This window comes from Tiliqua scincoides, chromosome 8 (genome assembly GCF_035046505.1).
Source record: "Tiliqua scincoides isolate rTilSci1 chromosome 8, rTilSci1.hap2, whole genome shotgun sequence".
NCBI classification, from domain to species: Eukaryota; Metazoa; Chordata; class Lepidosauria; order Squamata; family Scincidae; genus Tiliqua; species Tiliqua scincoides.
The window spans coordinates 43,210,034-43,270,981 of record NC_089828.1 but is presented as its reverse complement, the minus strand read 5'-3'; the positions used below and the strand labels follow the sequence as shown (position 1 = coordinate 43,270,981).

The window sequence follows — 60,948 nt, the reverse complement described above, 5'->3', positions numbered from 1 at the left end:
AGGGGCAGAGCAGAAGGAGGTGCTACCACTTTAAATATGCAAATGAGCTCCCTGGGGTGGTGAGAGCTGGGGGGAGGCAGCCGCGAAGCCCCGTTCTTTGGCGGGCGAGCCAGCCAATCAGGAGCGATCCCTCTTTCCGTTTTGTAACAGAGGCCCTGCAGAAGCCACGCCCTCTGCTCACTCCCCCCTCCCTCCCTTCTTCTTGCTGGGGAGGCGTTGGGCTCCTTTTTTCTGTGTATGGAAGGAGGTGAGAGAAGCAGGTGTGCGATGCAGAGGAGCACCAGCAGGTCAGTGCATTGGCCCCCCTCCCTCCCAGCCACCCATCCACATAACTTGCACACTGATGGGGGGGCCCTTCTAGTGGCACCCCCCACCATGCAAAACTGCCACTGCAAAAATCCTGAGCTCTTCCCCCCCACATCCACAGCCCTCCCTTCCTTTGCAGTCTGCCTATTGTAATTCTTAAGGGAGGTGTGTAAGGCTGAGAAGCTAATTAATTACACCAGGATGGGGGGGCTGTCGAGCCCCCCCCCAGCAGACATCCTTTGGCCCTGCCCATTTTATTCTCCCCCCCTCCAAAAATGCTCTCCATCCAGAGGGGAGGAAATGAATGTGCGCCTGTTTATTGATGTTCCATAATACCTTTGCATATCAATAACTGAATGAACTTGTTGGATGGGGTTTTTTTGGCAATGGGCTCTGGACGGGTTATTGATCTGTGTTTGCATTTTCCAACCACTGGGTTGGGGTCATCAAGATCATGTTCTGGCTGTGGGTCTTGGTGCGGACGCAGAATTGGCAGCCTGATGGGAGCTGTTGATGAAATTCCGCAAATGACATTATGGGGCCGAATCGATGTGGGGCGTTGGTAGCCAGGGCTATATCATCTGCAAGGCTGGGTTTTCAGCAGGCCTGAAACTGTCACACAGGCGGGGATCAGCGGGGGGGGGGGGGTGTTGGATCCATAGCAATCTGCCTGCCTTTCAGTGCTGCATTGTTTCCACACACCTGCTCAAAAGCCATGTCTGCCCAACGTTGCGTATACGCAACAGGGATCAAACTGTACACCTGTGGGCTGGGCAGAAATGGGATGAGAACTGAGCTTTTCTGCCCGTACTGAGGTGTATGTTCGGAAACAGAAAGAGAAAGAGCGAAGGTGGTGGACGGATGCAAATGATCTAGCATGGGGAGCTACACACCAGTTGCTGTTATTGGGGAAAAAAAGGGTTGTAAGACAGTAGCAGTTGTGTGGTGGTTCACCCGTCCTCTTCCTGATTTGCCAGGCAGGTAATTTGCTCCTTAAACCTTTGGGGACTTGCTGGCTGGCTGTCGGGCCTTCCTCTTGGCGCCTGAACAGAGAGCCACCTGTGAGACGTTTTCCAGACCTGCAGTCTTCCAAAGAGTGTGGTAGCTGGGCTTGGGTGAAGGTAAACTGAGGATCTGGGTCAGGGATTGGTGTGGCTGCTGCTCGGACAGGCCTGTGTATGGCTGAGGAGGTTGTTGCTGTGTCTGCAAAGGGGGGCAAAGGTATGACTTGACGTCTGCAGAAATGTGGCAGCAGTCAATATAGATAGCGTCTCTTTTTTATTGTCCTCCTGGCCTGTTTTTCTGCTGCTTTTTTTTAATGATTTAATGGCCTGCCTGAAGTGTCAAATAAGGTGAGGATTCCCGTGTGTGCATCTGGGTCAGGGGCAGTTGTGGGATGTGGTCTGGGGTGATTTCTGTGACTCTTGCTCTCTGTGTGTGTGTGTGTGTGTGTGTGTGTGTTTGTGTTGGACCATTCACAAGACTGTTGTTGATGCCAGCAAATTCCATCCTCTTGACTGGGCCTTGAGACATGAGCCAGCGCAAGGCGTGGTCCCTAGACCTCTTGATGTGGACCTCTTGATGTGGAATTGTGCCCATTGTGACCTAGTATTGTGCCCATGCTGGTCTGATCTTGCGATGTCCTGCCTTCCTTTGATTCATGCATCGCCTAAGTGTTTTATTGCCTGTCGCAACACTGCAAGTTCAATGTTTTGTGCTTCGGTTGCAGAAGGGATTCTGCATGATGCTCTCTGCTTTGTGCCGTGAGTTGCAGACCAGAGAATTGGGCTGCTACAGAGAAAATCAATTCCACATTGACATAAAAGGAAAGCGTAGGGACTCCTGTGGCTGCAATTCTGTGCATCCCTACCTGAGAGTAAGCTGCATTGAACACAGTTGAGCTTATCTATGGGTAAACAAGAATGTACTGTGTATTAATAATGCCCCCATATTTGGCCTTTATAGTATAACCAAAAAAGACAAGGGTGGAGGGTTATAAAACTAGGAACGATGTAGAAAAAACAGGGAGGGGAAAATATTTTCCCTCTCTTGGTGCAGAAGAGAGGGACCAAAAATGATCAATGGGCTAATTAGTGGGCACCACCCTTATAAGGCTGCAGTGTTTGGCGCTCTACAGTCTAGGAAAAATAAAGGGGGGGTGACTTGTCTGAGGGGGGGACATGATCAAGATATGAAGTTATGCATGGGATGGAGAGAGGAATGTTCTTTTCCCTCTCATTCAACATTGGAACCAGGGGATATCCACTAAAATTGAGTGTTGGGAGAGTTAGAGAGTTAGAACAGACAAAAAAAATTCTATACCCTACCTGTAATTAAACTGTGGAATTCCTTTTCACAGGATGTGGTGATGGCACCTGGTCTAGTTGCCTTTTAAAGAGAAGGGGATTGGACAGATTTCTGGAGAAAAAGTCCATCACAGGTTATAAGGCATGACAGGCACATGAAGCAACCTTCTGGTTTTCAGAAGTAGGCTACCTCAGAATGCCAGATGCAAGGAAGTTGCAACAGGTTACAGGTCTTTTGTTGCCTTGTGTGCTCCCTGAGGCATTTGCTTGGCCACTGTGAGATCAGAAAGCTGGACTAGATGGGCCTTTGGCCTGAACCAGCAGGGCTTCTCTTAAGTTCTTATGAGCGTGCTGGACTCTCTGCAGTTTAGTTATCCAGATCTGAAAGGGACAAATAGTGTTCTCTTGTTTCACAGGATAGAAAAAGATGGATAGGTGGGTTAGAGCCCACCTTTGTGAGTCTCATCCTTAGACCTAAACTGGCTTAATGTGTGTGTTTGGTTAGATGTTAAGGAATCATGGATTCTGTTCCAGCTCTTCCAAGCTCAAAAGGGGTGCTAGACTAGAGAGATCTCTTCCTGGATTGAATTTGGTTTAATAGTTGTCCTCTTCCCCTCTGTGCTGTAGTTCTTGGAGGAGGCTAGCAATCTCTCACAGAGAACCTTTGGTGCACACACCCCAAAGTTCAACTCTCAGGATTATTTGGAGGAAACCATGTCCGTTCTGTTAGTATCAACTGATATAGGTTTGTAGTGTAGAATGGCATGCTCTGAATTTTTTTTCTTCTTTGAAAAAAAAAAATCTGGTAATTAGAAAGGGGCACACTGTTAGAGGTGATCCCTTGGGCTGTAATGTCTGATGGGGAAGGGCCCAAACTCAGTGAAGAGCACCTGATTTGCTGACAGGAAGTTTCAAGTCCAGTCTCTGACAGCATCTCCAGGTAGGATGGGAAAGATCCTTCATCTGAGATCCTACAGAACTGCTTAACTGTTGAGTTGTAGACCAGTGTTTCTCAAACTGTGTGTCTTGACCCACTTGGAGGGTCATGACCTGATTTCTGGTGGGTCCTACAGAGCCTCCAATGAAACCACGGGTGATGGAAACATCAAATAACTATTCAAGTTAATAACTATTCAAGCTATTCAAGTTATTCAAATAACTATTCAAGCTCTAAGCTCTATTCAAGCTCTAATAATTCAAGCTCTAAGACTATTCAAAAATCAGATAGCAGCTAACTCCCCTGCAAAGGATTCCTGCCTTTTGCAAGGAGCTGAGCTCCTGCAGTTTGTGAGCTTGTGTAAATATTGAGAGATAAATGTTTGAGCATCTTTTTTCCCTTGTGTGTTTTTTCTAAGTCCATCAGTGACCGGTAGTGGGGGCAGATGAAGGCTGGGTCACATAACTGAAAACCTCAAGACTTTGGGGTGGGGGAAGAATGATCTGGAGATTTGCCCAGCAGACAGAGCCTTTGATTTGCATGTGGAAAACTTTGGGTTTAGTCCTGGGCATCTTCTGCTGAGAAGATATCATGTGGCAGCATTGGGAAAGTCCATGTTCAGCCACTGCCCAGAAAAACAGGCAGTCCTGAACTAGATGGCTCAAAAGTGCAGCTTGATTGGACACAGTTCTGAGGGGACACAGATCAGTCAGAGGGGCTATGACTGAGTGGCCAAGCACCTGCTCTGCATGCACAGAGTCACATGCGCTCAATCCCTGACATCTTATACCTGATCTTGTGTAGTAGGAACATGCTGTCTCTGCTTGACATCCAGAAGAGATGCTGCTAAAGGTGACAGTCTTGACTGAGACCGATGGACCAAAGGACTGGTTCAGTAGGAGGCAGTGCCGTTTATGAGCAAAAATCTACAGATCCAGCTCTGCGTTTTCAACCAAAGGAACCATAGCTCAGTGGTGGAACACATATGTCATGCGTCTTCGTGTCCCAGTTTAAGCCATTTCTGCCCATTGTTGCATTTACACAACAGGGACCAAAGGTGTGCCACCTGTGAGCCAAGCAAAAATGGGTTAACTCAGGCAGAGAAAGAACCTATCCACTTCAGTTAGTGCCAGGGATTAAATGAGGTAGCTACTGGACTTTGCATTCTGAATGTTGGGAAAATATCATTATTGTCACATCTTCTTTTCCCCCAAACCCAGGATGCAAATTAACACCTAGGAATGTCTTGTAGCTCAATGGTAGAGCCTATGCTTTGCCTGTAGAAGGACCTGGGTTTAATCCTGACATCATCTCCAGGTAGGGTAGAGAAAGATTTCTGACTTCTTTCTATGTTCCTAATCCACAATGAATCTGCTTAATTCTCTTTACTCAGCGTGTGGTTGGTCTGTGGAACTCCTTGCCACAGGATATGGTGATGGCGTCTGGCCTGGACGCCTTTAAAAGGGGATTGGACAAGTTTCTGGAGGAAAAATCCATTACGGGGTACAAGCCATGATGTGTATGCGCAACCTCCTGATTTTAGAAATGGGTTATGTCAGAATGCCAGATGCAAGGGAGGGCACCAGGATGAGGTCTCTTGTTATCTGGTGTGCTCCCTGGGGCATTTGGTGGGCCGCTGTGAGATACAGGAAGCTGGACTAGATGGGCCTATGGCCTGATCCAGTGGGGCTGTTCTTATGTTCTTATGTTCCTGTACTCCATTTTAGGACTGTAGTAAATTGCAGACATTTGGGTCTTCATGTCATGCCCCCCCGCCCCTTTTTGCTTTGCTTTCCATCAGACTTGATGAAGAGTTCTGGAAGAACTTGAAACTTGCTTGAGGTTTTGTATTTATTTGTGGTCCTAAGAAAGTTGATGACCACACTGTAGCTTTCAGATTTCTCACTCCTCTCCCCATCTCCAAAGCTTTGAGCATCAGGGGGCATCAACCAAAATTGAGTTAGAACAGACAAAATTTTTTTTTACCCAGCATGGAACACCTTGCCACAGGATGTTCTGATGGCACCTGGCCTGGATACCTTTAAAAAGGGACTGGACAGATTTATGGAGGAAAACTCCATCACAGGTTACAAGCCTTGATGGGTATGTGCACCTCCCGGTTCTAGAAGTAGGCTGTCCCTCTGAATGTCATACACAAGGGAATATAGGCTACAGGTCTCTTGTCTTGTGTGCTCCCTGAGGCTTCTGAGGGCCACTGTGAGGTACAGAAAACTGGATGAGCCTTTGGCCTGATCCAGCAGGGCTCCATCTGTTCTTAATGTTTCTTTTTGGTGGGCTTCTGGTGACTGTGGATGGAATGGCTTTACACCCCCCCCCCCAAAAAAAAAATTTCATCTTTGTTTTGTGGCTTTCTAATTGGCTGTAATTGACCAGTTTAACTTGTTCCCTGTTTGACTGAGATGAGCTGGGATTTTGACTAGATGCAGTGTTGGCCTATTGATGCTCTGCCAGGGCTGTGCAGTCTCATTGAAGATGCTGTCACCACTGAGTGCTCTCAAGGAATGAGAGCTGTTTAGAGCTGTGCTGTAGCTTTTTCATCCTTTTCGTACTCATTTTGATTCCTTTGATTCCGGGTGACGGGGAACATGTCGTCTCCTGATGTTCCAAGTTGGGAGTGGAGTTGGGTTTGTGCTTACAAATTGAGTGTGTCGTGTCACTGATCATGTGCATAGGGTGGGCACATCACTGGCTTGTTGCCTGTTGCGTCTGAGCTGCCTTTTGCCTTTTGATATTGCCAGATGCTTGCTGTGAAGCCCCCACTCCCCTATATACTCCATCAATCTCTCTCCTTTCAGAAATCATTCCCTAACCTTCTGGCATTTTTTTCATTCCTTGGATGTTGTTTGGGGGGGGGGGGTTGATCTTTGAAACATGCCTGTGAGGCTCTTGACCTCTGCAATGAAAGAGGCGGAAACTGTTGCTGCTATGCAGAAGGGGCCACTAGAGGGTCTTGCCACATTAACCCTTCTTGCTAAAATATTGCTGGTGGGTGCTCCTGGTTCTGGAATTTTACAGGTCATCCCCTTGCTGCTTGGACTAAGGGACAAATTGAACCTGCAGGTAGAACTTTTCTATATCTGTGTAGGGATGAGAATGAGATGGGACATTCATTCATCATTTATTTTATTATTACAGTATTATATACAGGTGTGCACCACTTAACGACAGGGATACGTGATCCCTGTTATGTGATTAGGTTGTTAAGTGAATATTCCACCCAATCTAGTGCCTTTGATGTGTAAACTGACACTCCCTGCCAGATACTTGCTGGCTGCACAGGCTACTGGAGATAGACTGCCTCTTCTTTACATTAAGAGCCTCTCTGTTGTGTAAACAGACACTCTGCTGCAGGTTATGGGGGGCTTGACTGCCTCATTAAGAGCCTCTTTGTTGTGCTTTCACCACTGTCATATATGCAATCTGTTATTATGTGGTCCGTTGTTAAGTGGCACACGCCTGTACTGCCTTCCTCAAGGCAGTTTACAAAGGCAGACTGACTACAACCCTCCCTTTTTTTTAGATTATAAGCCCTTTTGCGACAGAGATCCATTCAATTATTTGATTTTTGTCTGTAAACCGCTATGTAACTTTTTTTTGTTGAAAAGCAGTATCTAAATATTTTATCCATTCATTCATTAATTCTTAATGGGGTTTTTATAAGTATAGACTTTGGCCTTTCCTTTGTTAATTCAGCCAGAAGATTCATCCTCTATTTTGGAGATTCTTAGCATTAAAGACCCCAAAACCACAGGCTTTGGTTTTGGGGTAATGCTTTCACAGGTAATGCTTTCAATAGGATTAACCAAAAGAGCATAATGTTGTGTTCAGCAAGCCTGATTCAGAATTCTGGAGAACTTTGTCAGGTTATAGAACATAAGTGTTTTTGGTCTACTCATAAGTAGAGGTGGGAGGAAATGGGTTGTTGTTTTTTTTTTGCAGATTTTGGTGTTTTCCAAAGTGCAGAAGGTGGTGTTGTTTTTATTCAAAATTTACATTATAATTACAAAGTAAAATCACTTTAAAATGTATTAGGAAGGTGGTATAGGTGATATAGAGTTAGCAGATGCAACCACAGTCATTAACCATGCATCCCCCATTAAATAATAAAAATCAATTTATTTATTTATTTATTTTTTACAAAAATGAGAAGTGCAGAAAGCAGTGCTGTGTGCTTGTACTTTGTTTTTGCTGTTTTCTTCCACCTCTGTTAATAAGGGTATTACCAGAATGTGGTTTTTGGTGATTTTCCCTAATGGACCAATTTGGCTACCCGTGATTTTTTCAGCAAAGGAAAGCGCTTGACTGAGTGCTAGAAGGACTGTTCTGGGATACCAGATCAGGGTTTCTGGTGTAGGTCTTGCTATAAAATTTCGAACTGCAGGTGGGCTTTGATTAATTGAAGGCTCCTCTGTGCAGAAAAAGTACATGGAAAGCTAGCAAATCGGGGAACAGGCAACTCTTGTCCTTGATATTTTAGTTCTTGGTGTGCAGGGATCTTATTTTAGTTTTTGTCTGAAGAAGCATTCAGTCATGTGAGCTTCTTCCTTAGGCTGAAGCAGTGCAGCTCAGATGCAGGTTGACTCCCTCCCCCCAAGGGAGCAGGGCCGGCCCAAGACTTCCTGGCACCTAAGGTGTCACGTCAGATTTTTTCTACTCTGACTTGGGGATGGTGCATCAGCCTCCCTCCCACTCCCTGGACTGGAAAAGAGAGGGAGACAGAGCAAAGCATCAGCTCTTGCTCACCACCCCACACCTCCACATTCCTCTTCTGCTCCACCCCCTCTTTCTTTTCCAATCCAGGGAGTGGGAGAAGTGGAGGCAAGTAGGTGGACAGAGATGGATGCCCACCACCAACCTGGCAGCTGCTTCAGTTGGCCTCATGGATGGGCCAGCAGTGCAAGGAATGCTAGCCTATGATGAAATGAGTCTCTAACAAAAACCCTTGACTTCTGACAGGTGGACTTCCCTCAAATGAGGAGGCTGGTTAGAAGGAGGTTGAAAGGGAAGATAAAAAGAGTCCAATCTCACCAGAGTGCATGGAGGCTGCTTAAAACAACAGTAATAGAGGCCCAGCAGAGGTGTATACCACAAAGGAAGATGGACTCGACTAAGTCCAGGAGGGTGCCTGCATGGCTAACCAGCCAAGTTAGAGAGGTCGTAAAGGGCAAGGAAGCTTCCTTCCGTAAATGGAAGTCTTGCCCTAATGAGGAGAATAGAAAGGAACATAAACTGTGGCAAAAGAAATGTAAGAAAGTGATATGGGAGGCCAAGAGAGACTATGAGGAACGCATGGCCAGCAACATTAAGGGGAATAATAAAAGCTTCTTCAAATATGTTAGAAGCAGGAAACCTGCCAGAGAAGCTGTTGGCCCTCTGGATGGTGAGGAAGGGAAAGGGAAGATAAAAGGAGACTTAGAGATGGTAGAAAAATTAAATGAGTTCTTTGCATCTGTCTTCACTACAGAAGACCTCTGGCAGATACTGCTGCCCAAACGGCCCCTCCTGACCAAGAAATTAAGTCAGATAGAGGTTAAAAGAGAAGATGTTTCAGACCTCATTGATAAATTAAAGATCAATAAGTCACCGGGTCCTGATGGCATCCACCCAAGAGTTATTAAGGAATTGAAGAATGAAGTTGCAGATCTCTTGACTAAAATATGCAACTTGTCCCTCAAAACGGCCATGGTGCCAGAGGATTGGAGGATAGCAAATGTCACACCAATCTTTAAAAAGGGAAGAAGGGGGAAACCAGGAAACTATAGGCCAGTCAGCCTAACATTTACACCGGGTAAGATGGTGGAACGCCTCATCAAAGATAGAATCTCAAAACATAGACGAACAGGCCTTGCTGAGGGAGAATCAGCATGGCTTCTGTAAGGGGAAGTCTTGCCTCACGAACCTTTTAGAATTCTTTGAAAAGGTCAACAGGCATGTGGATACGGGAGAACCCGTGGACATTATATATCTGGACTTTCAGAAGGTGTTCGACACAGTCCCTCACCAAAGGCTACTGAAAAAACTCCACAGTCAGGGAATTAAAGGGCAGGTCCTCTCCTGGACTGAGACCTGGTTGAAGACCAGGAAACAAAGAGTGCAAAAGTAGCCCAGTGTGGGACATACTAGAGTGAGTGATAGAGCCTGAGCTTGAGAACTGGCTTTGTCATTCTGCAGGGGCATGTTGACCTCAGTTTGCAACTTGCTAACTTGTTCTCTATCCCCCAGCAGTTGAATGGTGACTCCCACAGATAGTGGAAGATGGTGCTGCACTTGTTAAGTAGGATTGCTGCCCGAATGCAGGAGGTTTTACACTTGATGTGCTGTTTTGCTGTGTTCTTTCTCTGGTGTTTGTTTTTCACTGTGGTATCTGGCTAGAACAACTAACATGAGAAGGAACTGACTTCCTGCAGGAACTGAGTTCTGATCACCTGCCTCCTTCCACGTGCCTTTTGCTGACATGCGTTTTCTCTGCATCTTCCTCAGAGGGATTCCCCTGCTCCTTCCTCCTGATTGTAGCTGAGAGCATGAGCCAGTGGGAACGGCAAAGCTGCTTCTATTGGGTAAGTTGCCCAAGTGCCCCCACCCTGACCCTCCTCCTGAACTGGGCAGTGGAAAGGGAAGCAGCAGCTAGAAGTCAAAGCAGGATGTATTAAGCCAGGATGCCTGCCTTGTCTTTTGCAGCTTTGCAGGGTGAGGGGAGAGGATGTGGTCTAGTTTCACAGCCTGGCCAGAGCTGCCTTGTTCCATTTTTGTCTCTGGGTTGGGAGGGCAGCTGGCATGGTGCATCTTGAGGTCTTGGTTGGGGATCCACTGATGCTAACAGATTTCCTCTTCCCGCTCCCAACGTTAACCCCAGTCTGCCAACAGAATGCAAAAACACAAACAGATACTGCTGTTCTTTTGCATGCTTTCATTTCCTGTTTTTTTTGTGTCTAGTGTTCATGGGGTGGGCAGTGTGAAGCACTGGATTGTGGGCAGGATGTCTGTTCGGTGCTTTCTGATTGTGATGGTGCTCAGATCAAGGGGAAAAACTTTTTAAAATTAAAGAAAAGGTGTGTCAAGGGGCAGCAAGGAGTCAGGACCCTTTGGTTCCCTGGAGAAGGGTGTTTTGGTTGGCAGGAAGATGTCTTAGCAGCCCAGTGTAGCTGAGCTGAATCTGATCCTCCTCTCAGTGGTAAAGGACTTTTAATTGATTGACACAAGGGAAACAGCAAAGGGAGAGGAGAGATTAGTGGCAAGGGTAGGCAGGAGGAGAATATGTGATTGCTTCAGCTACCCAAGTTTATGCTTAGTTACAGAAGGAAATAAATGGAGACTAAGGTTCCACTTATGGCCCATTCGGAAAATTCTAGATGCCTTTTGGAAGCAGGTTATTTTATAGGGGTGTTTTTCTCCACCCTGAATTCAGAGGTGTGTAATGGAATTGTGCCCCCCTCCTTTTGCCAGCCAGCTACATTTGGGCCTGGGGCTATGAATGCAGCAGAATGGGATTATAGAGTGGACTGAACCACTTCAGACTGCAGGTGCTTACATATGTGCAGGGTGGCGATGTGAACTCTTTTGCATAAGACAGTGTTTCTCAAACTGTGGGTCAGGAGCCAGTTTCAGGTGGGTTCCCATTCATTTCAATATTTTTTAATATATTAGACTTAATGCTACCCTGGTTTGTGACTGCATTTGGGGAAATGTGACAGACCTGTACTTTTAACAAGCTACTATGTGTATTCTTTTAACAATGATAGTCAATGTAGCTTACTGCTGGGTAAGTGTGGGTAGGATTGCAGCCTAGGCTTGTTAAAAATTTTCCTGCTTTGATTATGTCACTTCCGGTCATGACATCACTTCTGGTGGGTCCTGGTGCTAAATGTGTGAGAACCACTGGCATAAGAAATGCCTTGCAGGTAGAAAGCTAGCACTGCAGGAGCAGGTTGGGGCCCCTGCCCCAGTCCAGTTACTTAAAAATTTAAAACTAACTATTGAAATGATTTGAGCTGGATACCTGTGGATTGAGCGATTGAGTGCGGGAGTCAAGGGCTCCTAGGCCCCCTTCCCAGCCCCCATATGTGGAGGGGCAGAATAGGCTGGAGAGACTAGGACACTGAAGTCTGAGCACTGGGAGAAGATTGAGGGTGAGGAGGCAAAAGGATGAGCAGCTCAGTGGTGATGTGGTGGGATTACGAGGGGCTCTCCCTTATCTTTGGAGAAGAGTGAAATGCAGTTGGTTGAAACAGAGAAGAGGTGTCTTTCCTCCCTGGGAGTCTTGTTTCACCCTTCTCTGCATGTCTGTCCTCTGCCCAGGGTGGCACTTTCCTCTGGCCAGTGGGTGATTTATTATTCAGTGCCTTCTCTGGTTCCAGATCCCAGCGACATCTCCTGGCTAGATTCCCTTTTCCCCTCTACTGAGTCCTGGCCTAGCAGGAAATGTGCCCATTTGCCATTCCCAGAGTGCTCTTAAAAACCCTTAGCTTGAGGTGTCTTCCCCCCTTATTAAAAAAAAAAAAAATTCTTACTAGCGTTTAATTGTAATTCAATTGTATCTGAAGGCTAATAGGGGTGGAAAAATATTAGCAAAATTAAAAAATGGGCAGCTTTGCTTTTTTGCATCTGCAGATGGTTCGTAGATTCATAGAGTTGGAAAGGAACCACAAGGTCATCTTCTCCAGTGTGCTGCCTGGAGTAGGAAATTCTCTAGAGCATCTCCAGAGCATCTTGGCATCTGCCTGCCAAGCCTTACTTGAAGATCTCCAGTGAGGGAGAACCCACCACCTCCCTTGGCAATCTATCCCACTGCCAAACTGCTCTTACTATCAAGAATATCTTCCTGATGTCCAAATGGATCTTTTGTACTGACTCACGTCTCTGGCTCTGGCAGTCATTATTGCTGGTATGGGTTGGCCTGGAAGTGGCAGAGGGTTGGGGTTGGTGGAGAATGTTGTTGAGAAAGAGCTTCTGTGGTGGCTTCTGGTTCTTAGGCAGGAAGAGGCCCTTTCCCAGCCTTTCTAAACTGGGGCTGCCGGGGATTGAACCAGGAACCCTCTGCATGCAAAGCGCAGGCTCGACAATAGCCTTTAGGAGCCTGCAAATCCCTGAGGCAAAAATTGGAATCATCATGGACACTCACCACCCCTTGCCCCATAATCACAATTAAATATGATCATCTGTGGGGGAGGACTCGGCAAGATGCTGGAAGTGCTGGCTCTGGCTACGGGCTGTTCATTCTTCACCCTCTCTGGTGGTCTGTTGGGGAGCACTCAGTGAGGCATTGGAAGTGATCAAAGGCAATCATTTTTTTTTTAGACCTTGGGACCACAGGTGGGGAGCCACTGCTCTACACAGAGATATGGGGCCTCTCATTTACCCACCCCGTACCTGTATAAACACCACCAGTCCCATGAGAAAACCTGGTTGTGATGCTTCTCAACTAAGGAGGAAGTCCATCCATACTGGAACTTTTCCCATGTGGGTCTTCCTGGGTTGAACCTGCCTCTCTTGCTGTAGTCCCATTGTGTGCTGGGTTCTGTACAGGAGCATCTGCATCACTGCCCCAACTGACTTATACTTTCCCTCTGATAGACCAGAAGAGGGAAGGAGGCGTCAGTGAATAAATAAGGAGGGATGTGTAAGAAGGGAAAAGTGATCTGGTGGATTTGATTAGGCATGTTTGGGTTAATGCAAAGAAGGTTTTGTGTTGATATTGAAGTGGGCCTTTAAGTGAGCAAAATGACTTGTTAGGGAGGGGGATGCCGTTTCCCTGAGCTGTGTGGTGGCAGAATGCAGGAGTAGGGAACAAACAAGGCTGATGGGAGGTGAAAATAGGAGGAGCCCTGCTGGATCAGGCCCAAAGGCCCATCTAGTCCAGCTTCCTGCATCTCACAGTGGTCCACCAGATGCCTCAGGAAGCACACAAGACAAGACGACTCCTGCATCCTGTTGCCACTTCCTTGCTTCTGGCGTTCTGAGGTAGCCTGCTTCTAGAACCAGGAGGGTGCATCCATCCATCATAGCTTGTAACCTGTGATGGACCTTTCCTCCAGAAATCTTTCCAATCCCCTTTTGAAGGCATCTAGGCCAGATGCCAACAGCACATCCTGTGGCAAGGTGTTCCACAGATTAATTGCACGGCGGGTTAAAAACATTCCTTTTGCCTGTTCTAGCTATCCCACCACTCCATTTTAGTTGATTCCCCCCCCCCCCGGGTTCTGAGAAGGGATAATAACACCCCTCTATCCATCCCATGCATGATTTTGTATGTCTCAATCATGTCCCCTCTTGGGCACCTTGATTCTATACTGAACAGCCCCAAATACTGTAGCCTTTCCTTTGAAGGGAGGTACCCCAGCCCACTAATCATTTTTGGTGGCTCTCTTCTGTGCCTTTTCCAGTTCCAGGAGAGGAGCAGAGGAAGCAGGGAGTAAGAAGAGAGAGTCATGACAGACTAGCCTTCTTGTGCACTGGGACCTTGACGTTGCTGTACAGAGTGACAGGGAGTTAATGGACATGGACAAAGCATAGGCTGAGGGTTGCCTTGGTCTCCTAGCCTAGGAGGGTTGGCTGGGGATCAGAGTTCCCCCAACCTTATCCCTGTGGCCCTACCTGCCCTTCTAAGACCTGTTAAATCTCACAAATTGGTGCTCCAAGTCATTCTATGTTTGCATGTCTGAATGCCTTCCTGGTTGAATGGACTGATCTAACTCCAAACTTTTGTTTGTTTTTAGTGTTCTAAGAGCTGAACTGTGGCCGTTTCCCATCCTGCATCAAGATGTCTTATTTTGCTGACCACTTTTGGGTAAGAATGCTCATGTAGGGAGGAGAGATGTAATGAGTATTTCCCCCCCCCCACACACACACACACTTTGCCTTTCTTCCTTCCCCCATTCTAATTCATTTGCCAGTTTCAGGACGTGTGTGTGTGTGTGCGCGCACGTGTGTGTGTGTGTGTGTGTGTGTGTGTGTGTGTGTGTGTGTGTGTGTGTGTGTGTGTGTGTGTGTGTGTGTGTGTGTGTTGTTAGCAACCAAGGCAGATTTTCATGATGATACAATGTTCACATCTAAATAATGCACTTCCAGGCATTTGAGTGGTGAATAGATGGATTCTCCCCCCCTCCTTTTTTGTGCTTTTTAAAATCTGTTTACGTTCCTTCATTCATTCATGGAACATTGACTGACATGGTATCTGACACGACTGACATGGTATCATGTAAATCTGACATGGTATCTGACACGACTGGCATGGTAAAATGACTGACATGGTATCAGATCAGTGCAAGATTGCCCAGTAAAACCAGAAAGAAAGAAAGAAAGAAAGAAAGAAAGAAAGAAAGAAAGAAAGAAAGAGAAAATTAACAGCTCCTGAATTGTCATTTGCAAATAGTTTAACGTGGTGGCTCCCAAATTTTTTAGCACTGGGACCCATTTTTTTTAAAATAACACTCTTTGGGGACCTACTTAGCTTTATGAGACCAAAAATAAATAAATGAAATAAAGTTTCACTTTACCAGCTGTTCAAGCCTGTTTTTAACCTTTTTACTATGGTGGGGGGGAGGGGCACCACCTTCTGGAGCGTTTTTTGAGCTCCATGTTCATTTCATTAGGACCATTCTGGTGACCTTGCATTCCCTTTTACCTGGCCTTCAGTAAGAGCCACGGCAAAGTCCCCTACACACAAGTAAATGCACAAATGTGTCAGTGTTAATATACTATCAGTGTACCAGTGTGATACTATCGTGTTTCCCCAAACATAAGGCCTAGTGCGGTTTTTTAGAATTGCTGAAATGTAAGACCTACCCCGAATATAAGACCTGGATGTGATCAGGGCCAGGATGGGGGGGGGGCGGGGCGGAAGGGGTCCTTGGGCGGGGGGGGCAGGTGGACAACGTGTCCAGGAACACTGCACTCCCGAGCCCGCCACCTAGAAAGCGCCTGCTGTGCTGCCTTGGGCAGAGGACACTGAGGAGGAGCTGAGGTGGGAAGCAGCAAGTGAGGCAACCCTGCCTACCGGGCTCTGAGGCTCTCCACACTTTCCAGGGAGTAAGTCCCATTAACTATAAAGGGACTGACTTCTGAGTAGACAGGCAGGCAGGCATCCTCCTGTGTGCAGATATTTTTGTAAGGTATATTTTTGTACATGAATGACTGTGGATTGTTGTACATTAAAAAAAAAAAATAAGACCTACCCCGAAAATAAGACCTAGTGTGACTTTTTGAGCCCCCCCCCAAAATAAGACAGTGTCTTATTTTTGGGGAAATACGGCATATACTGACACAAACAGTCATCCTGGCTGGCGTTTTGTTATAGTGACTGCAGTGAAACAGAGGCAGTAACAAAGGTGGCTAACTGGTTAGCCCTGCCTGTCCAGCCATGAGGTTTCAAAGCCTGACTTGCTTCTTTTATAGGTCTGTGTGTGGAGTGGTGGAGCACGTGTGGGTGTCTGTCCCCTTCCTCTTCTCTCTAGTGCCCCCACATCATGACTCCTTCCCACCCACACTGCCAAGCAATCTCTGATGCCTGTGGCTCCTCTGGGTTACTCACTTTTCTATGGAGGAGGGCTTTGGGTGGTAGCTAAGCAATGCATCTCCAATAGCAACGGGAAAGGGTTGGCATTGATGGCCAAGTGACAAAGTTTTTTTGTCTGTTTGTTTCCCTTTTTATGAGTGTTTGCTTCGAGTTCTGCTTCCATCAGTAACACAACACTTCTCCTTGGGGAATACCGTAGAGCAGAGAACAAAGGGAGGCAGCTTCAGATCACTTCTCATTAACACTCTCATTTGTGCCTTTTTTCATTCATTGGTATTTTTAATATTCTGTAAAGGGATGCACTGATGTCTGGGTCTGGACTTGCTGGTTGGTGATGGGGAGGGTGTGGAGGATATAGGATGGCTCTGGCCAAGGACCTTCAGGGGATTTCAACTGCTGCCAAACTGGGAGCAAGCTTGATGGCACCAGCACACTTTTTTGGATGCCCAGCAGAGCCCAGCATTTCTCCTCTCACCCTAGCCGAGCCTCTGGAGGGGAGACCCCCACTATTACCAGTGGTCACAGGGTGACCCCCATGTTTGGCAAGGGGGTTGGGAAGTGCTCCCAAGAGGGAAAGCACCAGGAGAAGCAGGTGGATACTTGAGTGAGGGCCCTTAAGATCCAGTAGGGCTGGATTAGAGAGTGAGGGGTGGGACAGGTAGTGGGTGGAGCTCAAACAGCCTTCAAAAGCAGCTCAGGAGGCCAAGAATGAGGGCAGTACAGTGGGAGCTAAAGGCAGCGACCAGGTCCAAGTTAGTCTTATAAAAATCAGGCAAAATTCCCATGGTGCTGGGAAGGACTAGAGCAGCGGTTCCCAAACTGTGGGTGGGACCCGCTAATGGGTTGCAACCTGATTTTTGGTGGGTTGTGAAACTGACAAGCTGATAGCTGACAAAGAAAATTATTGAGCCATATGGAAAGTGAAACTGAAGCCACACATGCATGTTTACTTGTGAGTAGGCAGACATGCCCTGGCTCTTGTAGATGAGCAGGCAAAGGATAATGCAAGACCACCAGAATGGTCCAAATTCTATGAACCTGGAGCTCAACAAGGTGGTTCTCCCCACCCCCATAGTAAAAAGGATAAAAACAGAGGCTTGAGCAGCTGGTAAGGTGAAACTTTTTTCAGTCTCATAAAGCTAGGTGGGTCCTGACAGAGTGTCGTTTTAAAAAGTGAGTCGCAGTGCTAAAGTGTTTGGGAACCACTGTCATAGATAATTGCCATTGATCTATTTTTTTTTCTCCTTCAACTTATATATTCATTCTTTAAAGTTGCCTAATCCGGTGGTCAAACCACATCTTGTGGCAGCAAATCCTACAAATTAATTATGCGCTGTGCAAAGACAAAACTTCCTTTTATCTTTCCTGAATCCCCCACCAATCAACTTCATTGGATGACGACCCCCACCCGTTCTAGCAGCATGAGAGAGGGAGAAAAACCTGTGTTGTACCTACTTTCTACGCACCAAGCACAATTGTTAAAAGCTCTACCCTAACCTCCTTTAAGCTCAAGCTATATTACTTTAAAAAACCTGCTGTGCAGCCACATGCTTGCATCTTCTTAGCCAAATAGCACGCACAGGTGATCTGGATTGGGGCCACAGTGGGGGGGGGGGAAGAGACATGGGACTTTTGCCCCTGCTGCAGTTCCAATCTTGATCAGGAATACCACCCAACTATTAGACCAAGGAGAAAAGCTCCCTAGGGTGAGTAGGCAGCTTTCCCCTTTGTTAAAACTATAGACTGTGTTTAAAATGGCACTGGCCTGGCTCAGGCCTGGCGTGGTTCAATTCCTCCATTATGGACTCTTTACCCCTCTTGTCTTCCTGCCCAGACCAGAGGGCTTGGTAATGTCTTTAGATGTCCCATCCAGGAGCATAGCAACCTGGCCAGGAACCAGGGGGCATAGCAACCTGCCTAGCACCTGTGCTTTCCAAACAAGGGGCAAGAATGACACCTTTCATTCCACCTGACCACAACTTAAGGGAAGTTCTGGGGTTGGGCTAGTTTTGCCAGGACTAGCCAAAACCGAACCCCATGTCCAGCTTCAAGAGGGAACAAAGCTGGTCTGTGTTGCATATGTTTGTTCTGAGAGCAGAGTCACATTCCTTAAGGTGATCCGCCTCTCTATGCTGCTTCCTGCTTAAGTGGACTACTTAGGGCAGGGAATATGTACTTAGAAACTGCTTTTGATTTCCTTTGTATTGCCTCTGACCACAAGTTCTTTCCCCTACTTTGAGCTCTGCCTATTTTTCTTTTAATAAACCTTATTCTGTTTGCTACATCGCAAAAAGAACATCACCTGTCTTGGTAAGATAAGAGCTAAAGAGGTATTTGCCTACCTGGGCTCCAGCAGACAACTTGAGCCAGTGCTCTGATCATCTGTGGGGGGGGGGGGAGAACGGGGGGACACGACATTTGGCACCCCTCTTTTCCAGCATTGGCTCCAGTACTGAGGCATGTCAACGTAACATCCATTAGGATAACATCAGGCTGGAGAGAGGGTTGAAAATGGAGACTTGATAGTGGCAGCAGATTTACCCACCCCCCAAGGGTCAGACAGGTGCCGGGGGACAAGCAGTAAGAGCTATTGCTTCATGTCCTCCTATGTGGCTTTCACTAGAGCAGGGGTGCCCAAACCCCGGCCCGGGTGCCACTTGCCACCCTCAAGGACTCCTAATCTGACCCACAGGGAGCCCTCAGTCTCCAATGAGCCTCTGGCCCTCTGGAGACTTGATGGAGTTCATGCTGTCCTGATGCAACTGCTCTCAGTATTAGGGTGACTGTTCAGCCTCTTGCGTGAGCTGTGGGATGAGGGTTCCCTCCACTGCTTGTTGTTTCATGTCTGTGATGCAACAGCGGCAGCAAAAGAAAGGCTGGCCTTGCTTTGTGCAAGGCCTTTTATAGGGGTTGAGCTATTGCAAGACCTTCATTCATTCATAAGGTGTTCCATCTCTAATATATTCATTTATGTAAATTTATCCAAATTTGAAATGTAAATTAATTCTTTTTTTTCCTGGCCCCTGACACAATGTCAGAGAGATGATGTGGCCCTCCTGCCAAAAAGTTTGGACACCCCTGCACTAGAGCACTGGAAACAGAGTACTGGCCTACTGCAACTCACATGGGTCTGATCCAGCAAGCATGTTTTTAGATTCTAATCCAAAGTAGATTCATGCAAGAGGAGAGGAATGTTAACAGGCGTTAGACCAGAGGTCTCTAAACTTTTCAGTATGAGGGCCACATCATAAGAACATAAGAACAGCCCTGCTGGATCAAGCCATAGGCCCATCTAGTCCAACTTCCTGTATCTCACAGTGGCCCACCAAATGCCCCAGGGAGCACACAGGACAGCAAGTGACCTGCATCCTGGTGCCCTCCCTTGCATCTGGCATTCTGATATAACCCATTTCTAAAATCAGGAGGTTGCACATACACAACTTGGCCTGTAAAGCGTAATGGGTTTTTCCTCCAGAAATTTGTCCAATCCACTTTTAAAGGCATCTAGGCCAGATGCCATCACCACATGCTGTGGCAAGGAGTTCCACAGACCAACCGCACGCTGAGTAAAGAAATATTTTCTTTTGTCAGTCCCATCTCTCCCAACACTCAATTTTAGTGGATGTCCCCTGGTTCTGGTGTTGTGTGAGAGGGAAAAGAGCATCTCTCTATCCACTCTATCCTTCCTGTGCATAATTTTGTACTGTTGCTTTTTTGCCCTGCTTTTGCAGGCTTTCCAGAGGCAACTGGCAATCTGCTGCTGCAAACAGGATGTTGGACTAGATTGACCTTCAGTCTCATCCAGCAGGGCTTTTTGTGTCTTAAGACAAAGAATTCATTCAACAGCTTTTACCAGTGGTAGCTAAATAGAACCTTCATGTTCAGGAAAAGTCTTCTCTTGTCTCCAGGCCCTTCTGGTGCCTCTTCAGTTTTGGATCTTTCTGAGTTTGTGGCCAGTACCACTGCCTGATACTTCTGGGAGCAAGCAGGCACAGTGGGCCTCTAGGCAGCTCTTATGATCAGTGCCTATGCCAGATTGCTGGGGGCATCCTACAATAAAAGAGGCTTGCATAGTGGTTTGGGAGTTGGACTTAGACCTGGAAGATCCAGGTTCAAATCCCTGCTCAGCCATGAAGCTTCTTGGGTGATCTTAGGCCAGTCACCTATTCTCAACCTCACCTACTTCACAGGCTTGTTGTGAGGACAAAAGGAGGGGAGGAAGTACGTATGTATACCACCCTGAGCTCCTTGGAGGAAGCGTAGTATAAAAATGTGAAAAATAAATAAAAATAATAAATGTGCTTGAAAATGCCGTAAGAATCTTTGTTGTTGCTTCCATTCAGTTGAGTTCAAAACATAAACTTCAATTTAATTGATTTTTGAAATTGTCAGAATTGTAATAACATTTTTGCACTAGTCTCCCATCTATACAGAAATGTGAAAGTGTGTGTGTTTTAAATAAAAAATCAATTTTTCATGATTGTGGCTAAAATCATCATCATCATCACTGGGTCCTGCCAAAGAGTTAGAAAAAAGAGAGAAGAGGCTCAGGATGGCTTCTAAGAATTTGAGGAGGGGAATACTCTATCGCACTGTTTCTCAAACTGTGACTTGGGACCCACTAGGTGGGTCGCGAGCCAATTTCAGGTGGGTCCCCATTCATTTCAATATTTTATTTTTAATATATTAGACTTGATGCTATCATGGGATGTGACTGCATTTGGGGAAATGCTAAAAGTACAGGTCTGTCACAAGCTACTATGTATATTCTTTTAACAATGATAGTCAATGGGACTTACTCCTGGGTAAGTGTGGGTAGGATTGCAACCAAGGATTGTTAAAGCTTTCCTGCTGGATGATGTCACTTCCGGTCATGACTTCACTTCCAGTGGGTCCTGACAGTTTCTCATTCTAAAAAGTGGGTCCCAGTGCTAAAAGTGTGAGAACAATTGCTCTGTCGAATGTCCACAGTGCTTCATATTCACTCCATCATTCCATCTCTTTGCAACCTTTCCCATCCCACCCTGACCCATTTCTTCATCTCTCAAAACATGTCAAAGGACAAGAAAATGATAAGGAATTGAAATCAAAACCTTGCAGTCTAGCTGAGCTAAGGCTTGTAAATAAGCCTGGTTTTGGTCTGCATAATTTATTCTGTTTGCTTGAACCTTTTAAATCTCAAGATTTATTTTTTTCAGCGCTTGACTTACAGTTCCTTGTGCACCCTGAGTCTTTGAAAGCTGCAACAGTGTGGAGATAAATTAAACGTTCCAAAATTACTACCATCTCTCAAAATAAACCAGTTGGGGAGAACTACTTTTAGACCTCAGACTGGTTCACATTTCCATCAAAACAGCTCTGATGTTCACCCTATGAAGAGGCAGGGTGAAAATGGTGGGTGGCTGGAGACTTGGCTTGTTGCCCTGAGTTGTTTAGCAACCAGCCAGAGTTTGGGGATGCAGGAGAAGCTAGCTGGTCCTGATGCTGCTGTTGACCTCTCTTCCACCCCCACCCCCCACCACATGTGTGAAGTTGGAGGGATTGGGAGGGAAGCCATCTTCTGCAGCTCTACTCTTCAGAGAGATTTGGATTTCCTGAATTATTCCCTCCCCAGGTTGATCTGCATAAGTTGAAAATTAAGATTGCTGAAAGCATTTACAACATTTCAAACAGATGTTCTGCTTGGCTTTTTATCTATATACTGTATGCCAGTTTTCTACCTTGGGGTCAGGACCACAGTGGGGTCACAAAACCTCGGTTCTGAGGTCACAGCAATTTACAGGAATGGAAAAGGTTGAAGGCTACTGGATTAGAGCACCACCAGAAAAAGGAGGAGGCATCTGCTGCAACTTTTCAGGTACCAGGCAGGTGTGCCCTAGTCCCGCTCAGGTTCATAGCAATTGTGCTGGAATAGCTTTCACTAGTGTCAGGCTCCCTGGTAACTTTTTCTGCTCTTTTTAATAAAAAATATTTGGTTACAATGAACATTGCTGGGAGGGCGTAACAGGGGCAGGGTGTAGGCGGCAGTGGGGCAGTGTGTGGATAAATAGGATCCCATAAAGGGGACGGGACCAATGGTGGGTCCCCAGTCCTATATTTTATTTGTTTGTTAGGGTTGGGGCATGAAAAAGATTGTAGACCACTGCCATAGAGAGTTCAGGGCAGTCACTGCCGAACAGTGCACAATTCCACCACCCCCCATCCCATCCCCAGAAGAAGTCTGTTGCCTTTATGCCCTGCCTATGACTATTATAATGAAACAGATTTTTGTCTAGATGACATTCACCAAGGATTTTTGCCTTATCTGTAGATCAGGGTCTCCAAAATTTTCAGTATGAGGGCCACATCGTATATTTTACAAATTTCCTTGGGCTGAAAAAAATCAGTTTTATAAGTGAATTAATGAAATTTGAATGAATGAATGAGTTTTACTTGGATTTTTTTGTAATCAGCGTGATATGATTCAGAACGAAAGAGAAATGTGACAATTACAAAGAAACAATCCTGCACGTGCCCAATCTCGTCTGATCTCGGAAGCTAAGCAGAGTCAGGCCTGGTTAGTACTTGGATGGGAGACCGCCTGGGAATACTGGGCGCTGTAGGCTTATACCATAGTCTTTCGAGACTGAAGGTTGCCAACCAACCAATCCTGAGCTTAAATGGATAAATTATATATAATGAGTAAAAATGTTGAATATTTTAAATTGCTGCAGGCTGGGTACAGTCTTGTGGCAGGCTGGATGTGGCCTCCAGGCCATAGTTTGGAGACCCCTGGTGTAAATGAAAAGAAGGAAAATGCTGTCCTTGATGCTCAGCAGCACCTGAACTTGTACTCTGTGCATGCCCAGAGGAGCTTTACATAGCCGCGAGACTGACTGTCCATGCAAAGTTCAGGCTCCAATAAGGCTGTGCCAGTTCCTTCTGGTGATTTATGACTCCCTGCTGGGTTCACCCTGTTAATGTCCCTTTGCCAGTTCCCCTCCCTGTCATAAACAAAACTATTTGCTTCCATGCCACCCGGTGCCAGTTGCTGCGTAAACAAGTAGGAGAGTCATTTCTGTACCACTCTGGGAGAGAGAGAGGCTGGCAGCTGTTCATCCCGTGCCATCCTCAGCAACAGTTGGGATGCTCCCCAAACAGGTCTTGGGAGGAAGCCAATGGCAGATGAGTCAGGAAGGGGGGGAGATTACACACACTTCTCCTCCCACTGAATGAGACATTTTTTTAGAGCTCAGATCAGATTTGGAAAAGAATGCACTTAAAGTGGGGGTGGGGGAAGGAGTCATTTGTCACCTTAAAGTCAGAACATTTAACTGTGACAGAAGCTTTTGTGAACTTTGTCTCAAGAAACAATACAAGACTCAGGCTGTAATCCTAGCCACACTTTCCTGAGAGTAAGCCCCACTGAACATAATGGAAATTACTTCTGAGTAGATATGCTTAGAATTGCACTGTAGGTTCTCTTCTTGTTGGCATCCTTCAGTCTCGGAAGACTATGGTATCACGCTCTGAATAGTGTTCTGGAACAGAGTGTCCTCTCCAGTGCGCGAAGCCTGGGTAAAGTAGGTATGGAGGATAGACTGTTACCCATGCAGCAAATCCCCCATCTCTACATCGCTGAAATGGTCCAATGGAAAGGCAGAAGCCAATACGGTTGGTTCCAGCGACGTCGCAGGAGTTGCCAGAACGTGACTGTGTTCAGCCATGAACTGCCTCAGGGACTCCGGCTCCGGATTTTGCCTTGAGGTTGACTCCTGAAGCCTTTTCCATAACTGGATGTAGCCACAAGGCAGTGGAGGTTTGGCATCAGAGTTTTCCTTCTCTCAGATGAGCTGCCTTCCCAGGCTGACGAGTCCCATCTACCCGGTGGCTGTTCAGTTGCCTCTTACGACAGTACAGCCAAACCGAGGGCCTATTCTTATCCCCAGCCCTCAGGGGAACTGTAGGTTCTAGCTTTGCTGCAACAGCTACTACCCCTTTGGTTTTTTGTCTTCATTTTTGTAGACTTGTGATCTGTTTTTTTTTAAACTTATCAGAAAAAGTATCAGAATGCTTTAAATGCATGCTTCTTTGAGAGCTTATGGTGAAAGAAGGTTCATCATTTCTATCAATTGAGCAATGCCCGTGGCTCAGCACAGCCAGCCCTAACTGCATACAGCAGGGGTCTTCATCCCTTTTTTGTACCATGAGCCCAATAAATAAAGTATGAGACTGGGGACTCCACAGTCAATCCCGCATTCCTCCCAGGGCCCTATCCACCCACTCCTCACCCTTGTAATGTATCACTGTTCATTGTAACCAAATATTCTTAGTAGAGAGAGCAGAAAAAAGTCACCATGAAGCCTGGCACTAGTGAAAGCTGTTTCAGCACAATTGCTATGAATCTGAGCAGGGGATGTCTTCCCCCCCCCCCTTAGCTGATAGTGCTCTAGTCCAGGGGTGTCCAAACATTTTGGCAGGAGGGCCACATCATCTCTCTGACACTGTGTCAGGGGCCGGGGAAAAAAGAATTAATTTACCATTTAAAATTTGAATAAATTTACATAAATGAATATATTAGAGATGGAACTTCTATGAATGAATGAAGGTCTTGCAGTAGCTCAAGGCCTATAAAAAGCCTTGCACAAGGCAAGGCCAGCCTTTCCTTTGCTGCCGCTGCTGCATCACAGACATGAAACAAGTAGTGGAAGGAGCCCTCATCCCACAGCTCAAGTGAGAGGTCAAACAGTTGTCCTCTTGCTGAGAACAGCTGCATCGGGCTAGCACGGGCTCCAGCAAGTCTTTGGAGGGCTAGAGGCTCATTGGAGACTTGGGGGTCCCTGCGGGCCTGATTGGGAGCCTCCGAGGGCCGCAAGTGGCCCCTGGGCCGGGGTTTGGGCACCCCTGCTCTAGTCCAATCTTCAACCTTTTTCATTCCTGGAAGTTGCCATGAACTCAGAACTGAGACTTTGCCGTCCCATTAGGGTCCCAACCCCAAGGCTGAAGAACACTGCCCTACTGCGGGATGGGCACCTGGCAGCTAGGATAGTATAGTAGCGGACACCCTGGTTCACAGCTCAGTCTTTCCCTGAATTAAATCTTGCCGTTAGGTGGCCTCAGCAAGCCACTCTTTCTGAACCTCAGTCTTTCCAGCTGAAATATGGCGATAACAGCACTTGCCTCACAGGACTGTTGTAAGGCCTGCATCGAGGTAATGCATCTGAATCACTTTACATGTTCCCAAAGCACTGTGAACCAAAGTTAAGAATCATTATTAGGTATTGTTGCAACATGATATACAGTGTATATGCAAAATGAAAACTACAATAAATCAGATTTAGAAATGTTTAATCTCCTTTTCAGAAAAGGCTCTTGTACTGGGAAAGGGCCTTTTGTGCAAGGACTCAGAAAGCGAGCTGTTGCCTTTCAGAGGAAATGGGGCTGTAGTATTTGCATGCAAAAAATCCAGATTCAGTCCTTGGCAGCCTCTCCAGTTAAAGGGCTCAGATCCTCCTCTGCTAAAACCCTGGGGAGCTATTACCAGTAAGGGTCTGACTCTGTATAAGGTTGCATTGTGTGTTCATATATACATGGCATTCTCATTTGGTATCATTGCTTCCCACCCACAGGGAGAGAAGAACCATGGTTTTGACGTCCTGTATCAAAACATGAAGCATGGGCAGATCTCTGTCAAGGAGTTGGCAGACTTTGTTCGCGAGAGGTAAAGATCAGTGGGTGTAGGGATAACAACCTTGGAGTTTGCATTTCCTCTGGCCAGTTGTATCCGCAGCATTACAAAACCTTGGTTAATAGACTAGGGCTCTCCATATCCTGGCCCGTGGGCTGGATCCAGGGTTTGGAAAAAGCCAGCCCCCCCCCCCACCGTGAGCGGTGCTTAATGTTCTACATCCCTGTGCCCAGATCAGCTTGAAAGAAATGGGACAGGGAGGGCTTTTTCGGGATTCAGCAGTTTCCAGTTTGGAGACCTCTGCCCTAGACAATGCTATTGGCAGATGAGGCAAGATTTCGGGTGTTAGTCCAAGGGGAAGACTGCTTCTAAACAGGCAGCCAGCACAGAAAAGGCCCTCTCTCCCATAGCCACTTGTCTAAGCTCCTAAGGTGGAGATTTATAGGGAAGTACTTTAGATGAAGATCTCATTTTGATACAGATTCATATGGGAGAAGATCGTCCTTTAAATGCCCAAATACTAGTTTAGGATTTGATAGTTCCAGTCTAGCACTTTGAGTTGCCCTCAGAAACAAACTGGATGCTAGTGGAGATCCCTACTTTGAAGAAATATATTCACTGTGGAAAGTCTACGTTTGCAGTCTGGCACCTGAAGGAGCTAAAGTTTCCGAAGGCAGACTATATTTTGCCTTTCTTCCATCATGGTATGCAGAAGGGCTTACATGGGATTTCCAGGCTGAGACCTGCTTAGTTTCTGCCTTGGTGGCACCTTGCTCCCTTAGACAATGCCCTGGGATATTCAAGCCTGGGTGTTATCTAAGCATCACCCTGTCTGATGGGTACCATCCTACTATCAGTAGTACCTACTGATGGGTACTATCTCTACCATCCTGTCTGATGGGTAGAGATAGTTGAAAACAGTTTTATTTTTTCCACAGAGTTTGATTTTTTCCAACAGTTAGAAATGCAGAAAGTGGTGTTACATGTTTTAATTCAACATTTACATTATAATTATAAATTATGATTGCTTTAAAATCTACTAGGTGGGTGATATAGGTGGTATAGTGTCAGCAGATGCAGCCACAGTCATTACATATGCACCCCCACATTAAATAATAAATAAAACTGTTTGATTTTTTTTTTTTGCAGTTTCAAGTTTTTTTATTTTTTATGAAAATTAGAAGTATATGTTTTTATTTCATTATCGCTCTTTTCTCCACCACAATAGGCGGTGCAGATGGCAAGACATAGATGGGAAGGTTCTGGGGACTGGAGGGTTTGTTCTTCACAAGGGTGCTTCCAGTTAAACCAGTCATGATGCGGGAGATCCTCACCACAAATCTCTTGCCGTCACATATGCCATGATCTCTCCCCCAAGTCCTGGCAGGACTGAAGGCAATGCTCCTGGATTTTCTCTGATGATCACTAGAGGGAGCAGTGGTATTTTCCTGATCCCAGGAATTTTTCCACATCAGTTTCCGAGGGGAGATGTGTATGTGTGTTGTGATTTTTCAGCCACTCAGCAGAATTTTATATAAGGTGCTATTTAGTATATATAGTCTGTGCTTTTAAAGCCTCTAGCCTTTAGGCTTCCAGAGTGAACCCTGAAGACATATTGGAAATGCCTGCTGAATTCTGAATCCAGAGCGGCCCAGCCCCTCAGCCCTCTCCATGACTCACAGAAGACACTCTGCTCACCCCGCTGGCCTCAGGATACCGAGATTCCAGCTGTGGCAGTGGGCAATCTATTCAGCGGGCTGGTGGGGGCCCAGTTTGGTCACATTGGCTTAAGACTAGCACTAGGTGTGGGAGTCCTATAAAGAATGGTTAAAGAACCTTGTTATTTTTATCCTTGTGAAGAGAAGACTAAGGGGAGATATGTCTTCAAGAATATGAAGGCTGTCATGTAGAAAAAGGGGAAGGCTTATTCTCATGCCATAGTGGGCTCTATCTCTTTCTCATTGGAGGTTTATAAGCAGGGGCTGGACAGCCAAGTGCTAGGGATACTGTAGCAGTTGCTTGCAATCCACAGGGCATGGGACTAGATGATCCATGGTCATCCAAGGTCCTTTCCAAATTTTTTTGTGCTTCTAGAATATGATAGTGATCGTTCAATACAGAGGCCCTCTCTTGTGTGCATTGGAGGTCATAGTCTGCCCGTCTGATTTAACACCTGTTCCCATTGTTTTTTTGGAGGGCAACTGTTGAAGAGACCTATGCCAAATCCATGATCAAGATGTCCAAGATGGCTGGCAACAGCACCCAGCTGGGGTGAGTAGGCAATGAGAGTCTCCAGTTCAAAGGAACCTACTCCTGCTCATCATTCCATGGGCTAAGAACATTCTCTGCCCCCATTTGTTTTTGCTCTCCTCCTTCAGTCAGTTAATGCAATTAAGCAGTTAATTCAGTTACACATGTTTAGGCTTAGTTACAGTAGGAAGAGGGGAGCAAAAGGAATGCGCCAGAATCTTCAAGGAAAGGGTTTTGAGAACAGATGCCACAGAAGAAAATGCAAAGTGAAAGGTATTGCAAACCGTTTCCATACTGTGCCTCCCCCCTTGTCCCCAGGAGTTTTGCGCCACTGTGGGAAGTCTTCCGCATCTCTTCTGACAAGCTGGCACTGTGTCACGCAGAGCTGGTGAAGAAGCTGCAGGACTTGATCAAGGAGATCAGCCGCTATGGAGATGAGCAGCTGCGAGCACACAAAAGGGTGAGTGGAACCTGGACGCTGTGGAGTGGGGCTCTTTTGGCACCTCAGCCAGATTTTGGAGGCTGAGGTTGGAGGCAGATTTTGGTGTGACATGAGGGGAGGGGCAAAGCACTGTAAAGTACTTCAGAGAGCTCAACGAAGGGTAGCACTTTTCCAAAGAGTGTTATACAGTGAACCAGCCTTATCTGCAAGTTTGGCATCTGCAATTTTACTATACTGGGGTCCCCTTTTAAAAATGTTTTAAAAAGTAAAAATCAGTAAGTAAATAGCCTTCCCTACCTTCGCACCACAAAATTGTGCCATTTGTAGTGCAGTCTTCTGCGCTACCGGAAGCCATTTATGGGTCGCGAGACCCCCTCCCTTGGTCCTGGCCCACCCCAGAATGGCAGGGTAAAAATATGGACTACCCAGAAGTCGCTTCTGGGTCATGCGCACTGCCCACGTCTTTGGTGGCATCACACTGTGTTTCCCAAAATGCGTGTCACGTCAGCATGGCATGACATGCACTTTGGGAAATGAGTTCCGTAATAGATGGGATATCTGTGTAATATAGGGTGTAGCAGTGGTTCCCAAACTGTGAGCTGTGGCTCCCTGGGGAGCCACGTAAACCAGCCAAGGGAGCCACGGAATCCTTGCAAAAAACGAGCCACACTATACAATGTATAACAGCATTTCTCTGTGGATCGGGACCCACTAAGTAGGTGATGAGCCAATTTCAAGTGGGTCGTGTAGCACCTAGCTCAGCCACCATTGAAAGTACAGAGCTGAGAATACAAGGGCTGCTGGGCAGAGTGGGCTCCTGGTGGGAGAGAGGCCTGGTGCTTTGCCCTGAATAGGTGGGAAGATGGAATGCTGGAACGGCCGGAGAGCTGTGTGGTTGGAGAAGGATCCAAGACTGCTTTGACATCTGAGCAGGAATGCTTGAATTCCGTGTGATGCTAATGGGACCTTTGACTGATCATGGCTTAGGTTTGAAACCTAAATTGATGATGTCACTTCTGGCCATGACAGCACTTCCAGGTTAGTGACATCACTTCCAGTGAGTCCCGTCAGATTGTCATTCTGGTGCTAATTAAGAACCACTGTATAGGATTTTAGCCCTAATGAGGAGCCGCGGCCAATGACCCAGTAGGTCAGGGAGCTGCCAGTTGAAAACGTTTGAGAACCACTGGGGTGTAGCTTTGGAAACTGTTACATCTGTTCTGACTTCAACTGTGGCATCTCCCCCATTGTCTCCAAACTTGGATCCACAGGCCTGTCTTTGTTTTTTTTCCTTTACCTCCATTAGTCAAAGGATGAGGTTGCAGGAACCCTGGAAGCAGTTCAGGTCCTCCAAGGAGCTGCCCAGCACCTTCCCAAGGTCAAGGAGAACTACCATAATCGCTGCCAAGAGCTGGAGCGTCTTCGGAAGGAGGGGGCAAGCCAGAAGGAGATTGATAAGGTAACACAAGGGGATCACTCCTGCCATTGGAGGAGAAAGGTAGGAATGTCACTGAACCCCAAAGTGGCTTACAGTGCATCTAATAGGTTTATAGGTTTATTTAATGATTAATTTGAATTATTTTTCAAACTTTAAAATAGTTGAAGGTGTTTTTGCAAACGAAATATGTGCAACCGATAAAAACCAGAAAAATAAAACAATGACCCCGTCAATTGCTGAGCGCCTGAGGCTGCAATCCTAGCCACACTTACTTGGGAGTAAGCCCCATTGACTATAATGAGACTTACTTCTGAGTAGACATGCATAGGCTTGAGCTCTGAGTTCAGCACTTCTGCTGAACTGGTTCCTGCTTTCTTATGGTGAGGGGTTTGCTTCCAGTTCTGGGTGAAGCCAAATGACCCAGTAGTAGAAAATGCCTTTTGTTGGCCCAGCTTCTATTACTAAGTACTTATTTCCTAAATTTATGTCTCTTATACAATTTAGAAAGCAGTGGAAATTTGGGATTATTTGGGACTATTATTTGGGACTATTATTTGGGACTATTATTTGGGACTATTTGGGATTATTTGGGAAATTTGGGATTTGCGGTGCAATCCAAAGGCACCCATGGGCCGACTCAAGTCCCTTATGCCAAGTCCTTACATGCCGTAAGGAACATTTGTGCCTCCTCAGGAGGAAGCCAGGCCTGTGCTCAAAGAAGTGCCAACCTGTGGAGGCCAACACAAGCCGCCTTCTTGTGTGTTGCGTCGACCCGCCGGAGGGAGGGAGCGGGAGGCGGGGCTGGGAACTGGCACTTATGCCGGATCCCAACCCTTGTTTCCAGGGAGAACAGAGCGACTTCAAGCCGCTCTGCTCTCCTCAAACTTGTGCCATCTCAGGAGGTGGCACAAGTCTGAGGAGACCCATAGGAGAAAGGGTGCCTTTCCCAAGGGTAAGGGGAAATGTTTCCCCTTGCCTCTGGCTGAGCTGCTCTTGGCCCCTATCCTGCGCTGGATACAGCACAAGCCTCATGGCTTGCCTGTTCCAGCACAGGATAGGATTGCACCCTTAGCAAAATAAGCAGCCCTGAGGTCTAAAAAATAAACAGTGGAACAGGCAAGTATCATTAAAAGCAAGATAAGACAGAACTTCACCCAAGTAAAAATGTCTCTGGTCTCTGCCTGAAGACCTCAGTGATGGAGCCAACCTAGTTTCCTAAGGGAGAGAGTTCCAAAGGTTGTGCGCTGCCACTGAAAAGGCCCTGCTTCTTGGCTGCGGCCAAGCCTTAGCTGGCCTTTGGAAGAAGCTTACGGAAAAAGGCCAAGCTGTGGCCTTTTGAAAACAGGATTTGTGTCTCTGCTTATATCTGCTCTTTTAATATCTCCTGCTATTTTAATCACTGTGGGTTTTTTGTCTGCTGGTAATTACTGTTGCAGTGGAGTTTTATAGTTCTGTATTGATGCTGCATTGCTTTATTGCATTGGCCCTCTAGAAAGGGCTTAAGATGAGATGTGAACGTACTAATAAATTAAAGGGTGGGGAATTTTGTGGGGTTAGGCTCAGGATGGGGGCTACATTCTCACTCCCGGCCCCCTGTTTTTCTGATGCACATCAAGGCTGAACTGAAGTCTCGGAAGGCGATTGAGGGGCTACGGCGTGCCGTAGAGAAATACAACGTGGCGCGTGACGACTTTGAGCAGAAGATGCTGGATTCAGCTGTGGTAGGACTGATGGGGGTGAGAGACCGTGGGGCGGGCTGCACTATCCCCCTTTCCCACCAAAGTGGCAGCTGGTCTCCGGAAGCCCTTCAGTTGGACTGCTGTGCCACCACAGTGATGTGCCCATGAAGGACACACAGCCGTTCTGTCCTGGGGGTCTTTGGATGGATGGAGCCCAGAAGGGAAAAGGCAAAGTTGTAGCTAAACCATAACAGGAGTCGTGTTGCAGGGAGGGAGGGTTTGGCGTTGGGAGAATAGTAAGCAACCTGTAGCCAGGTGGGCTTGGGGACTGCTGAGATTAAGATGGTTCTCATCCCACTTCTCTGAAGTTCACAGAGGAGGTTTTCACCCTCTTCCCTTGAACATTGGAGACCTGAGGCATTGAGGTGGAGTGCGGGTGTGTGTGAGTAATTAACCCCCCCTTTCCTGTTCTAGTCCAGTGGTCTCCAACGTTTTTTGTGCCAGAACCCCAATAAATAAATGAAGTATGTGACGGGTCCACTGCAGGTCTCACTCCCTCCCAGGACTTGGTCTGTCCAACCTTCACCCCATCACTGCCTGCCCTCTTTCCCCCTATCTTCACAGCGACCCTGCGAGGTAGCAGCCTGAGCAGGACTGACCTTGGGAGCTGCAGGGCAAGACAGCGAGGCTGGGCAGGATTCAATCAAGAACTCAGTTTTGATAAGGCAATACCGTTATTAGATTGGATCCAAGCCCTCTCTTGCGCAGGCTTTGAAAGCTTGCTGTGACCCCCTCCCCCCCAATGAGGCTTCACAACCCATTGGGGTCAGAACCCACAGGCTGAAGGATACTGTTCTTCAGTGCTTCTCTAGTGGTCTGAGGTGGAACAAAGAGAAGTCAATTCTCTTCGGTTCACATTTCTCGAAACCTTACCCCAGGTTGTTAAAAGTTACAATAATTCACGACATTTAAAATAACGCGTTTCATGATTTCATTTCATACTCTGTAAGCTTCAGATTTGTTGGAAGAGCTTTTTTCTTCTTCTAACACCGTAAGGATGTGAGGAGCGAAAGGGGAACTTGCCATGTAGCAAATAGCCCCAAATGACTCGAGGAAGTGAGGCAGAAGCACACTTGGGAAACCCCAGATAATTCCAGAATCCGTGTAATCTGGAAGGTGAGCCTTAGTTCTTGGTTCCCCTTCTTCTTGAGCGCTGATCTTCTCTCTGCTTCCCTACAGCGTTTCCAGGCAGTGGAGGAGTATCACTTGGAGCACATGAAAGCATTAATCGGCTCTTATGTACACTCAGTGGAGGACACCCATGTCCAGATTGGGCAGGTAAGAGATGCAGAGTGGCTAATGACGGAGCCCAGAGGAGTGGAAGCCTGGGGGACAAGGAGGAAGCAGGGATGGGGGAAGAGCTAGGAGATGGAAGCAGGAGAGATATCCTAAAGACACCAAAGAGCTTTGGGACAGAGTAGGGTGTGTATGTGAGGGGGGAACCAAAGTCCCAAGAGCAGGACATGTCCCAATTGTAACAATGTAACCAAGGCCTTCGCCCCACCTGGTGTGCAAAAAGCCACCCCCTTTTTCCAGTGCTGCCCCAACTGCCACTTCCTCTAGTCTTCTTTCTCCCCCTCCCTAGAATCAAAAAGGAAGAGGGAAATGGAGTAGAAGCAGGTGTGGAGGAGAACAGTGGGGTAGAGCAGTGCTTCCCCCAAATTATTCCCATTGCAATGTCTCTGTGCTACGGATACGGCACTTGGAACCTGGAAGTAACTGGCGATGACATCATTGTCAGTTACTTCCAGATTGGAGGCCACAGAGCAACCCTGAAAATGATGGTAAAATGTCCAGGGCAGGTGAGTGGGGCCTTCCAGCAGCAAAAACCTTGTGCATGGAGCCCACCCTCCAAGCCTCTGCTCTTCGGTCTTGGTGTTGCATCGCAGTTTCGTCGCTGGGTGGTGAGTGGCCTGCAGTGCCCCAGGGTGTCCTGTCGCACACTTTGGGAGTCCCTGAGGTAGAGCATCAGATATGCTGTCAACCTCCTGGACAGGCTACTTCTTAACGCTGTCCTGAAGGTTTGTGGAACCGCATCAGCTGAGGTGAGCCTCAGTCCCGACTGTTGCCTTCTCCCTGCTATAGGTGCATGAGGAGTTTAAGCAGAACATGGAGAACATCGGGGTGGAGACCTTGTTACGCAACTTCACGGACAGCAAAGGAACTGGCAGACACCCACCAGGTCAGTGGGCGCTGCTCACAGTATGGTGGGAGACCCTCTGGGCATGAGGAGACAGCAGAGTATGGGAAGGAAAATTGAGGCAGTTATAAACGGGAGAAGAATCTGTGATTATTTTAGCTGCATGTATTTTTGTTACAGTGTGCTATCATTAGCAAATTGGGCCAAAGCCTTCTAATTCCAGTTGTGGTTAATTGTTGTTGTATAATTGCTATATTTAAAATCTCTGTATTTATTATAATAAAAGAAAAGAAAAAAGAAAAAGAAAACACATAGTAAAATGAAAATAAAAACAAACAACAACATTAAAAATAGATATAACATACAGAAAAAAAGCTTTGGATAGGATTGGGCTCTAAGTCTCATTATTCATGAGAGATTGATTCCCAGAACTCATATGAATGGCAAAAATTGCATTAAAGCAAATCCATTTGAAAAACAATGTCCCTTTGCTAGGTCATTTAAAAACAGCTTTGCTGGCCTTTGTGATGTAAGACAGAGGCATTAAGCAGACAAAGTTTCTCTCCAGGTGCTTAGAAAGGCTTCACTCTCTTCACCCCTAAGAACATAAGAATAGCCCCACTGGATCAGGCCCTAGGCCCATCTAGTCCAGCTTCCTGTATCTCACAGTGGCCCACCAAATGCCCCAGGGAGCACACCAGATAACAAGAGACCTTATTCTGGTGCCCTCCCTTGCATCTGGCATTCTGACATAGCCCATTTATAAAATCAGGAGGTTGTACATGCACATCATGGCTTGTAACCCATAATGGATTTTTCCTCCAGAAACTTGTCCAATCCCCTTTTAAAGGCGTCCAGACCAGATGCCATCACCACATCCTGTGGCAAGGAGTTCCACAGATCAACCACACGCTGAGTAAAGAAATATTTTCTTTTGTCTGTCCTAACCCGCCCAACACTCAATTTTAGTGGATGTCCCCTGGTTCTGGTGTTATGTGAGAGTGTAAAGAGCATCTCTCTATCCACTCTGTCCATCCCCTGCATAATTTTGTATGTCTCAATCATGTCCCCCTCAGGCGTCTCTTTTCTAGGCTGAAGAGGCCCAAACACCATAGCCTCTCCTCATAAGGAAGGTGCCCCAGCCCAGTAATCATCATTTTCTTTCACATGCTCTGGAGGAAGGGAGGTGTTGCTCGCCTTGAAGTGAAGCTGTTCTAAGTGCCTGGAGAGAGAATGATTGGTGGTCAGCTGGCTGCCCTCATTCACATTAATGAGGCAATTGCTAAACAAATGTTTACCTTTAATTTAAAGGGCCCTTCTCATCAGGTTGAGATGGAAAAATCCATGAATTTCCCCAGACAAATCCATGGACAATTAGGTTATACCTGTAACCTGTTTCCCTACAATAGTAAGAAAAGCTGTTTTTCAAACTGTGATTTTAAAGGGATGCATTTTCCCCTTCTCCAGGGATCAGTACATTCCTTCTCATTTGCAGTGGCCATTCGTGTTGAGTCAAATCCATGTATAAAAAATCCATATAAAAAATCCACAAGAGCATTTTTTAAAATATTGATGTGTCCCTTTGTCGTGTCCTGTTGTCGCCCCTGCCTTACCCTCATTACACAACTCCTGGTATTGCCCATCTCCTTCATTCCTTCCTGCTCTCAGGGCAAGAACAGAGATAACTAAACACGGATATCTGTTGTCTTTTTTTACCACTCAGGGCCCCTGGATTTTGAGGAGCTGAGCATGACTCCAGTGCAGGAAGGCAAGTACGTCTGAACACAAGACAAGCAGCACCCCACATTCAGAAGGGGGGCAGGGAGGGAAAATCTGGAGATTTCATGGAGATGGACTATCGATTCATTTTCCCCTATTGTGGGCTCTGCATGTACTCAAGCTCTTTAGGTATTGTGGCTGCATTGTTTGATTGGATATAGTCAAGCGACACTCAAGATGACTGAGTGGGCAAGTTTTAATTGGCAAGGCTGGGAATGAGTTGGTCCCAGTTCTAGCCTGTCATCCTTTCAAGAATCTGAGAGCAGAATATATGATGCCCCTCCCCCATTTTACCCTTACAATGATCCTCCGAGGTAAGTTAGAGTGAAAGTGAGGGAGCCAGGAAGGAGAGGAGCCAGCTCAGTCGTAAAGGACCTTCTTTTCATGCAGAAGGCCCCAGATTCAATCCCTGGCATTTCCATTTAAAAGAATCACAGATAGCAGGGCTAGTCAAGGCCATATAAAGCAGCATCACATGTTCATGAGCAAAAGGCTGCATGTGTTCATATGTTCAGCTTTATAGCTGAGCAAGGGTGTGGACCCAGGTTCTCCTGATCGTAATCCAGCACTCTAACCATTATACGACGCTGCTCCCATGCTTAAAGGACCTCTTTTATTTGGGAGCCTGGTTTGGAGGGAATGGGAGAAATAGCCAAGCAGCCTGGAGCAAGGAAGCATGTCTTGTTAGATGATGATGAAAGTGTGTCTGTGTGTGTTGTGGTGGGTCTCCTCTCAGCAGAGATTGTCTTTCTGGGCTGCCTTGGTGGCAGGTGCAGGAAGCTCCTCTTGCTCTGGTGTGAAGGGGGCAGGGGCCTCTATCAGGCTGGGTGGGATGCTGCTGATGTGGCTTAGACAGCGGCTCAGGGCAATTGCCGGCCCCCAGCCTTGGGCTTGCCATGCTTCGACCCACTGCAGGCTGTTGGGATGCTGGACTATTGGGAGTGCCATCCTATTGGATGCCGGACTGGGAGTTTAACTGTAGCATGCAAGTTTTTGAGTGTCGTGGTCTTCATAAACCAATGATGTTCTTATCTTTCCACAGGTCCTAAGCGCACCCGCAGCAAAGCCTTTCGCATCCCCGGACTGGGTCGCAAAGAACGGGAACGAGACTCTGTGTGAGTTGGGCCGCTTTCCTTCTTTTGCCTGGTTACCTGGTAGCTGAGGCCTGTCTAACCTGCCGAGGCCAACTATCTCTTCCTTTCTCTCCTTTTGCTCAGGGAGTCTCCAGATGCTGATTCTGGGGTGAGTGAACTTGTTTTTTCTCTGTCAATGCAGCAACTGTTACCCTGCACGTGCCTGATCTTGTATGATCTTGGAAGCTAAGCAGGGTCAGGCCTGGTTAGTACTTGGATGGGAGACCGCTTGGGAATACCAGGTACTGTAGGCTTGCACCATAGTCTTTCGAGACTGAAGGTTGCCAACCATTTCAATAATGGTGAAAAGATAGATCCCTGCTCCGAGAAATTTGCAATCAAATTTTAGACACAGCGCTGACAGAAGAGAGAGGTTGGAGAGGGCTGGAGAAGAGAAGGCTAGAGAGGTTATTATTGCAGTTAAATGTACTTTGGGGTTTTGTATGCCCCCCCCATACCCAGCATTCAAGCACTGAGAACATAAGAAGCTCCATTGAATCCAGCATCTTGTTCCCCACAATGACCAACCATTTGATTCCAGGAAATGCACAAAGGCAACAGTCCGTCTGTCTGTCTGTCTGTCTGTCTGTCTCTCTCTCTCTCTCTCTCTCTCTCTGTGTGTGTGTGTGTGTGTGTGTGTGTGTAAACTACCCATCCACATGGAGGTTCCTGATAGCTTTCATGACTATCTCGGAACATAGAAGTTCTGTCTAGCCATCCGGCCACTGTATAGCCATCATTGACAGACCATTATATGTAGATCTCTCCAATTCCCTTTTCATAAGAAGATCCCTGCTGGATCAGACCAAAGGCCCGTCCGGTCCACTGCCTTGTTTCACACACCGGTCAACCAGGAAGTCTATAAGTTGGGCATGAAGGTGGGGACCTTCCTCTGTTATTTGTCCCAAATGTATAGCACACCACGTCCATTTATCAGTACATGAAGATTCCATTCTTGGCTAGCATGGTGAATGACTGATGATAGGCCTCTCGTCCTCCATCAGTGGATCGAATCCCTGCTTAATAACAATATAAGGGGAACCTTACTGGATCAGATCAAGGTGGCTCCATCTACTCCTGCATCCTGTTTCCAGCAGTGGCCAGTCAGATGTCTTCAAGAGACCTGCAAGCAAGCTGTGAAGCCTACAGCCCCCTCCTCCTGTTTGTTGCTTCCTGCAGCTGATATCCAGTGGCTCTTGTTCATCCCCACTTGCTCATTCTGTTGGCTAATCACAATATAGTATGGCTCATAGCAATCTTACTTGAGCAAAGATCCTTTTAGGTTGGGATGTTCACGCTTTTGAGTTGCACAGGAATATTCATTGACTCTAGCCAGCCTCTTCTCCTTTTTGGGTCGTGTCAGCATGGGGTAGTAAATTATGGCCCTGCAAAATAGTCCTGTAGGCATTTTAAAGCATGTTTATGGGGGAGGGAAGGAGCAACTGCAAGCTATGCCCTTTTCTCACTGCACATCTCCTCTTAGCCCCCAGAAGTGGACGAGGAGGGGTTTACTGTCCGGCCTGATATGAACCAGAATGATATCCTTTGATGGTGGTTGTCAGAGATATTACTTGAAGAGGAGGGGAGTTGGGTGTGGTGGGACTGGTCCTCATTTCTAGGAGCGGAGCTTGTAGTCCAGTGAACTAAAATGTGAACTGAGAGGTGAAAACTCCTTAGTTGTGCCCCAACATTATTCTGGATTGCAGGTTTGGGAGTGGAACAGATTTGGGTTGGAAGCTGCGTTAGAACACAGCAAGATTTCCAGCTCTGGTCCGTTATTTTGGAGAGACATCTAGGTGATTAGAGGCAGAGAGCTGAATGTCAGGATTTCTTAACCTGCAGCTCCCAGAGTTCAGTAGAACGTGATCCATTATGGGATGGAGATGGCCTCTTGGGGTGACATCAAAGCAGAGAGAAAGTCAAGTGGAGATGTGTTAATCTGTGGCAAAAAAAGCCTGACTCCATCCCATAATAATTATCCCCCACCCCCACCCCCTATCCCCAGAGACTGCTACTTGAACAAATTCTACAGTAGCTTCCACAGTCATTCTTTTGTCACATGGCCCATCTCAATAATTGAAGACACACTTTCTGTCATGCAGGCAAGCTGGGCCTGTTGGGGTCTGCTAAGGTTGACCTCCTGAAGTCACACCATCACGCTTGGGGGTGCCCCCCAACTCTATCCCAGGCTCGCTTTTATTCCTTGACTCCACCTGCTACGCGAGCACAGCAACCGCTTCTGCTCTTCCAGCGATTCCGATTACGACGACGAAGAGCCCCACAAATTCTACATTCGAATTAAACCCGTGCAGCCCCGGGAGAGGACAAGCAGCGCTGCGGCCTCTGCTGCAGTGGAGCAGCTCAAGGCCTCTGTCGGCAATCTCATCTTGCCACCTGCCGTGGGGGTGAGAGGTTGGAAGCAGGGTCCCCTAAGGCAGGGACTTGAGGGGGTCAGTGGGGCCCAGTTGCTTCTGGGGCACGGTCAAGCTGTCCCTGGCCCGCTCAGTCGGTTTACCCAGGCAGTTGAGGCTAAGGCAGATCTTGGAGGAAGGAGAGGATTTTACCCACCCTGTCCTTTTGTCTTGGTATTTCACTCTGAATTCTAGCTGAAGTAGGAGAATTTAAAGAAATTTAATTCTGGAATTGTAGCATGCAGTTTGCTGCAGTTTTAGGTTCCTTCAGCTTGCTTGTGGCTCTCCCCCCTTCCCACATGCCCTCACATGTCTTACTGCTGTGTATAGGGCTATAGCCAGCCTTCCTTGATAGGTTGGGCAGCTGCGTTTCTAGGTGGAACTAGAAATACCTGAATGGGAAATTGGTGCTTTTCTCAGAACCAACACAAACTTACAGCACAATCCTATGCATGTCTACTCAGACGTAAGTCCCATTGCATTCAATGGGGCTTACTCCCAGGAAAGGGAGTATAGGATTGCAGCCTTACTTAATGAGAGTGAAAGTCTCTAGAGCTAATGTTGCAACTTTGGTGTCCTGGCCTGAATAAAATCAGGTGCCCAGCTAGTGGGGGAATGTGCTCAGTGTTTCTGTCCTGGTTCTGTGTCGTCCCCCCCTCCTTTCCTTAGTCAAGAGGGTAGAAAGCCCTGTGGAAAAAAAGAGATGCAGCTACTGCTGTCTATTGTATCTAACAGTCATTGCTTGGGAGGAGGACAGGATCTCTGGTAGCTTGCATGTGTAACTGAAGGGGAAGTGACCCCTTTCTTGTGAGGGGAAAAGTTCTTTTAGCCATTATAATATGGCTAAAATGAATATGAATATGAATGAATGAATATGAATATGAAGTGATAATGAATATGGCAAAGTGCTTTAAAGCAATGGGTAACTTAGGGGAGATATTGCTTAGGATCTTTTTAAGTTGCCTTGTCTGCTTTATTTGCTAGCTTAATGGCCAATACAGGGTGTTTTCTCCAAGATTGCTCAAGGCAGCGTAAGGGTGATTGTGATAATGGAAATCCACCCTGAACTGGGAAATCTTGAGTGAACAGAGCTGTGCGGGTTCCTTAGGTGGAGTTTTCAGGCTACGGTTGCTCCTGCTCTTAAAATAAGCTTGCATTCTTTAAACACAGACTCTCAGGTCACAAATTAAAATGCCGTGTCCCACCTTGCCAAATCCCAGATGGGGTGAAGCAGCGCTCTGGTGGGTTAGTGCACTCTGGCTATAGCCCTGGATGTATACATTGCTAATACCCTGTGAAACAGCATTCTTTTTGTGAGTGTAGCTAAGATTGCATCAGGGCTGCTCTTCTTGAGTGGCATCTTACTAGTGTGCAAATGCATTTTTACATGTTAATAAAACATCATCCAAAATCTCCGTTTGACCATCTGTACAATTGCATCAAGATTGCTTTTTTTTGTAGTGTGTTAATGAATGTGTGTGCGTTGGTCATGTAGAGGAGGGAGAGAGTCAGAAAGGAACTGAAGGAACTATAGCAAACTGCACATGTCTATAACTTTATACAGAATGTTGAAATAAAAAATAGAATAATGGAATGGGACATATGAATAACTGACACTTAAGGGCTATTGGATTGCATTGGTTCATTTCCAAATGTCCGTAGACACACATTGGATTTCCCAGTAGCCACTGGAATGTGTTCAACCAAAGGGTGACAGGTGGCCTACAATATAGGGACCATCCCAAAATGCCTTTCTGAATGACCATTCTAGTGTGTTGTGAATAACCATATGAACGCATGGAGTTTCCAAATGGCCATCAGTCTGGTTCCTTTCAGAATGGCTGTAGGGTCATACTGAATTTCTAAATGGCCAATGAAGTGCCCTGCGATCGGTGGGAGAAGCTGAACAACAATCAGCATGAATCATCAGGAGACCCCCTTCTTCCCCAACATCCTTAGGCAAAATATCTTGAGTTCCAGGCTGTTAATTTGTGGGGTGTCAGTTTTCAGCCTAGTTGGGATGGCTTATATCTGAGGTGGAGGGAAGGGTCAGCCTTGGTCATAAAAGGGCATAAAAGGGGCACAGTTTCCATCTTAACCCCCCTTCTGGTTTCTTTTCCACAGTGCACAATGAAAAGGCATTCATCCAGTGAGTACTCAATTTCAACCCAGGTCTTCATTCTGTGGTTGCGGGGTAGGATTGACAACTTCTGGAGATGGGTGAATATACGAGAGGGAGAGAGATCTGGTCCATGGAGTCGCCAACACTGTGAATGTGAAGGGAGACAAACAAAACCACTTATTTAGTCTTCTTCTTCCACCAGGGCACTTAAAAACTCTTGCCTCTTCCACGCTGGAAACCGGTTCTGACACAGCCCCAGCTCCAGGTGAGGAAGAGAGCAGGAAAAGCGGGCCAGAAGGAAGGTGGAGAAAGGAAATGGAGACAAGCCTATCTCCACTTTCCAGGCTGAGCTCCAGTTCTCTCTGAACCCTCCTTTGTCTTCAGATGCAATTTGCAGTTCACATCAAAGGCCGACTGGCTGCTCGTACTTGCCACCTGTGGAAGCTTTGACTCACACCGTGGGTCTCTGTCCTCCTTGAGCAGATAGGGAGAGGCAAATGGAGGAGCTCATTTGAATCCATTTCCTTGCAGGTGACAAACTGGGGAGAAAGCAGGCTCCTCACCTTGCCATCCGGGCAAACAGGTAGGGTCCAGATAATTGAATTTTTTGTGTTCCCTTTTTTGGGGTGGGAGCAGCATGTTGGTGGCAATTGGGTCCATATGCCAAGAGAAGTCTAGTTTTTCTGTGCGGAAGAAGCCTTTTCTCTGAGTGGCTTTTGCACCCATTTGCTTGTTTGGTTCAATTTCTCCTGTTTCCGTAATACGCTTTGAGGGTGTTTTGCTCTTGCAGATGTTGGAAGGACTGATGGGGAGGTTGTGGCAACCCCCTGGAAGAGTAGAGGGCGGGGAAAGCACTCTTGTGTGCAAACCATGGATACCCCCAGCTCCTTAGAGAGCCCTGCCTTGTCCCACCCCCTCTGGCTTTTGGTGATTGCAGCAGAGACGAATCACATATATTGCTGTTTTCCTTTGCAGCTGTAAGCTTAGAAGCATTTGTTCAGAGTCCATGCATCCAGGTCATTCTTGTTCTAAAGACTGTTGTTAGATTCTGCATGGAAGATCGTAGACCTGTATAACGTGTGTGCCCTAAGATGACCGAACCTTAGAGGCCTTTCTTAGTATTGTTTTTTTTCCAGCTGTGACAGCAAGTCTGAACCAGATGTGCTGCCTGCCAGTGCATTATTTGGACCGCCACTGGAATCTGCCTTTGAAAACGAAGATTTTTCAGGTAAAAAGGCCAGGAGTGGCCAGTATTAAAAAGGTCCTGGAACCATCAAAGTCTAGGAGATGAGGCCTCAGGATGTTGGAAATAGAACTCTAGAGAGACCCAGCATCCCTTGACCCAAAACCTGTCTGTCAAGGCAAAGGCATCCAGACAGCCAGTGCAGAACAACGGTTATAGTGTTAAGTGGGGGTTAGGTGCTGGGTTCAAATATTGTTATGCCCAAGTTCAACAAATTGATCAGACATGTAGAGGACCTTAATGAGAGGAGAGTGAAGTGACTCTTAAGCATTTGAGGAAGATCCTGAGATGGGAAGGGAGAACCATAAGGCTATTTACACCACTGCCTTTTTCTGTTTCGCCACAGCACCCCGATCGTACCTCTTGGCTTCCAGCCCTTCTCCCTTTTCCTCCTCATCCCCAGAGAATGTGGAAGACTCCGGGTTGGACTCACCTTCGCATCCTGCCACAGGGCCCTCCCCAGACTCCCGTCTCTGGAGCCCACGGCCCTGCACCCCCCAGAGCCCCCTCAACAAACGGGCCTCCAAGAGCTCTCTGAGCTTTCGTGGCAATCGCTGTGGCCTGCCTGCCGAGGATGGACCAAGCCCCTGGCTGCCCCAGCCCACCTCCCAGGACCGTGCCTGCTTCATGGCTGAGCCTGACTGGGCAGACTCTGTGTCTGCCTGGCCTGCAGTGGCTCACAGCAACCTTTCCTGTCAGCATGAAGAGGCATCTCTTGCCACCTCCTCTGTGGAGCCCACAGTGAGCAGCCGACGGGCATGGACAGCCCGGCCTCGCAGCCCGGCCTCGGACTGCCCGCCACGGGCCTGTGAACAGGACAGCTGCCTCTCTTCCAACTCGGCCTCCTCCTCCTCCTCTTCCCCAGCACCTCCCAGCAGCGGTGATTCCACCAGTCCCTCCCCATGGGCCCCACGGGGCAGAGACTCGGAGAATGGCACTCCAGCTGTCCCAGATATTTCATCTGAACCTGGTGAGCAGAGATCATTGTATTTTGGGGGGGGGGGGGGAATGGGACACGGTTGGTTGTCAGAGCTAAAAATAGCTGGTAGAGAGAGGATTAAAATGTGTGGGAAATCATTCCAATGAGCTTTGAACATATGAAGCTGCTCTTTTGAGTCTCGAACCTTTGGTCCATCTAGCTCAGTATCGTTGATGTAACCCAGCAGTGTCCAGAGTTTCAAACGCAGGGGGTCTTTCTCAGCTGGTCTGCCTGGGGATGCTGCCAGGGATTGACTCTGGGACATCTGCATGCAAAGCATATCCTCTGTTCCTGAGCTACAGCCCCTCCTCAAAGAGGAACCGAACTCCTCCTCACCTATGTGTTGATTGCTGGGTGCCAGGGCGCACATTTGATTGGTCATTGTTGGAAAAGCAGGATCCTAGACTAGATGGATCAGCCTTTGGTTTGATCCAGCAGGGCTGCTATTCCTACTATTCCATGTTCCAGATAGGACCCGAGCTTTAATTTAAAGCGAAGTTTACTTATACTTCCGCCCAGCCTGCCATCAGTCAATGGAGTTCACCCTCAGTTTGCTCTTCCAGTCTTTCTGAGGCTGATGGTTCTAATGAATGCTTTTTGTTCTATTCGTAGTTGCCCTTCCTCAATCTGCCCCACCCAGCCTGACCCCCATGGTGGCCCCGCCTCAGCGAAGCCGCACCAAGAGGCCCTCTGCTGTTTCAGCTTCCTGCATTGGCAATGATACGGTGAGTCCTGACTTCCTAGCTGTGAGCCCATCGAAGCCACAATGCATTCTCCTGGGCTATGGTGGCCCATATTATCGAAGTATTGATGAATTTGAAATGTTTTTGGGCGGGGGGACAGAAGGCTGTGGATAGAGGGACAAGGCCAAAGGTTTATCATTAGGGGCAATGCTGTTATCCAGTTCGCGAAATCTTAGTTGATTTTCAGCACACAGATGTTGCTTTTGAGAAAAACTATCATTCTAAAGACAAGACGAAAACTGTCTTTGTTTTTTGATGATACATGTTGGTATTGTAGGAAGCAACCTCTGAGAAGAGGCATTCTCTCCTGTGTCTGATAAAGGACAATGCCTCTTCTGAGATGGTGCCTGATACACACATGTGCTTCCTCCAGTGTACCACTGGGGAGGGGCTGTGTCATCTTAGGCTTTCCATCCTGGTTGTGAGGGGAAATGCCTCTTCTGAGATGCCACCTTCAGCTTTTTAAAGTACTTCTACTAAAATTAACATATTTTAATCTTCAGCTAATTAATTGGAGACAACTTCTCAGTGGGCCCTCAATATCCCTGGGGGATCCGTTCCAGGACTACCTGCAGATTCCAAAATCCATGAATAATTAAATACATGGGGGCCCAGCATGGCATCACAGTAACTTACCTCGGGGCCATGCATGACCTTCTGGTCTCCTCAGAAGCCTCTCGAACATGACTGGAAACCACCTCTAGTCGTGTCTGGGAGGTCTTCTGAGGCCATCGAGCCATAGGCTCAGCCTTCATGGATGGTCAAATCCGTGGATGCCAAGCCAGCGGATAAGGAAGGCCCACTGTATGTTTTTACTTAGTTAGTCCTAGTTATCACCCTTCTCCATACCCCACTCTCACGTCTTTCAACTGAAGCCACTTCCCGTTGTCTACCACAAATCCTGCATTGCTTCATTGGGTGTTGCCTGCAACTTTTTTCATGGCTCTTTGCACCCATGTGAACTACAAACAAGCTTCCCTCCTTTTTTAAAAATGAAAGCAGAGATTCTCTGGATGCCAGTATCTGCAATAGTACTAGTAATGTCTGTGGTGGACACCCTTTATGAGAGAATACTCTGTGTCTATTTACTCCTATCAAATCCTTCTTCCATACGTCCTAACTAACTATGACAGAGTGAAGAGGTTGTTTTGAACCCTCTCCCCAGGTAATGCCTTCCTTGTGCTCTGTCCTCAGCCTCGCTCCCTGAGCCCTTCACCTCTCTGGACTTTGTCAAACACCCAGAACTCAGTCGGTGTGACCGAACGGGCCTTCTTCATGGCCACCCAGCCAGGTCTTGGTATGTACCCTGCAAGGGGGATACATGCGTGTTTGTTTGTTTGTTCACATTTTTATACCACCCTCCCTCCAAAGTCCAGAGGAGGTCAGGATGGTGTACATGGTTCCTTTCCTTTTCTCCTCACAACAACCCTGTGAGGTAGGTGAGACTGAGAGTGAGTGACTGGCCCCAGATCACCCAGGAAGCTTTTTGGCTTATTGGGAATTTGAACCTGGATCTTCCAGGTTGAAGTCCATCTCCACAACCACTACACCATCCTGGCTGTCTTGGCTCTCATTATGGAAGCGGTGCTTCCATGATGCTTGGGTTGTGGGGTGCCTGTGTGAGCGCGGGGGAGGAGGAGGAGATGATACAAGGAGCCAGCATCTTAATGATACTCTGCTTAATTGAGAAATAATTCAAACACATGTACTTCTAACTGGCTATTCCTATATATAGGAATATATAGAGACAAAAGATCCATACCCCATTCATAAGTGGTAAAACTGAGGGATGTATGTGTGCAAAAGAGGAGTTGTTACTGACAACAATGTTCTCCATGGAAGTTGCCATCTTCTGGTGTGTCTCCCTCCCTCCCCCCCATTAGAAGAATGCTACATGATTTTCAACCTTGGTGGCATCTGAAGTGTTCTCACCAAGAGCCTTGTGATTCCACACATCAGAGGATTTTCTTTTTAAGCCTTCAACAAAACCCCACGAGGACCCAGTTATTGTAAAAATGATGTTTATTCCACCAGCCACCGGCATTTTTAGTTGGATCTTTGCAACATTTTTGAGAAAGTTTTTTTTTATTATTTTATTTTAGATTTAATACCATCTATATATTATGTTACACTGTATTTTTCTCTCAAATTTCTCAGCAGCATTCGATTGATTCTGTCCCCCCAGGTATCTCTCGTGGTCCCTCCCCCGTGGTCCTGGGCTCTCAGGGTGCCTTGCCCGTGGCAACTGCCTTCACGGAATACGTTCATGCGTACTTCAAGGGCCAGAACGCTGAGAGGTAATAAAGGGGTGCATGGGAGGGGAGGACTGTGAATTGGTCTGGAGGACCCAGCCGTTAATTCCTGAGCTCCTGCAGTTCCCTGGAGAACACCCTCCCCTTCTTCTTTTGTCAATTGCCATAGATAACTCTTGAGTGGAGGAAAGAACGCTCAGGTGTAGGGCACTTGTTTTGCATGCCCTACAAAGTCCTCGGTTCAATCCTCAATTAAAAAGGAATTATGGGTAGCAGAACTGGGAAAAACTATGAAGAGTTGTGCTCAGCGGACCAGTGTTCTTGCTTGCTATAAAGCAGCTTTATCTATTATATATAATGTATACACGATATATATATACAATGGGCCAGCGATATCTGTGGGAGATCTGTTCCAGGACCCCCTGTGGATACCGAAACCTGCAGATAATGGAATATGCGGGGGGGGGGGCAGTGTTGCAAAACTTATCTGGGGCCTGCACCTGGCCCTCTGGAGGTCATACATGACCTCCCAGCCCCCTCGAAAGCCTCCAGGATGCAACAAGAAGTCCAGTTCATGCCAGCAACTTCCAGTTGTGCCTGGGACGTGTTCTGGGGCACGGGGAGGCATGCACAAAAGTGCCTTCTAATCATGTCTGGAGGTAATCTGAGGGGTCAGCAGAAACTCAAATCTGTGGCTGTCGAGTCTGTGGATAAGGAGGGCCAACTGTATATGCTTAGCAACAGGCCTGTAGTTCAGTGGTAGAGCACAAACTCTTGGTTTAGTCCGTGGTATCTCTATTTGAAAAGGATCTCGGGTAGCAAGGATGGGAAAGTCCCTCCCCTCCCCACCCGCTTCCCTGCCTCTAACTCTAGAGAGCAGCTGCCCATCAGAGGAGACAGTCTTAGACAGAGGTGGATCAGTGGTCTGACTCAGTAGAAGGGGGACCCCTACATTCATTGGGATGGAGGTACATGAGGGGGAGTGGTCCTGGGGCAGCGTTGACCCATGAATTGCTGGTGATGTTGACCAGAGAATGGAGCTCTTGTTGTCTTGCTCCATCACCCTCCCAGCTGCCTCGTCAAGGTCACCGGTGAACTCACAATGTCCTTCCCGGCCGGAATCGTCCGTGTCTTCAGTAGTGCCCCTGCACCTCCAGTCCTGAGTTTCCGCCTCCTCCACACAGGATCCATCAAACAATTCCTACCCAGCACGGACCTTCTCTTTAGGTAACTTGCATGTGGGGGTGTAAACATGGTGTTTATTTATATAAGGCCGTCGACGCACATGCCTTTGCACTGTACGGAATGGAAGAGAACAAGTGCCTGCCACTTTGAAAGTTAAGACTAGGATCCAAACCAGGGTAGGGAATTTTAGGAAGGGTGTGATGTAGTCAAAGCAATGAGAGAGTGAATGATTTGGTAGCTGAGTGCTAGACAGATAGGGCAGGAGGTCTGGTCTAGAGGGTAGAGCCCAAAGATAACTGCTGAAGGTCACCAGCTTGAGATCACCGGAAGTTTCCATGAGTGGTGAGACCTCAAGAAATGGCTGAGATGAGATATTCCAGCTGCCTTGGCTGCCCTGCAGTGAGAGAGAGTTGTTTGTCAGTCAGCATGGGAGGCAGATGCGGCCAGAGGTGATACCAGACTGTGAAAGATCCAGCTGGAATGCTTTTTGATTCTTGAAAGATCGAACTTCTTTGTTATTGTAAAAGCCCCCTCAGGGTTTTAGAGAAAGCCTGCCTATGTGAACCGCCTTGGATTAAAGTCAAAGGAGTAATCCAGTACCGGTTATTATTAAAGAGGGAAGGGCATGTGGATCAAAACAGATGTGACCCTACGTGTGTTCCTTCCTGTTTTTTTTTTTTTTCAACCACACAAGCCTTTCTTTCTTTCTTTCTTTCTTTCTTTCTTTCTTTCTTTCTTTCTTTCTTTCTTTCTTTCTTTCTTTCTTTCTTTCTTTCTTTCTTTCTTTCTTTCTTTCTTTCTTTCTTTCTTTCTTTCTTTCTTTCTTTCTTTCTTTCTCTCTCTCTCTCTCTCTCTCTCTCTCTCTCTCTCTCTCTCTCTCTCTCTCTCTCTCTCTCTCTCCTTCCCTTCCCTTCCCTTCCCTTCCCTTCCCTTCCCTTCCCTTCCTTTGCGAGATATTTTAGCCACCCTGCATTTTGTTTGGGTTCCCTGCGGACCTTCCATTCCAGTCTGGATGTGTTACAAGAATAATAATAATAATTCAGTCTCAAATATAAAATTTCTGTATTATACAGCAGCAAAAGAAACCCAAAATACAGTCCAAGGGAGAAATAACGAAAGCACAAAAGGGCAGTGACTTGCAAGCAGGCTTCTCTCCTTGACTGGGCTGACCTCTTTGCTTTTTCCTTTCTCTTCCCCCTTCCCATACCTTAAGTGATCCATCCCAGAGCGACCCCAGCAGCAAGGATTTCTGGCTCAACATGTCCGCCCTCACCGCCCATCTCCAGAAGCAAGCTGAGCAGGCTGCAGCCGCCCCTTACTACAACGTGCCCCTGCTCAGATACCAGGTGGGAGACTTGGGGGACGGGGAAGGCTTAGAGGTGAGAGCAAAGGGGAACCTGAGAGCCAAAACTTCTCCTGTGTCTGGAGAATTGGTGCATGGTCTTTTTTCCCCTCTTTCCTAACTTGGAATGGAACTGGAGGTGCAACTTTTTGGTTGATGAATTGATTGGGTTATGTAGTTTACAGCCCAAGATTATGATTTCTATTCGGAAGTAAGTTCCACTTAGATCAGTGGGACTTATTCCTGGATAAGTGTGCATAGGATGGTAGAAATCCTTTTGACTAACTAAAATTGTGGCAGATACAAACTAGGATATTTTAGAACCCCCACTTCTTTTTTTTCAGTGGAAAGATTCTTCATAATTTGCTGAGCTTTGCTATTGTGCGCAGCAGGAGAGATCTAGCCAGACATTCTCTCATGTATTCAAGCAGAGATTTTGGAATGTAGGACTCAGTTTCTCTGTTGAGTGTGGGGAGTGGGGGGGGGAGTAGTCCACAGCTGCTGTATCTTTTTGGGGGAGGGTGGCAGCTTAGACCATGCAAAAAATGTTCCGAATTGATGGTCTACTGACTCTATACCAGCCTGCAAATGATCTGTGATGGGCTCATAAAAGTCATCTTCTGAGGTTGCAGCTGAAAGCATTTGATCATAATTTATTCAGGGAAGAGAGATTACTTGCATTTTTATTCCCCACCCCTTCTCCATCTCCAAGGTAGCATATTGTCCTTTCCCCTATTTTATGCTTGCAACAATCTTGTGAGATAGGTTAGGCTGAGTGTGTTTCCTGGCTGGGAAGGGATTTTGAACCCAGATCTTCCCACTGCTAAAACCAGCACTTATTTCTCTGGCTACTTCAGTTGTGACAGAAGTTTCCTCACTTGAATTGTTTAGAAATCCATAGGGTAAAGTATTCTTTGATTTGTTTCATCTTGCAATTTGGTTTAATGCTGTTACATGTTTACCATTTTATTACAACAATATTAATAAGATCCAGTCATTTATCCAGACCTATTTTGAACAATTATAACAGGTCAAATAAGCAGGAGATGGGTGTTGAACAATGTGCTTTGTTTTGCCAGTAAGTCCCAAATAAAAAAAAGTTTTTATTTGTTGCCTGCCTTCTTGGAACTGTTTTAGAGCAGTCAGCCAGGACTTCATAGTCTGAATCCTGCAATTTTTCGTTCATAAAATGTGTAATTGCCTGTAATTCCAGGATGATGGTTTTTAACAAAATGGTTTTAACGATTAGCATGTCTCTCTGTGGGTCTTTTCCTCTTCCCCTCCCTCACTCCAGTACTCCAAGCAAGGCCCAGCTTGGGCTCCCTTGCAACTGGCTGTGAACTGGGAGTGTGCATCAGATACCACCCGAGTGTGCATGGATTACAGTTACAATGCGGCCGCCCTTGCATCAGGTGCCATGCTTACCAACGTCCAGGTCCTGCTTCCCGTAGAGGAGCCCGTGGCCAATGTCCAACTTCAGCCCATGGCTTCTTGGTAAGACTCGAATCCAGAGGGTGAAACAGAAGTGGACTAACAAGGTTGCCATCTGTGTGTGTCTTCCTCTTTTTCCAAAGGCTGAGGGTGTGTTCTCAAGTTTCTTTGCTCAGTTTATTGTTCCTTTCTCGAAAACAGTGGTTCCCAACCTTTCAGAGCCCACGGACCACTGAGGCAAAACTTGGAATTGTCATGGACGACATGCAAACCCCGCACCGCCATTCCCTGCACACAAAAATAGAATTAAATTTGTAATAATTTGAGAAGATTTGTTAGCTTTATTATTTATACAGAAGATCTGTGGGTTCTGCTTTTGTTGTTGGCTGTGTGTGGTCTGTTTTCCATTCTCTCCGGTGGTCTGTGAGGAACACTCCCCCATGGATTACCAGACAGTGTGAAGAATGGACTGTGTGCAGCCGGCAACAAAAGCAGCAACAGTGATTTAGACTTAACTGAAATCATCTTCAAATGGTCAGTGACCAATGAACACACGCAATACTTGGAGGCCAAAAATTGCAGTTTGGGCAGTGGCTGCATTGAGGGGAAGAGGGTGGAGAAAATACTGTCTAGTACTCTGTCCAGTTCACAGAACTGTTCTCCATTTCCTTCTGTAGGAATCTGGAGGAGAAACGCTTGCTTTGGCGGCTGCTAGATGTCCCTGGCGCCAAGGGTCATGGAGGTGAGGCAGTAACTGGACCGGGGTGATTTTAAGGTATAGTTCTGGGGCAGGTGGTCTGCCTCGTTCCAATTTACCTCCATGATCAATCAGTAGACGGGAAGCCACCTGCTTGCCAGTGTAGGGGAAGATGGTGGACACAATCCCTCTGTTTTGTAGAATGCTCTGTTTTCTATCTCCCACCACCAGGTTGTGGCCGCCTTGTAGCCAGCTGGGAACCTTTAAACGGCCCGAGCACACCAAGCCCAGTGGCTGCCCAGTTCACTGGTGAGGGCAGTACCATTTCTGGAGTGGATGTGGAGCTGGTTGGCAGTGGATACCGAATGTCACTTGTCAAGAAAAGATTTGCTACAGGTAACAGAGTAGAGCAGCGGTTCCCAAATTTACCTGGGTCATAGCACCCCCACGGCCTCTTCTCCCCAGCTCAGCCGGGTGCCATCGTCTTATGAAATCTCATGAGATCCAAGATGGCAGTTCCCAAATCTCAAAGACTTTGTGAGATCCAAGATGGCAGCACCCAGGAGAACAGGTAGGAAGAGCCATTGGGGATATCCCGCAGCACTCCTGTGAATGTGCCACGATGCCCTAAAGCAGCCATTTTCAACCACTGTGCTGTGGCATTGTGGCACACTGGTGTGCTGCGAGTTGTCCACAGGTGTGCCACAGGAGTTTGTGGGGAGGTTAATAAATAAATAAGTAAAATAAATTAAGATCATTTATTAGTAGGGCCAATGGGGGATGTGAGCTCCCACTGGCAGCATGGTGTGCCTTATCAATTGTCAAAAACCTGATGGTGTGCCTTGACAATTTTAATGCCTTGTCAATGTGCCGCAAGATGAAAAAGGTTGAAAAATCACTGCCCTAAGGCTTTGTGATGCACACTTTGGGATTCCTGCCTTGGAATCCCCATAAGGCATCCACACCACTGTGCAGACCCTTCTGCCATTTCACAGCATTGTGACATCATCTCCAGATGCTCAGTGGTGATTTCATGCATCATCACCAAACTTCGGGGTTGCTGAGCTGTGAGCTGCACAGAGCTGGGCTTTGAGCTGTGTGGCCACACAGCTTGGGGGAACAGTGGCTGTCGCCACATCTGGTAGTATATTAGTCCAGCCCACTGTCCTGAGTCATCCACTAGAATTACTGTCCCAATCAGTTGCGACTGAGTCTGTGCTCTTCAGTTTCCCCCCTTACTGTGCTTAGCACAGAGCCCGTCTTGTCACCTCACTTCAAAGGTGCAGAACAGGCAACGCAAATGATCAGGGGGCTGAAGCACCTTTCTTGTGAGGAAATGCTACAGCCTTTGGGGCTAGAAGAAAGATGATCTAGGGCAGGGGTGCCCAAACCCCGGCCCAGGAGCCATTTGTGGCCCTTGGGGACTCGCAGTCTGGCCCGCGGGGAACCCCCAGTCTCCAGTGAGCCTCTGGCACTCTGGAGAGTTGGTGGAGAAAAGGGTGAAGGAGAGAAAGGGTAAAGGGAACCATGTGCCATGACCTTGTGCCAGGATGGTCTAATGCAGGGGTCTCCAAACTTTTTGGCTAGACGGCTGCATCAAATATCTGGCGTGGTGTGGAGGGCCGGGGGAAAAAATTTAAATATAAAATTTAAATAAATTAGAGATGGAACTTAGGTGAGTGAATAAATGAATGAATGGGCTCATTCATTCAACCTCTCTGGCCCTCAGAACACCCTCCAGACACAATCAGAGCACAGTTCTGGTCATGTTCAGTTGAGTGGGCCAGAGGCTTTCAGGGGACAAGAGGTTTGCCGAGGGCCGGAAAGAGGCTGGCTGCGGGCCGCATCTGGCCCCCGGGCCGGGGTTTGGAGGCCCTGGTCGAATGGTTCAGGAGTATTGGTTCAGGACTTAGACCTGGAAGATCCAGGTTCCGATCCCTGCTCAGCCAATAAGCTTCCTGGACGACCTTTGGCCAGTCACTCTGTCTCAGCCTCACCTACTTCACAGGGTTGTTGTGAGGAGAAAAGGAGGTGAGGAACCATGTACATCACCCTGAGCTCCTTGGAGGAAGAGCAGGATAAAAATATGTGAAAAATAAATAAATATTTCTCCCTCTCACAATACTAGGGCTAATGTTTTCATGGGCCACCTTGTGAGTCTTTTCACTGAAAAGATGGAACTAAATCCCTTGAATACAATAACAATTATTAATTTTTAGCTGGAGGATCTATTGCTCCAGTGATAGAGCCCAGACTTTGCATCAGTTCAGCCCTCAGCCCTCTCCAGTGCAAAGGATCTGAGGCTGGGAAAGAATTTTTTGCTGGAGCCCCAAAGAACCCTTATGAATGAATGAATGAATGAATGAGAACCCTTATGAGTCTGAGCAGATTGATGGATTTGGCCATTTCACAGAGGCGTAACGCACTGCCCTGGCACCACGTGACATTATGTCACATGACATCACTTCCTGGTTCTCCGTGGAGGAGGGGCACCCACTGCAGCTCCTTCCAGGGGAGCCTCTATAGGAGAAGGAATGGGGGCTTGAAGCTGCCAGCGCCTCCTCTGTAACTAGGGTGGAGCCTGAAGGGCAGTCATGCTCCCCCCTTGGTGTAGCGCCCGGGGCAGGTTGCCACCTAGTTACTAGCAGAGCTAGTTATGGCTCTGCTGCCTCATATGTTCCCATTTTTGATAAGCATAGGCTTGTGCCCATGCATCTGGAATTTCCTTAAGACGAGAACCTTGCTGTGTGTTCTCTTGTTTAAAAAAGACAAACCAAGAGCTCTGGACCCCTGCCATTCCCAGCTCTATCCCGTGCAGCATTATTTTTCCATAACCCTCTTCCTCCTCCTCCTCTCTCTCTTCTCTGCCAGGAATTTACCTCGCCGGCTCCTGAGCAGAACTTCTGCCTGCTGCTGTTTTTCTTAAGAAGCGTGCTGGAAGTTAGAATATCTATTTGTTTTTAAATTATTTTTGGTCTGAATTTTAAGCACTGGAGGAACAATGCACGATTGGGGGAGTCGAGGACTCCAGTAACACCCTGAATGAAGAGACGGGTACTTTGCAAATGCTGTGAAATCCGCGCGTGGAAAGAGAAGGGTGGGCTCCAAATTGCACTGAAGAAGAACCTTCCTTCCCTTACTCCCCCCCTTTTTAATTTTATTTTTACTCTCAGTCTCTCACACCTAAGTTGCTTTGCACTCATTTCCCTTTTGTGTTCATTTCCCTCATTAACCTCAGTGCTGCCTTCTGGAGCCAGAGGAGGGATGATCTCATTTTTCCAAGCTGCTAGGCGAAGCACCCGTGAGAACCATTGCTCTTTTAATAAAAACACTTGTTTTTTTCTAATAAAAAATCCTTTGTTTTTGTTTTGTTTTGACTAATTGATTCCACAACCAGGCTTGCGGAAGTCATGATTCTAAGCCCAGAAACTTGTTTCCAGTAAAGCCTTCATTTGATTCCAGTGTTTATCCCTGGGCTTGAATGTGAGATAACATGGGGAGGCTGTTGTATTGCCCACACTGGTGTTTTCCCTGCCTGAGCTGGTGGACGTGGCATTTATTTTTTCTTCTCAAAATGCTCTTATTTGAGAGCCAGGGTGGAGTAGTGGTTTGGGAGGTGGACTTAGACCTGGAAGATCCAGGTTCAAATCCCCCTTCAGCCACAAAGCTTCTTGGATGACCTTGGGTCACTTTCCCTCAGCACTTTCCCTCAGCATCACCTACGTCACAGGGTTGTTGTGAGGACAAGAGGAGGGGAGCAGCTGTGTACACTGCCCTGAGCTCTTTGGAGAAAGGGCGGTATAAAAATGTGAAAAATAATAAATAAATTTGATTTTTCAGATACAAAGTGTAGAAACAAAACAAAAAGGGAGATGTACAACTTCATTCTGAAGTAACTATCTTCTTGCAGCCCATAATAATGTCACTTGCAAACACGGATCGAGTTGCAAGATCTAATTCAAAACATCTCTCCATAACAAGCGCTGGTTAGCAGAACGTTGCTGCAATCCTAAACATTCTAGGGAGTCAGCCGCATTGAACTCCATTGGATTTAATTTTGAGTGGACATGTATAGTGGATTGTGCTGTAAACTGCCAAAGCACTGTCGTTCACTGAAGATAAGAAAGGAAAAGAAATTCTGGTTGGCCTAACCCTTAGAGCAGCCATTTTCAACCACTGTGCCACAGGAATTTGGGGGAAGATCATTTATTAGTGGGGCCAATGGGGATGTGAGCCCCCCGCTGGCAGCATGGTGTGCCTTGTCAATTGCCAAAACCTGATGGTGTGCCTTGACAATTTTAGTACCGTGTCAGTGTGCCATGAGATGAAAAAGGTTGAAAATCACTGCCTTAGAGACCAAAGCTCAGAAGTAAGCTTTTCCACCAAAGCTGCCTGCCAGACTCTGTTACACCAGGAATTCAATGATAAGGAGGTATTATTTTTCCAATGTAATACTATTTGAAGTCAAGATGACTTAAAGCAATGGAACTTTTTGTTCCACAGCAGAGGTTCCCAAACTCCTCCAAGAGAGAAGGGAACCTCATAAGTTCTGGCAGGGGCTTGGTGGGAGTAGGGTGTATGGCTCCAACACCGCCGCAGCAATCGTGGTGCCGCGGGGATTCTTCTGCTCTCTCCTGGAAAGGCAGGGTGAGGCTCACAAAGCCATAAAAACTCAGAAAAGTGAGTGAAACTGATGCAAGGTCCGGAGCAGTTTCCCCCAGGAAGTCTGAGGGCAGGTGAGGATCATAGTATCACTCATGACTTATGTATCTCCACCTACCATAGCCTGCCTATGTGAACCGCCTTGAATAAAGTCAGAGGATTAATCCGATGACCAGAAAGGCAGTATATAAATACCTCTTCCTTTTTCCTCTTCCTTTTCCCGCAGCCAGCACAACATTCTTCCATGGGATAGGGCTGCCACTTCGTAGCAAGCCCGGACAGATGGAAGTGGAGGAACTGCCCCTGCCTGCCTGCCCATCACCTGGGGGGGGCATGCATGTGATTGCCCCGAACACATGAACACCAGTAGTGTTTTGTCAATATCGCAAATCTGGAAGTTCTGAGAGGAAAGGGGACTTCTGACCCTTTTGTTGTGGTGGGGATATGTCAGGCATTGCAACATCAGTCTTGTGACCCACTCCACATCTGCAACCCTGTTCGATGCCAGTGCCTAAAGGCACCTGGAAGAGCCTTTCCTCAAGAATCTGGGCTCACTCTATAGATTATTTTAGCTGCTGCAAATCCACACAGGTAATCCCTCTGCGGTTAAAAAAAATAACTGTTTGTTGTACAGCCTAACTGTTATTAGCAGACCTTTTGGCTCACAATAGGCCTTGTTGCGCAGAGGGACAAGGAAGCACTAGGCTCTCTCTGACACATGAAGATTTCTTTGTGGTTTCCTAAATGCCTCAAGCTACCAGCTGCAGAGGGGTGATGCTGGGTCAAGAGCAGCTGGTAGGTGGAGCTTGTTCCTTCTTGCCCCTGCCTCTGGCTCATCTTGGCGTAGCTGCTCAGTAGGATACCTTTCTTCCTCAGCTAGGATCAAAACGACAACCCAACTTCAAACGTTTATGCCTCTGGGAATTCCCTCTCCGCGAAGGAAGACTATCAAGGAATGTGAAAGTCCCATGAAAATGAAACTGTGCTGATGGTGATCGCTTTGGTCTGGATATTTTTTCAGCCCAACTGGATGGCTTCTCTCCTTTCATTTGGCTTTTGACTCCCTCCATTGTCAGCTTCTACCCCACGTAAAAAAATATTTTTACCAGATCTGGTCAGGTCGGGAATCCTGACTGGCAATGCCTAAATTCTCCAGGTCTTTATTTTATTTATTTATATACTGACTTTCTTGAAGACTCATAAACTAGAGTCACATAGAATCAAAGTGGTTTACCTCAGCAAACCACTGGTGCAAAAGAGAGCGACTAAGATGATTACTGGGCTGGGGCACCTCCTTATGAGGAAAGGCTACGGCGTTTGGGCCTCTTCGGCCTAGAAAAGAGATGCCTGAGGGGGGACATGATTGAGACATACAAAATTATGCAGGGGATGGACAGAGTGGATAGGGAGATGCTCTTTACACTCTCACATAACACCAGAACCAGGGGACATCCACTAAAATTGAGTGTTGGGAGAGTTAGAACAGACAAAAGAAAATATTTCTTTACTCAGCGTGTGGTTGGTCTGTGGAACTCTTTGCCACAGGATGTGGTGATGGCGACTGGCCTGGACGCCTTTAAAAGGGGATTGGACAAGTTTCTGGAGGAAAAATCCATTACGGGGTACAAGCCATGATGTATATGCGCAACCTCCTGATTTTAGAAATGGGTTATGTCAGAATGCCAGATGCAAGGGAGGGCACCAGGATGCAGGTCTCTTGTTATCTGGTGTGCTCCTTGGGGCATTTGGTGGGCTGCTGTGAGATACAGGAAGCTGGACTAGATGGGCCTATGGCCTGATCCAGTAGGGCTGTTCTTATGTTCTTAGCAGGCTGACCTTTTTTCAAATGGGTTTTTTAACAAGTGCTATTTGAGAGAAACTCCTAGGATTCTCCATTTCTCCAGATGTTTCCTTTCTTGGTGCAATCATCATCTTGGCTGTACAGCTCTTGCACTTTCCAAGCTTCCAGAGGTAGATGCCCAACGTGCCTCAGGCTGGTTCTCAGGATGTTATCCATTTCTTGCCAGTCCACAATACTTCATCTTTAGCCAGGGGATTCTGGTCTCCTATCCAAGGTGAAAGCCAAGCTGCTCCTGCTTATTTTTTCAGGCAAGGTGATGGTTCAACCTCCAGACCACACCTCCTGCCCTCTTAAACTTGCAGGATCAAGGAAAGCACAAGCCTTGCCTCCCAGCTGAGGCCTCTTTCTCTAAAATGGTTCCTTCTGTGTAAAGATGACCACTTTGGTTGCAGGGGAACTGCAGTTCTCAGGTTCTCCTTTTGGCCAGAACAGTCTCTGGAGCCAAGCAGATGGGGGTGGTCATAATGGAGAAGAATCCAGCCTTTAAACATAAGGAAAGCCCTGTTGCATCAGGCCTATAGCCCATTTAGTCCAACTTCCTGTATCTCTCAATGGCCCACCAGATGCCTCAATGAACATGCAAGACAACAAGATATCTGCTTCCTAATGCCACTTTGGGATGTCAGCTTGCAGAATTGGGCTGAAGGCCAAGCAGGACTGAATCAAAACATAAACCTTAGAAAGGGAGAGTAATTCTTCAATGGAAGATCAAGTTAGCTATGTACAATGGGCCCTCCTTAGCTGTGAGCTCAGCATCCGCAGATTTCAGTATCTGTGGAGGCCGACCCCATGGCTAGAGGGCCTCAGTGGACCTCCTGGACACAACTGAAAGTCACTTCCAGTTCACATTGCGATTTCCAGTTGCATCTGGCAGGTGGTCTTCAGAGGTCCCCCACCCGCAGATTTCATTATCCACAAAATTCAGCATCTGCTGGTGTCCTAGAACGGATCCCCCATGGATACCAAGGGTGGACTGTACATCTTGCTTCACTGCAGCAAGAACCCAAAACAATTTTTGGCTGATCTCTAGAACTTTAGCTCTCTCTTGCAGCATCCTCTGCTCCAAACTCTGCTCTCAAAATCTCATTTTCCCTCCACAGTCATTCAGACCACACCTGAAATAGCCAGAAATTAGGGGGTAAGGGGGTATCACTTATTGGCACCACTGTGCAGAGCAGTGGGCCGACCCAAATTTCTTGTTTTAAACTTTGGTCAAATCCAAAATGAAATCTGTGAGCCAGATTGAAGGTGTTTTGTTGTCTTCAATTGCCATTCTTTTATTATTGCGCCTGAAAGAAGCCAGTATGCCTGAAAGAAGCCAGTAACGCCTGAAAGAAGCCAGTATGCCAATTGCCCGAAAGCTGCTGGAACTTCCAGAGCCTGATCAACTCTGTGCAAATAGAATGGACTCAAACCCACAATCTCTGAATTTTTGGCAACCTTCAGTCTCGAAAGACTATGGTATAAGCCTACAGCACCCGGTATTCCCAGGTGGTCTCCCATCCAAGTACTAACCAGGCCTGACCATGCTTAGCTTCCGAGGTCAGACAAGATCAGGCATGTGCAGGGTAACAAAGTTGAGCTATGTCTTTTGCTCCCCTCCCTGCCTGATCCTGCTTTCCCCTCTCCACTGGGCTTCCAAGTGGCCGCTGCTGCCCTCCACTGGTTCTAAAGGCACATTCACCAGAAGAGTAACTTAGAGATGCAATATTTGGTGCTAAATAAAAGGCAAAGGACCAGGTTAGTGTGGTTTTGTTTATTCCAACCACAGTAGCAACTCTCTTGGCCTTCAGTCACCCTGCAAAGGAAAAGCATCAGTGGGGCAGGCTTCAAGCAGTGGGGGGTGGGGGGGCAGGGTGACCTGATGTCATACCCACAAAAGGACAAGGCACTGAAAAATGTAGGACATCCAAGAGAAATGTAGGACATGACAAAATAAAAGCTCAAAACATAAAAATAATAAAAACTAGAAAAAGCTATATTGATTTCATGTTGTCAGTTTAAACACCACTATTATTATTAAATTTAAAACTGTATTACCTATAATTTATTAATTATAAGAAGACTATGCATGCCCTGGAAAAGGAGGACATTTAAGTTCTTTTCCAGGACATGAGGCTGAAAAATAGGACATATCCTGGAAAAAGAGGACATCTGGTCATCCTGGGTGGGGGGAAGGACCTAAGCATGGACCTTCCAAGAAGTTGGGCTCATGTAGGCTCCTTGCTTCACCACCTGCAGCTTCCAGGCTGGATTCATCCGCAAACAGGCAGGTGTGTCCAGGTAGGGCCTCTGCCCCACATACTCCTGCACTCTTGTCTGCAGAGATGAAGGCAAGCATGACCCATTGATGCTGGAGGCATTCAGTGGGTTTGTCTGCCTGCCTACCCTGCACGTCTGACCATACATCCTGCAGCCATCTCAAAGAGATCAGGGTCAGTGCAGAGCAGCCTTGAGCGCCTCCCCACTGCTTGCATTCCTCAAACCGCCCCCCCCCACATTCCAGTGGCATAGGCAGAGGGGGGTAATGCACTAAGTCTTGCAAGAGGCCCCTCCTCTTTGGTAGGGTAGGGGAGGTGCAAAATTCCAGGTAGGGGGGTACAAAATGGAGGCAATGGGAGGGGCCCGTTGCACACTGTGGTGAGGCTCCCTGCAAGACTTAGTGCTTTGCTCCCCTCTAGCTACACCACTGACCAGTACATGCGTCAAGAAACGATCTGCCACAAGCAACAGGGTGGACCAGTCTGGGAAACCCTGGAACGTGAGAAAAGCCCGGATCAGGATCACACCAAGGTGGGACCCTCCACCCCTGGGCCAGCCCAGGGCCCCACACTGCCTCAATGTCCCCCCCAATGCACTTTGCACATGCACTTGGGCATGCATACCCCCCAGGGAGGTGGGGAGAGGGTGGCACACAGGTAAGCAATAGGATGGACTCCTGTCCCCCCTCCCACATCCCTCCACTACCCTTGATGATACTGTATGCCAGGACCACAGCCTGCAACCCTGCCTGCTACTGGCTGCTTCTGTTTGCATTGAAAGGGTTTCCAGCCTGCCCTGTTTCACTCAGATAAAACAGGAGCAGTGTGAGAGCCCAATTCCATGCATGTCTACTCAGAAGTAAGTTCCATTATAGTGAATGGGGTTTACTGCCAGGTAAGTGTGGATAGGACTGAAGCCTGGATCAGGCAAGCTGCAAACTGCAATCCTGGTAAGTTAATTTAGGAGGGGGGAGTTCCAAGTTGCCTGCCCTTGTCGATTTGGTCCTATAAGCACCAACTAGGTGAGGAGAGGTGATCCGGATCATGGCCGTTTCTCTGTCTCTCCTTTTCTTCTTGCAACAGGAAATTG

At 47.1% G+C, this 60,948-nt stretch overlaps 1 protein-coding gene across 1 annotated transcript; it reads left to right on the top strand.

Annotated features, from left to right (window-relative positions):
* Nucleotides 1-207: 207 nt before the first annotated feature.
* On the top strand, nucleotides 208-54,380 carry FCHO1 (FCH and mu domain containing endocytic adaptor 1). Its single transcript, XM_066634997.1, has 29 exons — nucleotides 208-287; nucleotides 10,051-10,127; nucleotides 14,283-14,353; nucleotides 25,690-25,781; nucleotides 27,945-28,019; nucleotides 28,317-28,458; nucleotides 29,747-29,899; nucleotides 31,495-31,599; nucleotides 32,797-32,895; nucleotides 33,703-33,799; nucleotides 35,481-35,525; nucleotides 36,579-36,651; nucleotides 36,754-36,778; nucleotides 38,153-38,207; nucleotides 38,890-39,074; nucleotides 41,205-41,229; nucleotides 41,405-41,467; nucleotides 41,734-41,785; nucleotides 42,339-42,430; nucleotides 42,792-43,415; nucleotides 44,037-44,149; nucleotides 45,362-45,464; nucleotides 46,353-46,464; nucleotides 47,491-47,646; nucleotides 48,818-48,950; nucleotides 50,241-50,440; nucleotides 51,055-51,119; nucleotides 51,306-51,470; nucleotides 53,946-54,380. The coding sequence occupies exons 3-29, from the start codon at nucleotides 14,327-14,329 to the stop codon at nucleotides 53,966-53,968; spliced, it is 3,099 nt and encodes a 1,032-aa protein (XP_066491094.1). The 5' UTR covers nucleotides 208-287; nucleotides 10,051-10,127; nucleotides 14,283-14,326; the 3' UTR covers nucleotides 53,969-54,380.
* The last annotated feature ends 6,568 nt before the right edge of the window (nucleotides 54,381-60,948 follow it).

Excerpts from the sequence above, each read along its gene's own strand:
- FCHO1 (XM_066634997.1), top strand. The coding sequence starts at position 14,327 with ATGTCTTATTTTGCTGACCACTTTTGG. Across the intron at positions 36,779-38,152 it reads CTCCAGATGCTGATTCTGGG|CCCCCAGAAGTGGACGAGGA; the intron begins GTGAGTGAACTT and ends ATCTCCTCTTAG. Across the intron at positions 41,468-41,733 it reads TGACACAGCCCCAGCTCCAG|GTGACAAACTGGGGAGAAAG; the intron begins GTGAGGAAGAGA and ends ATTTCCTTGCAG.